This window comes from Mytilus californianus, unplaced genomic scaffold (assembly GCF_021869535.1).
Source record: "Mytilus californianus isolate M0D057914Y unplaced genomic scaffold, xbMytCali1.0.p SCAF_3, whole genome shotgun sequence".
In the NCBI taxonomy this organism is placed as follows: Eukaryota; Metazoa; Mollusca; class Bivalvia; order Mytilida; family Mytilidae; genus Mytilus; species Mytilus californianus.
Window position 1 is genome coordinate 19278668 of NW_026262679.1, and position 72089 is coordinate 19350756.

Consider the following 72089-nt stretch of genomic DNA (forward strand, 5'->3'; position numbering starts at 1 on the left):
GTTTTTTACTTTGGAAAATTTGTTGCTGGATTATTTACCTAACGCGCATCATCATCATCGTCGTCGTCGTCGTCGTCCTCCTCCTCCTCCTCCTCCTCCTCCTCCTCCTCCTCCTCCTCCTCATCATCATCATCATTTGAGAACTGCACGAAGAGTTGCTTGCACAAAATACATAAAAAATCGTCATAGATACCAGGCTTATAATTTTGTACGCCAGACTCGCGTTTCGTCTACAAAAGACTCATAAGTGACGTTCGAATAAAAACAGATAAAATGCCAAATAAAGTACGAAGCTGAAGAGCATTTAAGACCTCAAAATTCCATAACCGTTATTATTGAATATTGCTGAAAATTTTCAAAGCTTCACAACACGAAAATCCACCAAAATGATCAAATGTATCTACAGTATGTGGTTCATGTTACAAACCTAAATATGGAAACAATTTACAAAGTTTGATTGTTTGATCGATTGGTGTTTAACGCCACTGTCAGCACTATTGTGCTATTTCGTGGTGGTCAGTTTTTATTGGATGGAGGAAGGCTCTTTGTTAATAACGATAAGAGTCCTAGTTTAGTTCAATCTGTTTTCTTTACCCGCCATCCAACATTTTTATCTATTAAACCGCACAATAACAAAACAGATTTGCGCAATATGTTATTTATCAAAGTTATAGATTCCTATACATTATAGTTAGCCGTATTGTTTATATCACATTCATATATAATTAGAGCAAATGTACAAATATCGTTCTTGACGACTGACATGGATTTCTAAGTTGTGTTATTTTTAATTATATATATATATAATGAGGTTTGTATATTTTGTTCCTAATTTTTTCCTTCTTTTATGAATTTATAGACTGTTACTCTCTGAAACAAACTTGAAAAAGTGTTACCAAGTAGTATTCAAGTGCGATATGAAAGTTTTACACTTCCTATTAAAAATCCTCGTAAGTTTAATTGTTTTTTTTTCAAATAATTTTAAATTTAAACACATGGATTTTAAATTATACCACAGAAGTATGTATATTGCAGTCATATATCTTTGCATGCAGTAATTTGATCATGTGTGTATGATTGTCACTTTGTATATGACCATGAGTGTTCTACATGCTTATTTTGATATTCATAAGTCACTGTAGTTAAAACATATTTTATTGTTCAGAAACTAAACAAACGATTTCTTCTCCAGTCCCTGTATTATAGAAACTGAAATTGTTATTGCTATTATATTAATATATTCTACAGCTTTAATATTGAAAAACGTCTATGGTGTGTCAATTAATGACACAAAATAACTACCCGCACTAGAAATAACCAAAAGCAAAGGATAAGCGCTGCCAATGATATTCTCCGTCTCATCGTCATTAGACGTTCAATTAAACAGGTCATGTTTTCAGGAAACACTGCATGTGCTGTTGCTACATGATTTTATTACATTCTGGTTTCGAAGTATACATTAGGCAATGTTATCAGGCTAATTAAACGTGTTTTGAAGAATGGTTTTAGAAGATGGTTGGTCGGTTCAATTAAAAAATGATTAATAGGCGAGTGACATTTTTCAAAAAGACGCTTAGTTAACGACTTTAATGCACCCACCTAACATACGGCTATATTATATATCATTCGGAAGCTTATTATCTGTACTTTCTGTTTTGCCCGGTCGTTAATAATTCGTACGGTGCAATTTTTGTTAAATCAAGGTCAAAAATGAACATTCCTAAATTTCGCAAAAAATTAAACAAAATAGTCCTTGCTGGTTCTTGTGTGATAATTTTTTTTTCTTCAAAAAATCATATGAACATAATAGAACAGAATACCAGAATTCTAAATCAAGTGCACATTAAAATGTTAATTGCGCAATAGTTACAGAAAATTAGCAATTTTTTAAAAATCCTTCAAAAATGATGAAATTGCGCTAAAAGCCAAATATTTCTTTATGTATCAATATTAATATGTCAAAAATAGAAAAACAAATTATCGTTTATAGGTGAAGGAAACTTTTTTTTTCATATTAAATTGCAATTGATATAATATTGGTCAGGAATCAGCCTTCGTAAGAAGCTTTTGCAGTTGCCTTTAAAACTACCATCTGCATATATGAATTATTTTGCTTTTCATTGTTTAGATAACATATCGATTGTTGTCAATATCAGGAGAAAATAATTAATCATATTTAAAAAAAGGGGTAATAAAAGTGAGTAAGGAATACACAAGGTATATATAATAGAAATATATTTTTATTCGATGTCGAAAGTGGAGGACATTTCAAGAAGTTTATTCTCGTTCAATATTCGAATAATACTGTTTGCGCCACACGCTTTACAATCACAAATCCGGCTATTAGTTATTTTAGCACATTATTACAAACTAATTTAGTATGATATTTGTTTTATCAAATATGACTGAAAATTTATATTGTGGAAGATTGATTACCCTTCCTGACCAACTTCAATCATCATTGGTTTCAGGTAGTGTCCGTACATTTAGGTGTAGTGTTTTGAGAATTGTTGTTTGTCTGTCCTACTTTTTTCGCTTCGTTCATGGTGTTATATGTGTGTTTATCGGAAATGTAGGCTTCATCTTGTCCCTACGCCCATTTGTGTTTTGTTCTTTCCATTCACATGTCAATCCATTAGTCTTTAAAACTTTGAAGATAACAATACTCCTATTACATTGCTTGGTATAGTAATTTAGTGAAGATCAAAACATGAAAACAACACGTTATAAATTTCATGTGTCCGAATCGCTTTTCTTGATTTTGCCTTCTTTAGGAACGCTCAAAGCCGAATATTTGAAAGCCAAGGATGTATAAGAACCGAAACAGTTGAAGAGCTGTATTACCAAAAAGGACCTAAAAATAGCCAAATTCATCTAAGGTCAAGTTTGCCTGAGGGAATGGATTTGATTCATGATAAACACATTCAAAAAGAGTTAAATAGCAAGCAATTCAAATTCACCATTACAGTCCTGGATGTAAGTTATCTTATTTTTTTTAACGCTTCTTTATCTTCATTTTAACATACCATCTTGCATGGTTATTTTAAGGTCAAATTATATCAGACACTTATTGCAGTTATGAGATCTTCGCACCATTAGAAAACCAAACGAATAGATTATAGAATGCAAAGCATTGTAAAGTAAAAAAAAAAAAAAAAAAAAGAAAAAAGAAAAGACAATACTTCAAATCAACCTATTTTGGCAACCATTTTATTTACGTGACTTTTTTATTAGAAAAATAACGCAAAGGAAAAAACCTCGTTCTTCTTTAGTATGAAAATATGAAATCACCAAAAAATCGCTGCCAGGTCAATGTGCTATGTTTTGTTAGAGGTAGCTTACTTTTACAAAACATTCTTGGTGATGATTGGTTAAATTGTTGGTGTGACACATACCCAGTAATGTTTTTCTTTATAGCTATTTATTTTACATGTAAAAATTTAACCATTTAGGAAATCTAATTATAACTATAATTATTGCGAATTGCTAGAATTTTCAAATCAAAAGAAATAGATTGTAAGTTAATGTAAATAAAATCCTCTTAGATACCAGGCTTGGAATGTTGCACGCTAGACGTGCGTTCCGTCTACAAAAGACTCACCAGTGACACTAGAATAAAAAAAAAGCAGGAAGTTGAAGAGCATTGGGTACCCAACATTTCGAAAGGTTTTGTCTAATACAGCTAAGGTTATTTACTCCCGGGGTAGAAAATCCGTAGTATTTGTAAAAATGAAATGTTTTGTAAACAGTTGATTTATAATTATGGCCATATCAGTGATAATTCATGTCAACGCAGAAGTGCTGACGACTAGGCTGATGCTACCATCGGGTAGGAAACCCCAATCAGCAGTGTCATCGACCCAGTAGTTTTAAATAAACTCGTAGATACCTGGCTTAAATTTTGTACGCAAGACGCGCGTTTTGTCTACAAAAGACACATTAGTGACGCCCCAATCAAAAAAGTTAAAAGAGCCAGATAAAGTATGAAGTTGAAGAGCATTGGGGACCCAAAATTCCGAAATGTTTTGCAAAATACAACATGCAACTGTATGTAACTGCAACATGTCAATTTTTTTACAAGAACATTACGTAGTTTGATAGGTTTTCCTACTTCGGACAGACACAATTATCATTTTCAGTGTCTAGAATATAATAGTTTTTATTTTTTTTCGTCAATGCACGATGCAGTTGATGCAACCAAGAAAACATTTTTTTCTAATTTGTATAAGAGAAATATTTGAAATTCAACTTTTCATTAATTTACTTACTAACTATGAAATTATCTATTAATGCATTTATTTTTTTTTGGCTAGCTTAATATTTATATATAAAGTCCTTTATTTCTTTTCATAATAATCATGAAATAACAAACAAAATAACAAGAAATGATAGTCTGGCTACTCAACTACATATTGAAATAATTTATCTCCCTAAATTCCCATAAAAACATGAATCCCGCGTGTATTATTGCCTTTAAACATTTATGCATTTTTATTTTTTTTTCTTCAACCTAATATTGACTACATAAAGATTGTTTTCACGTAAAACAGCTAAAAAGCAATTTTTTTGCAGATGGTGGTATTTTGGGCAACTGTATAGGTTATTATGATTGGTTGTGTGTAATTAGCAAAAAGCGTGATTGCAGTAACATAAGGATGCCAAAAGCTTCCTTAGCACGAAATGAAATATGCTATTTAGTTTTATAGTGATTAACAATTGAATCACAGACAAATATTCTGGTTTTCACTCATTTTTATCATTTGCACTGTAATTTCTGGAAAAAGGCGCTATTAATTAAAAATACGTCATTTATATTTTAAAGTGTGTTTGATAATTGACAAAAATTCTCTGTTCGTAAAGTTTTTCACATTTCCATACAGAATTTTATTATTTCAAAGACAGAATATGCAAAAATCTTGTAAAATACGAAATTTTCCGTCCTTGATTTTTCATCGCGATTTGAAAAAAAAATGCACCGTCCAAATATTTGACGACCGGGCACAAAGATAGTACAGATGATATGCTTTCGAATGGTATATGATTTAGCCGTATGTTAGGTGGGTGCATTAAAAATAAAATTGTGTGGTTAATGTCACTCGACTATAAGCCGATCCTTTTCTCAGTAAAAAGTATCTATAATATATAAAATATACATGTAGATGTACTTTTGTATTTATTTTTGTAATGAGTGGCTATTGAATGACGCATCTACCCACACATGACTTTATTCCATATAGACTTTTCGGGAGCAATGAATTAAAATAAATTTTGCATAGCCGGTGACTGTATCGACTGTTTATATTTCCTTAACAAGGAAGGATGACAAAATGTAATAAAAATAACCATTTATTGGTATCAGTAACTTTAAGGTGTAAGATAAATATCGATGTATACGGTAAGAAACGACAATATACCGGTAAAATTAAAACTTTATCGCACAACTTTTGAATTAACTTGAATGTCTGTTGTCAATACATCGATACTCCTGTCTGGTTGATTATCGTATTAAAAAACTTTAAAAGATATGTATACAAAAAGAAAGAACGACCCATATCATTTGTTCGAAACCCAAAAGATACGATAATGCCCGCCGTTGAATGATATAACAAAAGGGCAACCGAAAACTAGAGCTGAGACAACACCATGGCCAAAATAAAAAAAAGAAGAAAACAAACAGCAGTCCACAAAACAATTGAGTAATACCATGCTACTGAATTTCAATTAGTGTAAATCAAAGTATAAAGGTATGGAGCAGACCTAACCTATGGTATCCTTTATTTAAGTTCGATAAGAGAGATGCTGTCAATATGTTCCCCAAAATATTTTTTTTGTGCAGTGAAAGGAAACATCTATATAACGGAACGTAAAGTTAAAGGATTTCCCTTTTAATATTCACGGAGTCTCACACATCGGCTAGAACTAGATGTTCAGAAATTCGACAAAGTTGCTAGAACATTGTGTTAAATTCACGAAGCTGCAATACTTTGAATTTCAATAAGATTCAAAAACTTCTCGATAGTGACACTTGCCGGTTGAACAAATACAATAATCTGTTCATTCCTTTTGTTTGACATTGTATATGACATTATAAAAATAAGGAGCTGTGGTATGATAACCAATGAGACAAATATCCACCAGAGGATGTAAACATCTTTGACTATCGTTCTCTAAATACGTTGATTTTTGTATTTAAAGACCTTAAAAATGCGTTCAACATATTTATGTAAGGAAATTCGTGTATTGTCCGTTTTCTCGTTTGTTTAACTTTATGATATAGGTCAGGGGTAAATACGCCATATTGGAATTTTTTATACTCCTGCTTCAAACGGTGATCAACATTTTATTTCTAAATAAATACCATTACGTAGAAATGAGGACATTTTTTTTAAGAAACCCACACGGAGACATGATTTAAACTCGGCTATCATGAAATCAAGATCATATAATTATGTTCTTCAATGATACTTACAATTGACCTACAAATATATATATATATAGATTCTACCACTGCATCGAGTGTGATACGATATTTATCCACTCGAGACAGTTAAATTTTCAAATTTAAAACGCGAGGCTCGCCGAGCGTTTTAAATGTTTAAAATTTAACTGTCGAGAGTGGATAAATATCGTATTACACGAGATTTGGTGGTGGAATCTGTTTCTCTAATGATTTTCAAACAATATGCAGGCAAACTTATTTCTTCTTTTTGAATGATCTGCAAAAAGATGTGTTCTTTCTATGTGACGTCATCAGGCATGGTCACCTTTTCCATGCCGTCACAATAGGAAATTCAGAGGAAAGCAAGAAAATTCGACGTCATAATCGGATTTTATCCAATGAAGAACTGAGATCAAACGAACCACACGTTGATTAAATTTTTTTTATACAATGGGTGCAGAAAGGGATAAATTGACGAAGAATTAGAGAAATATATATATATATCGTTTACACCAGAGGAAATAGATATACATCCTTACAGAAAACTCATCTTATTATTCATCTGCTTAGCCATTTTAAATGGGTAAATCTTATATACCTATATAGGATTATTTCCTTTCAGAACGAAAGGGGTTTCTTTTGAAGAACAACCCAGACGATACAAAGTTTCAAAGAAATGTGCTTCAAGCACATGCACTTAAATCTGAAAAAAAATACCTACTAGTATATACCATAACATAACAGTGTTATATTAAGGTATAGGTAATACTTTTTAAGGAGAGACAAGTGCCTGTGGCTTCACGGCATAAAATAATGACCTATGTGAGGTCATTATTAACTCCGAATAAAATGCAAATTACTGCAACAGTTTCTTAAAACATGTTTTTATCTTATAATAATTGTGTAGTGTTGATTATTGTGTTTTACTGTACAATTTTCCATCTTTAATATTAATCTTTTCCTCCATTAATAAGATAGAAATACTAGAATCAGAAAATGTCTTTAGCACAAACGTAGCAGTCCTGTCTGAACTGAGTAGATATCCTCTTTATATAAATTTGCTAACACATATGTTTATGTATTGGCATAGACTAGAGAATTCTCCATCTGATTTATTGAAAAGTGCTTATGCTGAGTTAAAAATGATTGAGAGTAAAGCTCAAACTAACTCCAATAATTCATGCCTCTCTAATATCATTTTCTACAGCGAAAAATTGTGTATTGACCTAAATATATGTAAAAATTTAGGCAAAAATAAATTTAAAAATTTACTGAAAAAACAGCTCAAATAAAATTTTCAAAATGATTGGAAGAAAATGCGAGATTTTTATTTACAGAATCAAGGCAAATTGGACACTTATTTTTCCTTCAAGAGGTCATTTGACTATGAAAATTATTTAGATTTAAAGCACCCCCAAAAACATTTGTTAATAAAATACAGACTCAGCAATCACTGTTTAAGAATAGAAACTGGCAGACATGAACGTTTCATCAATGTATGTGGTAAATATGAAATATTACCTCGACATGAGAGGATATGTTTATATTGTAATTCAAATTCTATTGAAAATGAAATGCACTTTCTTCTGGAATGCCCTCTTTACAATAACCTCAGAAGAGATATGACTGATTATATAAAAAAATAATCCAGTTTAGTTAATTTAAACAGAAATGATCTTTTTACATGGATCATGAGTAATGAAGATGGCAGTTTTTTATCTATTTTATGTGCATACCTCGATAAAGGCCTGCAACTTAGAAAATCGGAAAATTAGTTAAATACTCTAATAGACAGCAAAATTAACTCCCCTTGACCACTGACCCTTTCCTCATGCATTTGAACTATTATTTTATGTTTCTTTAATCACTCTGTAATGTCTATGTCATGTTGTTATTAATGTTATGCTCTTAATGGGCCCTTTAATTTGGAAAAATAAAATATTGTATTGTATTGTATTGTATTGTATTGTATTTAGCGCACAGTTTAACTTTTGACACAAATAATGTGAAGTCCTGTTAATGTATCGCTACAATAAAGGTACACCATGTAGGATAAAATTGATATTGCAAATTTTTTCACAACACTTTTAAAACAAGTCAATTTTATCACATTCACGTGTAGGGTTATTGATAAACAAAACTACATTTCGATTTTGTTCTCTCTGCGTGCCAGTTTGTGATATTTTACATTTATATATACCATTTACACTATCAAATTACGTCATTTATCATTTTCTATTCTATTTATTCGGGGAACAGCCACGCAATTACATGGCGTTGGAAAGGGAGGAGGGTTAACTATTTCATCCTGGTTCTTAATTTTTGAAAAAAAAATTGTATTGCCAGGCAAAAGATAGAAAACTAGCTGATTTGCGGACGATACTGTGGTCTATTTGACCATTTCCTCAGACAACGACTGCCATAAACTCCAAGAAGACCTGGACAAACTGGCAAAATGGGAAAAACTTTGGAAAATGGAGTTCACCCTGAAAAATGCAGCGTCCTCATCCTCACAAAAAAAGAAAATCCAATTAAGTGGGACTACAAACTCCATGGCCATACTCTGGAGCATGTAACATCGACTAAATACCTAGACTGTACCATTGCAAATGATCTAGATTGGGGAGAACACATTAACAACATAACAGGAAAAGTCAGCCGAAGCCTTGGTTTCTTACATCGAAACCTCCAAATCAGCTCAAAATCCATCAAAGTGCATGCCTATAAAATATTAGTTAGACCGCAAATGGAATACGCCACCACAGTATGGGACCCATACCAGCAAAACCACATAGATACAATTGAAAAAGTACAAAGACGTGCTGCACGATATGTAACCAGCAGACAAAGAAACAGATCAAGAGTTATCATCATGATATCTGAATTAGGATAGAAAAGTTTACAAACAAGACGAAAAGAAGATCGACTCATCATGTGTTACAAAATAACAAATGACCTTGTAGCCATAGACAAGAGTAAATATCTACAAAAACCAACAAGAAGCCCTAGTCGGACAGGACATCATACTTACCTATTACAGCCAGCCACTAAAGACTGTAGGAAATGGTCCTTCTTCGTAAACACCGTCAAGGATTGGAACAAACTGCCTCCAGATATCGCCACAGCATAGTCTCTTGAGATATTCAAGTCTCAAGTGACCAAAACCTCTAACTAAATCAACCCAACAATTTGTTTTTAACCTGTTTGTAATCATGCGCAACTTTCCAGAATATTCATCATGTTGAATGTGGGCAGCATTTGGAAGAAGAGGAAGAAGAACTATTATTATGAATAAGTTCGTTTCAAATTGTTGAAAAAAATAATCTGCGGTAAAAACATATGAAACCATTTACGTTAGCGGAGAGTGATTACTAATGTTTGTATATAGATTGGTGAAATTTATTTCACCTTGTAATTGAGCCGTTGGGCGTGGTTATACCTTAACGCATACGAAAAGAATGTTGGAATAGATCAGAAGTGGCAATTGTTAGAAGCAGCATTTAGTTAACCTAATCAATTGTAATATATTTCATCATATCCTTATAACTTGATCAAAATCTTACAATTGTTACTTAATTTTTATAATGTGTGTCTAGTTCCATATTTTGTAATTTCACATGGTTCATCATGAAAAATACAAAAAATCCCCCCCCCCCCTCCCCCCCAAAAAAAGAAAAGAATAACCCAATTCAATGTCACCGGTAAAATGGGATACAATTTTCTGCAAAAACTTTGCAGAAAATATCATTTTTTGACGGTATATATTATTTAGATGATGCATATTTTAAGGGTTTTCTTGTCGTATAATACACATTGAAGTGTCAAGATTGCCCAAAAGAAAGAACTCCCTACAGTTTTATCTATGACATAAACATTTACAATATTGATCAAATTAATGTTATATGAGGAAACAACCTTGAAATTTAAAAAAGACAGAAGGTTGGCTCTTTTATCCTACAAATTAGAGACAACAGTTACTGTAGTTTACCGATTTCAAATCTCAATTTTTTTTTGTTAAATGCATAAAGATATAATTTTTAATTGTCGAAAGTTGTACTGTGCTTATTGAGGGCTTTATCATATCTTTTACTTTATTATGGAAGTATCGTATAGGTATAACACATAGAAATGTACTAAAAATATTGGTTTTATGGTAATAAGTTAGTTTTAGTTTTTCCATCTAATTTATTTTATAACTTTAGACTTATTCTTTGATTTGTTTTGCATTATATGAATCGTTGAACACTTTTAATCCAAATATATCAATCCGCAAAAAAACAAAACAATACAAATTTACGCAATCACATGATATTTAACAACGTTATAGAGAAATAGTTAGTCGCATTGGTTGTGTCACAAATAGAGCAAATGTGCAAATATCGATCGTGACTGCCATAGTTTTCCAATGTGTGTTGGTTTTTAGAATTAGATTTGTTTACTTTCTTCCTCATTTATTCTCTCTTTTATGAATTTATAGACTCTAGTTGATTCACATACATGTTATGCTTTGAAATTTGAAATAGTGTTACCAAACTTAAGCATTCAAGTGAGATGTGAAAGTTGTACACTTCCTATAACAAATCTCGTAAATTAATTTTTCCCTTCAAATAATTTAAAATTTAAAGACATTGATTTTATACCACTGTACAGAAGTATATATTGCAGTCATATATCTTTGCATGTAGTTATTTGATCATGTGTGTATGATTATCACTTTGTATATAAGCATGAGTGTACTATATGTTTTATTTTGAGATTCATTAGTCACTGTAATGTAGAAAATTAAACATTTTATCTCCCTAATGTAATAGGAATATATTCTTTAGCTTAAATGGAAAAAAGGATATCATGTTTCAATTAATGACACAATATCACTACCCGCACATTAAATAGCAAAAAGCAATGGGACCGCGCTAACATGGACATTCTTCATCTCATCTCCACTAAAATTGAATATGGAACAAATACTCTTACCCCACACATTTAATGGGATTTTGTATCACAAAGAACAAATTCCAACATTACACATAAATATTTGTTTTTAGTTTTATAACCTTTTTTTTAAATGTCACGGTCAAAAGTGGATAGTTGAAGCAGCTGGTCGACATTTCTTTAAGAAAACTCGTTTATGTGAGTAGACGTTTTATTAACCAAGTTCTTTTTCAGGATACACTGTGTTGTTGCTACATGATTTTATGACATTCTGATTTCGAAGTATCCAGTAGGCAATTTTTTAGGCAACTAAAACGTGTTTTGAAAACAAGCCTTTGTTAAACAGAGGGTTGGTCTATTTAATTAAAAAATGATTAAGCCGATCCTTTTCTCAGCTGAAAGGTAGCTAAAATATAAAATATAGATGTATTTTTTGGATTTATTTTTGTATTGAGTGGATGTCCAATGACGTATTTATCTACACATCATTTTATTCTATATAGCAACTATAGTAAAGTTCAAGAAAAACATAATTTATTCGGGAGTGATATACATTTGTAATTCTGCACAAACTGTGACAGTGTTTGACTATTTATATTTCCTTAACAAGGAAGGATTGCAAAATGCAGAGAAAATAGTTTAAACAATTTAAGTGTTCTTTTGTGATAATTGGCAATTAAGTGTACATGTAAATAAAACTAAAACTATGATTACAAAGCAAAACGGTTCCAAAACAGCTCACTCATTTGTAACATACAAAGATATTCCAATATCAGACACAAATGAGTATAAATTTTTAGGAATGTTGATTAAAAATAATGGAAATTTTTCTAAAAATGTTCTCTTTGCTATGAAGTCATATACTAGTTCATTAAATAATATACCAGTTAAAGTCGCAAATAATCTCTTAGATTCATTAGTTAAACATATAGCTTTATATAATTCAGAAGTAACATTTTTGGATTCCTATATAACATATTTTAGAGCCAAAAAAAAAAGCAAATAATTCAGGAAAACAATTGGATCCTTTTAATTTCATTGATGAAACACCTTTAGAAAAGTTAAACCTACAGTTTTGTAATTATACACTAGGTATTAGAAAAACTTCATCAAATTTAGGTGCAAGAGCTGATCTGGGGCGACTTTCTCTAGAACTAAATACTAAATTTCAATCTATATTGTATCTTATCAGATTATATTCTGATGACATCCTCTTGTGAAAGAATCCTTTGTTTTGTCTCAAAACTTGGACTGTTTAGGAATTTATTCTTGTTATTCATATGTAAAATATGTATTAGAAGAAACAGGTATGGATTTGGACACTTTGAAGAAATATTCCTTACATAAGATAACTAAAACTATAAGAGAACAAATAAAATTAATATTGAAGCATTTTTACAAAAAAGCTAGTAAATGATAAAATATCCGATATAAAGGGTAATAGCAAACTCACTATTTATAAACATGTAAAAATCAAATAATACAGAAAAAAATATTTAACTTGCTCAAAATTTGAATGTAGAAAACTGACAACAAAATTTAAAACGAGTGACCACATTTTATTAATAGAAAAGGAAAGATATCTTAAAATGCCAAGAGAAGAAAGAGTATGCAAAAACTGCAAAAAAATAAAGATGAAATTCATTTCTTTTCATATTGTGATAGTAACATTAATAATTACAAAAGTTTATTTTGATTTTTTAATAAATGAAAATATGCACTTTACATATTTAAATGCTAAAGATAAAATTACATATATACTCAACCAAAGATCACACATTCAGGTAAATAAGCTCGGATCCTATTTAAAACAGTCTATAGAACTGAAGACAGGGGACTCTTGAAATATTTACTTTTATTATGTATATTAATGATCTTGTTGATATTGTTTATTTTTATTTTGTTATGCTGTGTCACTATAAATATATGGTGTAGTGGCATTACAGATTTGAATTGAATTGGATTGACTATTCTCCCCTTAAAGAAGTCTCCCTCATACGAATAAAGGAACAAATAGGGTAGAATTAAATGTTAAGGAATTCGCAAAGTTGCTAGAACTTTGTATTAAATACACGAAGCTTTGATACTGTTTATTTTAGTAAGATTCAAATACTTCTGGATAGTGACATATGCCGGTTGAACAAATTCAAGCTAATTTGTTCATTTCTATATGTTGATATTTTATATGACATTATTAAAATAAGGAGATGTGGTATGAATAACAATGAGACAACTATCCACCAATGGATGTAAGCATCTATGACTATCATTCTCTTATATGTTGATTTTTGTATTTAAAGACCCTAAAATGCGACAACATATTCATGTATAAGGAAGTACATTTATTGTCCCTTTTCTCGGTTGTTTATGAAATAGGTCAGGGATAAATATGCCATACTAGTATATGATATATTTCTGCTTCAAGGACGGTGACCGACATTTCAAAGTTATTTCTAAATAAGGACCATTATGTAGAAATTGAGTCATTTTTTAAGGAACAACTCGGTGACACGATTTTAACTTGGCTGTCCTGAAAACCAGATCATCTATGTTCTTCAATGATACTTACAATTGACCTATATAATATATAGATACATATATATCCTTACAATCCCTAAAGAAGCATATGTTTTCATAAAAAGAAATTCATCTAATTGTTCTTCTGCTTAGCCATTTCAAATAGATGAATCATAAATAGTTACAATATTGGACAAATTAATGTCATTTGAGGACGCAGGTTAAATAAAAAGAGTATCGAAGACCCATTGGTGGCCATGGGCTTTTTTCGGTACTTTGGTCGGGTTGTCTCTTTGACACATTTCCCGTTTCCATTCTCTATTAGGGTACCTCTTTATCAAAGAATTTTGAGGCAACAGTAGTTTGCCGATGTTCAAATTATTAATATTAATTATCGAATTCAAAGTACTTGTAAAGGACTTTATTATATCTTCTTCTTTATCATGAAGTATCGTATACTCCATACATGTAGAAATGTACTTAATATATGGTTTTATTGTCATTGGTTGTCACGAACAAAGCAAAATCTACAGAATTTTCTTTATAATTTTCTATCTAATTTTTATAGAGTATTTGTCGAACGTAAGCATGGTAAGGGTTGTTCTCTGATTTTATTTTGCATTGATATTAATCATTGAACACTTTTAATCCGAATTTACATAAAGTATTTTCTGTCATTTTATTTTATTTCGTGAACATAAAGCACTAGATAATGTTTCCCTTTACTATTTAACAAATACCTGTTCCGTTATTGTACATTGACATGTACGTCATCATAGACATCTAACTTGCTTCTACGATGAAAGATAATGATAATAATGATAATAATAATAGCAATAATAAAAATATGCTAATATATGATTGATAGAAAATTGTTTGCCAAGTGTCCAGTAGCTTATGTTTTATGCACATTCACGACGATGTGTACTTGTGTAATATTTTATACGATGTAGAAGCCACGACTTTTGTGTTATTGTTATTAATTTCATATCATGAGATTTTACTTTTGTTGTGTTGTAACAGTTCATTCTATATTGATATACTACTGACATACCAATTTATTAAGCCATTTATTTCGGTGCAAATTTCTCAATTTATGATATTGGTAAATAAAGGGGTCAAGTAGGGTTCATCAGACTTACATTATTTTAAGCAGGACAATACTGAAGTATAACCATAAAGTATTTTATAAGTCTTTGTTTTACTTATCATAAAATTCAAAATCATCACAAGTGAAGAAAATGATCGTATAAAAAGCAGAACTATCATGAAATAAACATTACTTTTTCAATCATGTCATCTTCAGAAACATACAGCTTGCCTCCAGTCTCTGAAAAGGTATGGATATCTAGATTGCATGGGTTCCTGGAACCTATAATATTCTCTTTTAAGTGATTGATAAGTGATTCATTTCAAATTAATACTTTTTGTATTCACACAAGACATACTTTATATTCTATCTTATTTTTTTCCTGTAATACAAAATTTATGTGATGATTCTTTCAGTCGTTGAATGTTTACCAGTCATCTTTTTTGTTTGTTTATTTTGAAAAGAACTGTACTTAATGATTATCTATTTATATCAACTGATTGATAGAATTTTGATATTAGCTATCAATTAAGGTCGTTTTTGATTTAGATATCATTTGTAGATAAAAAATGGTACAAAACCCTTACAAGTTGATATTTTAAAGAATGCATTAGAACTGGAGATTCCTGTAACAAATGAAATACCAACAAAGGATGACATTACAAAGGCAGAGGATGATGATCCTTACAAATTACCGGATCTGCCTGATAACAATGAAAAATGGAAAGGTATTTATTTCTTTTGTTTACTGTTATTCGTATTCATTCATTTACATTCATATCATATAATACGGCCTTATAATATATATCATGATATACAGTGTTAAAGGAGAAAACGTTCACAGTTTCATCCGTTTTGTTATGGTTTTTGCAAAACAAATATGTTAAAACTAAAATCCACTCAATTCTGTTTGCTTATGAAATAATGAAAATGTTTGTAATATTCTAAAATAATAGTTTTCATTTTTACATTTCTAAAGCAAATCTGTATGTTCAGCAAACATCAAATTACTTTCAGCTAGGATAATAATAATGTCCCATGACCAAAGTTGAATCAGAAATATACTGTTTGACATTCAGATTTTTCGTAGAGTTGTTGTTGCATCTGATAAAGGGTTTATAATATATATACTTGTTTATATATTTTTCGTTTGGGCTTGTTTTATATTTGCCTTCGGGTTTATATAATCCGTTCATCCTATTTCGACTCTTCAAAATTCAAGAGTCAATCCTAAATTGAGGTAAATATGGTCTTCCAAATACCGTTTCGATTCCTAACATTACTGAAGAGACATTAATTGTCGAAATCCGGATATGGTGTACAAATTTTTGCACCTCATGTTTGCGGTATACCATCTTTTCCGCAAGTTTATTGTTTTCTGTTTGGTATTAAATTAATGATTAAGATCCATTTTGTTACATCTGGTGATCCGTATATTTAGCACTCGCCATGGCAGTCAGGAGGGTTTAAGATCATCCGTTGTTCAACCTAGTAGTCAAATGCGTTTTGTTAAAATATACTTTTTCACTTTTTTGGTCTTTTGGAAAATGTTGTTTGTGCTGTATTTAGACCCCTCTACCAAGAAATTTGTTTTGTATGCACACGTATAAAAATTGCGGTTTTTATCCAACGCAATCATAGGTTTGAACGTTGTTTTCAATTTAGACTTGTTTATATATATATATATATATATATATATATATATAGGACTCGGAGGTGCGATGGGGACGCTGAAGTGCGATGGTCACGCTGAAGTGCGATGGTCTGCGCCGAAGTGCGATGGTCTATATGACGCGTGGTGGCTTGTTTAAAATCTACAGATGTGCAATTATTTAATTGTTTTATAGTTTGTATATAAATTATTCATTATTGTCTATGTATGTCCTTAGTTACAGTTGCATATTAAATAAGAGATCGCCCTCTTTGATTTTCTGCATGTGAACATAATTCTGCTTTAACATTTTATTTTTACCTGGTTCTTCTCATGAGCTCATCTTTGACAGTAATATTATAATACAGAGAGTCTGTTTACGAACCCGTATGTATTTAGATAATAATGCCACGATCCATCGTACGTAAACTAGAACCTTTTGTAGATTTCTGAACAGATATATCATGTTATGGAGGGGTATTTGCGAAAAATACCAGTCAAGGGACGGTGAAATTTCCCAAGCCGCTAGGCGAGGGAAATTTGGTCCCAAGACTGGCAAATACCCCTCAAGAACATGCTATATCTGTTTAATTACACCGAATGTTAACGTTCAAAAACGCATTGATGATTGTGACGTTACAAGCGTCCAGTCGGATAGAGTATTTTTTGGCAAATACCACGGCAGAGAGGGTAAAAAAGGCATATCCTTTTTGCATATACCCCGGCGGCGTTAAAAAATGAACGATATTCATTTGATAACAGTAAATTGGTGAAAAATACACTGGCTATCAACCAATCAAAACCCAGGATTCTTACATAAGGTGTAATTATAAAAAAAATAATCCGCTACAGAAGGTTAACTTGACCAATCACTGTCCGTTTCCTGTAGTTTATAAGCCACTTATTAACTTAAAAACCCGAAAACTACTTCTACAGTAACACAATGTAACGTCGACCTAAAGCAAAAAAACACATAGACATGAAAAGCATTGAAAATATAGTTTATTTAGTCCATCGCACTTCAGCGTTACCACCATCGCACTTCGGCGTAGCTATCAACAAGATAACGTCACAATGCAACCATCTCACTTCAGCGTGATCAAAAACACACTTCAGCGTCCAACCATCGCACTTCAGCGTGACCATCGCGGTTCGGAGTACCATCGCGGTTCAGAGTCCTACATATATATATTTTATTTCAGCTTAGTTTTTTTATTATTTAAAAATACCAGTATCTGTATTTGTTTTAATTGTATTTTTTAGATATGTCAACCAGAGAACGAATAAAATGGTTCATCACATCATTTGGAAAAACAATAGGATTACTGGCTCTGCTTTATACCTTTGTATGTACCCTGGACTTTCTTAGTTCTGCTTTTCGTCTCCTAGGAGGTAAACATTAGAAAACGTACAGTTATAAATGTTATAAAAGTCATTTCCTCATTTCCAGAAACTGGATTGTTTATCCATTTTCATTTAAGTAATAAGGCAAACAATCCTATATTCATATTCAATATAATTATAATAATTATTAAAAAAATTCATTTAGTTTAGAAATATATATAATTTACTATACAATAACTTTTATTTTCGTTTTTGTAAAACACATAGATGCCATTAATTAATGTTTAGTCCATAACTTAGCCTTGTTTTATAGGAAAAGCTGTAGGAGAGGCCCTTAGTAGCAGTGTTTTAGCTTCCAATCCAATAGCAGGATTAATGATCGGAGTCCTGTCAACAGTCCTGGTTCAGAGCTCATCTACCTCCACCACAATCGTGGTGTCTATGATCTCAGCGGATAGTAAGTACTTATTTATGTTTACAAGTATTATTACAGCTAAAACTTGCACAATAACTTTTGAATGTACTTATAACATCAATGAAAGTGCATTTATGTAGCCGTTCTTCGTCTTAATTGATGTTATAAGAATGTCTTCGACGAACAAAACGATATTTCGCAACATGATCAAAACTGTACTGTAATATCAGCTATCTCATAAGTTCAATATGCCACAGTTTATCAAATCAATGATACTATAGGATAAATTCACAAGTAAAATAGACAAGATACAACATAAAGTGAAAAAGACAATAATAAAAAAATCAGTATTTAAAAAACCGAACCAATGTGAAGAATAAAAAATAAATGCTCCTCATAAAGATGGCATTTATTTCACACGAGGGTCATGGATCATTTAAAAAAAGTCTTTCAATCTTTACTAAAATTCAAAGTATCTCAGTTCCATTTGTGTTTTATTTTAGATTTTAACAATATTATGAACAGATAACTAAATTATAAACGCCTAAAGATAGATGTAGCAATTTAAAACCACAATTTTGATAGATTTTGAAATTTTTTTAGTTTTTATCACAAAAATGTTTGTCTTTTCTGCTTGTCAAAAAAGAAGCCCTTAAGAAAAACCAAAATCATGTTGGAAGTAAAACTATACATTGAATTCGGACACACAATAGTTCATTTTGTTTAGAGGGCCAATTTTAACCTGTTGCAAACATACTCCTAAAAACATGCAAAATATCGCTTTGCCTTCTACATTAAGATTGGTGCTGAATAAATTTTAATTTTATGGGAATATGTAAAATTGTTGGAAAGGGTTTTAAGTAGATGACATACAATTATATATATTTAAACTTTTGAATTTTGACCCTGTGAGTTAAAAATGTAAATTGAGGAAATTGATCCTCAAATTTATAACACGTTAAAACATTGAACAAATCGTCAGAAAAGTCCCCGCCATTCTTTCTTGTCATGCAATGTCATTGTCATTGCATTTACATATATCCACAGTTATAACGGTCAAGCTAGCCATCCCAATTATAATGGGAGCAAACATTGGAACAACTGTCACTAATTATATCGTTGCTATGGGACAAACTGGTGACCGGAACCACTTCAGAAGATCGTATGCTGCAGCAACTGTCCACGATATGTTTAATTGGTTGAATGTATTACTACTACTTCCGATAGAAGTGGCAACTGGGTACTTATTTCGCCTTTCTCAAGCCATTATAGACAGTCTACCGCATAGTAATGGAACCGTAAATGAACCAGATTTTTTGAAGGCGATCACAAAACCATTTACGTCTTTTATTGTATCAGTAAGTATTATTATTTATGGGCCCTTTAATGCCATTTTAATTACAGTAATGACATCTAAAAACACTTTAAAAAACCTTTGATTAGCTGTCCTTTAAAAAATACAACTGCAGAGCAATTTTATAGTTGTTCTTGGTCTTTGTTATCTAACGATTATTAAGGTCACACTTATATCAAAACTTCAGACCCCGACTCGCTGTGTCTTTGCGTTTGTCAAGAATGTTAGTTATTTTGGTTGTAATGGATTAATTCGTCATATCCTTTTTTTCATTATATTATTGGTTTTTTTCACATAATGTCAACCGTAAAAATGAAAATGAAACTAAATAAACTTGTGATGTTTTCGTGGATTACCTCAATCAGTGACGCTCTAATTCTAAAATTTTAAAGACACGGATGTATTTATAATTACTTGAGGGGCTTTATACCAAAAAAGAACGTAAAAAGAACAGCCAAACCCACACAAGGTCAACATTGCAAGAGGTAGTTAACCTTAGTTTCTAATAATTTATCAACGGGGAATTTAAGAAAGAATGGTACAGTATGTCATAAATCATGTAAGTATCTCACTGACTACTGAGCTGATGATACCGATACTTGATAACAACCCCTTAGATAGGATGAACAAAATCGACAATGTCATTTGGTCTGTGATGGATGGTTGTCTTTTTGGCAATTATACCACATCTCCTTATTTTTATATTAACTACAATTGTACATTAAATTGACAAAGACAAGCGAACGATAACATTTCAAGCTTACATAGGACTCCGAGCGATATTTTCTATTAAAAAGTCAACCTTTTTATTCTTATTACAAAACCTTTTTTACTTCTTTACAGATAGACTCGGGAGTAATAGCTAAAATAGCACAGGGTAAAGATGAAAACGTAACAACTATGATGAAAGGAGGTATGTTTTTACCTGAGAAAGATACTATGACAACATTCTGTTCATTGCCATAAAATTTTAGAAAGTAGAAGAATTTTGGACTAAGTTTGGTGTACAGTAGAATTTCAATCCTTTTGATGAATCCTTTGTCTGAAAGCATGGACTATATCTACCAAAGATCGAATAGCTTGCTCATATAGCTCTTCAACTGTTTTGGATCTTATACATCCTTGACTTTCAAATATTCGTCTTTGAGCGTTCCTGATGAAGGAAAATCCAATCCAGGAAGGGCTTCGGACGCATGAAATTTATAACTGTTTTGAAGCTTTTCATCTCAGTATATTTTAAATCGCATAATGTTAATATTTTTAAAAATTTATGATTAAACAAACATTATATAGTAATACTTAAGTGGGTGTAAATATGAAAATACCAGACAGTCGCACAGATATTACCTCATAACATACGTACTATTTATGCTAAATACCTTGTTTTATATATTTCAGGAGTGGTAAAGGATATAGGATGGAATGACACTAACACCGGAATACTGCTACTGGTATTGTCTTTAGTTGTTCTGTGTATTTGTTTAGTCCTCATTGTTAAACTCTTACACTCTGTTTTGAGTGGTAAAATCGCGAAGATTATTAGAAGAATCGTTAATGCCAACTCTAAAGGATGTTTAGGATTTCTGACCGGACTTCTGGCAATACTGATCGGTGCAGGATTAACCTTCCTGGTGCAAAGCAGTTCTATTTTTACATCTGCATGTACCCCGTTAGTTGGACTAGGGATAATTCATATCGACAGAATGTATCCAATGACCCTTGGTGCTAATATTGGAACAACTGGTACTAGTTTATTAGCAGCATTTGCTTCCGCCGGAAGTGGTAATTTTGACAATTCTTTACAAATTGCTTTATGTCATTTGTTTTTCAACTTGACCGGGGTCTTTGCTTTTTACATTATATATCCAATGCGAAAACTTCCGATCGGTGCAGCTAAGTATATGGGTAACGTTACTGCAAATTACAGATGGTTTGCCCTTGTTTATCTTATTTCAATGTATTTCCTGTTTCCTGGTATAGTTTTTGGGTTGTCTTTAGCTGGTTGGAGAGTTTTGCTTGGTATTGGAGTGCCCGTAATAATTCTAATACTATTTATAATTATCATAAACATTATCCAGTGGAAGGCACCTGGAATTCTACCGAAAAAACTACGGACATGGGACTTTCTACCAGCTGCTCTGCATTCACTTGAACCATATGACGCAATTTTTATTTCAATCAAAGACAAACTGCCATGTAAGAACAAAAATGTTGACTCTTCTTACGACCAAGATGACCAACCTCCAGTTTATGTAAAGACAATTTCTTGAAACGTTAAGGTATCAGCTAATCAAATTATTAATACAGAGTAAAATACAAATACATTGTATATCTGTTCAAGTCTAAGAAACATTTATCGTAAATATAAAGTAAATACATAAAAAAACAAAATGAATTAAACGATAATCAATTTAAGAAAAAAAAACAAATAAAGTTAAAAAAAAGTAAAAAAAAAGAGTTGAAAAATAACATTACAAAAATGTAAATAAACATAAAATGGTAAAAATATGAGTATGCGAAAATTTTTTTTTATAAAAGTATATTAAAAAAAAAGATAAAATTTGAGAAAAAAAAAACAATATTTAACAAAATATTATACATGAATGATATTAATAAAAAAAAATATTCCAGCAGCGATGTGTTAATGTAGTTAAAAAAATGAGCAGTATGACTGTAGCAGTGGCAACCATGACATATTTAAAATGATATGGAATTAAATAAATCTCTAATATCCTTTTTTAGTTTGAAATAATTGTATTTAACTAAAATTTCTTTAATATTTCTAGTATGTCTTATGTTAAGAAACATTTCCATTCCCAAAATATCTTTTTTTTTTAATAAAAAGTAATAAAAATGTTTTAATTTTCTTTATTTCTTTAAAATTCATAATAATTTCAACCCCAAAATCTACTATTTTTTCTTATCAAAAAGTGATAAAATGTTGCAATTTTATCAAGTTCACTTATTATTTTTAACAGTTAAATACTTATAAAAACATTTAAATAGTTATAAAAACACCTAGTGTTATTATATAAACATTTATTGAAATATTTTTGTTGGCGTTTAATGAATAGGTAACATATAAAATGTTGGTATTCGAGGAAGACACCGGTAAGGCAACCTTGACAGAAATCAGATTAAAATAATTATGAGGTTAAGGGAAAAGGTAATATAGTGGAATATTACAAGTTCACCCCGGTACCTCTCATATGTTAGATATGGAGAACAACAAACCGTAAAAACGGTAAGATGAGAGGTACAAGAGGCTGGGTATGCGGCCTTCCGACAGAGATATAATTTGAACTCCCCCACATCGGTGTTCAATCAAATTATCTGTGCGATTTGTTGGATTTTCCTTTTTTCCCTTTTTTTTTTGTTTTGTGGATGAATGAATATATGTCCATGACATTTTAATCAATGAAAAGCAGAATTTGTAGTGTTTTTTTTTTTTTTTTGGTCGGATAAGTCACTATAGTATTTCTTGTACTTGTTATGTTGTATAATAACGACAACACGACATGTATTTTTTATCCAAATCTGCCATTAATACACGCAAGCTATTAGCTATGAAGATGAATAAGCTCTAAATCGCCATGAATACATAATATAAGACATTAACATTTAGCATAAGGTTAAATCAGTACTTGGAGCAATACTGCTCCTGACTATTCCACCTATCCTAGAATTAGTGCATATGGATCCCAACACTTGATGATTCTAAAAAACACAAAATCGACCTGTTTGATAAACCCTTCACGGACAACACAGTTCTCCAGCTTAACCCAACATACATTTTGATTTTATTGACAATTGTGTAACAACCGGCCAAAATAACTGGTCACTTCTCCCTTGGATATTCCTTCATATGACGTATCGTAATGATGCCTCAGATATATGTATATGTTTGTGCATCATGTAACTTTGCGTGTGTTTGTTTGTTTGTTTGAGGTGTGTTTTTTCTGTTTTTTTTGTTTGTTTGTTTTGCTTGCTTGTTATGTTTTTTATGGTGGTGGATCTAAATGTTGTTGTTTTTCTTTTTATTATTTCCTTTTTTTTTTTAATCTGTCTTTCATTTCTAACACTCTGCTATAGCTGCTAATACAATGGCAATCAACAAGCATAACCTGAATTTGTCGTATTACTAACAACCTTCACCACACTTGATGACAATTAACACACAGAGCATGTCTTTGTCATATTCCATATTGCTTATGACCTTCACCGCAAACTCCAATCAACTGACCAGAACACAAGATGACCGCGTTATCTTTATATTCGAGGCACCCAAGGGTGAACTTGTAATAGTGGAATATTACAAGTTCACCCCGGTACCTCTCATATGTTAGATATGGAGAACAACAAACCAAAAACCGTGCAGCTTTGTGTAAAATAGTAAACATACTGAAACAAACTATACTCATTTAATACAGTATTTATTATCCAATACTTATAATATAAAAAATACATAAAACAGTAATGAAAAAATCAAATGTACCTTAATTAATTGTTTAAGTTTTCCCCTTTCTTGATATACAATTAATCAAAACGTCTGAAAAAAGTGCTTTTAAATAATTACGTTTTCATTTCAAAAATTTCATAAAACAAATTCAAAACTTAAACTGTTTCAAATTACTTATACTGACATAGTTTTGTGAAACTTTATCGAACAAAGACGACCCCTGTCCTAAATGTTTAGCAGCGGAGGACAATGTTCTAGCTGGACCCTCGGGGCTCATTAATTTTCCAACATGTGCATAATGGTCAATCATTCCCTTGGAACTCCAACCCACATGTTGATTGATCGCTTGATCATCGACTCCTAACATTCTTAAGGTAATTGCGCAACCGCGTCTGCTGCTGTGGGACGTTTCTCCTTGATACAGATTAATATTCATTAAGTGCGTCTTTAACCGGTCTGTCATACATGATGATGATACTGCTCGATTATTAATTTGTTTTGATTTATTGTCTCTAACACGATAAATGAAACCCTTGTTTAAATCTACATCTAATTTACTTGCCATACGTTTGTAATCCTTTACAAGTTTAATTGGACAAATATCTTCATCTAGCGACGGCAAGATGATATAATTTTTTGGATTGTCGATTGAGGCCGTTTTCCCTGCCTGTTGTGATACATAAATGCCTGTTGAATCAGGTATTTCAAACAAATTTTCGGCCTTAAGTAAACCAAGATCCCCACCCCTGTTGCCTGAATGACATAACAGAGAAAAATAAGACAAGTCACGCGCAAATAAGAACTGTGATATAGGGTCTTTTTCCACGGACACTTTGTAGGATAAATATCTACATAGTTTTCCTAACTTGTCGAACATTAAAGGAGTCGCTTGTTTTCTTGTAATATTAGAATTAGATTGCTCCAAAGACACTGCTTGAATATGTTGCTTCAAGATATGAGATGAAGCCGGGTTGCCACTGTAAAGCATTGGGTTCCATTCTCCAGCTCTTCCAATATCTCGAAAAATTGCTCTTATTTTCCCTAACAAACTGTCTACCGACTTTACCGTGAGAGTTTTGGGACAACTGCAGTTTTTAAGACCATGTTCTGTACGATATACGCAATTATCCTCGTGCAGTTGTGTTCTGCCATTTTTTTCTTTGAACACTAAGAATTTCCTGATATCTTCAGGAACGGCGTTGGAAAGATTTTTCAGAGGTTCCAAAGTAACGAAAAATTTCTCTAATTCGGTTTTTAAACTGCATTTCTGTTTTGAATAACTCCCCGATTTTAATAAATTGTCAAGTTTGTCAATTCGTTTTTCAATTTTATGCAACAGTTGATCCCTTTCTTTCGAACATTCGTCTAAACATTCTAATGACTTATTTCTCGGAGAACCACATATTTTACAAAAAATATAGTCTACATCGTTTGCTGTTGCACATCCTTTGCATAACATGTATGGACGTAAAATATTTGCAATATTAAAACCCTACAACAAAATAAAGAAAAAAAATGACAACTATATAAATTTACAAAAATGTTAACTAAACATACATATTTACACTTTGGTAGAGAAAAACAAACAAACGCTAGTCATGTCACTGTCCCTACATTCCTACTTGGGATACACATTTTAACATACTATATAAATTGTTTGTCAATATACGTTGGCCATCCTCATTCAAATGCACATTATCCCTTAAATGTGAACTGTTAATATTTACATTGTCCATGAATAACCACTTATGTTCTCTGCATGCTTGTTTCATTTTTGCATTAAATCTCTCCGATCTTATATTTATATAATCGTCCTTAGTGATAATTATTGATGACAAAATTACTTTTACATGCGTAAATTGCTTACAAATGTTTTCTAACAACAATGTTAAAGATTCAAGCTCATGATGTGCTACAGATAATTGGTGAAATTCATTCAAATACAAATAACATTTACTCAAATTATTCACACCGGCATGCACAAAAATAGTTTGTGGTGGATACCTATCGACCATCTTTTGAATATTGTATTGTACATTGCGAATAAGGCCTCCACCTTCTGAATAAACATGTACCATAGGGTTCCTAAATTTCTTATCTGATAAAAGAAATCTGATCATTGAATCACCGACACAGAGAAAATGAAAATTTGATGTAATCGTAGGGTTATTTAGAAAAAGCATTTTCCCATAAGATGAACCGGAAATAAAGTTCTGCACCCTAACCGCCCATAAATTCCATGGTAAACCATATCTATCAGACACATAGCCCTTTTTCGTTGGGTACTTTAAAACATCTTTTTGACCTTTGAGGCCTAGAACAAACGCGTCACTAATAAAATTGACAAAATTAGGCAGCCATAAAGGAGTAGTATTCTCCGCTCTTATCACAATCGTATAACTACAACTGCTTTCTTTCAAGAAAGTCATAACTGGTAGAACGAGATTGAAAGGTGGAAACACGTAACAGTTTTCCTGTTTGTTAATCTCTTGTGTGAAAACATTTATACCCGAGGACAAAGGAGATTGAAAAGGTGTAAAATGTTTTAAAATATTTCCTTTTTTGTCTTTCATGCTATTTGAGTCCAGAGCCATGAGATCTAAAGTATGTCCAGAATTTCCTCCGAAATGCTCTTGAATAGTCTGCCATATTGCTTTCGTAATTGTTGCGTCACACTTTGTTAAAGAACGTGAAGGTGCGTCAGCGAGATTTTGTTTTGACGGTATATAGTACAGGTTCAAAATAATGTCAGAATCAATAGTAAATTTGAAAATATCTTTTATTACAGAATTCAATTGAGATGACCTTGACCCCTCGTTGTCCCACGCATATATCAAAGCTTTGTTGTCGACATTTGCATCTATTCGAAACCCCTTAATTTTGTCTCTGAATGACTTCAAAACATTTAATAACGCATATGCTTCTAGAATCATAATTGGCAGAGAAAGCATTTCTGCCACCCACGAATCACCTACAGTATGTTTGATGTCATTAATTTCGAAGACACCACCCCATTTGAAGGTGGATGCATCTGTAAAAATAGTCACTGATAAATGTCTCTCCCTTTTCCACTCTAATTTACCTTCCCATTCATCAAGAAAACGCCATGACGTAATTTCATCCTTGAGATCTCCATTCAATGTTATGCCTGATTTCGACTTTATACCAAAAGAAATCGCGCTATTCATTTCGCGGGTATACAGCTTTGCGGCAGGGACTGCTAGCATGAAAGAAATACACCTGCCTGATAGTTTTTGTAAATCTAAAACGGATAGCTCGGACTTCGCGAGACAAGCCTCTCTGAAACCTACAAACTTTTTCTTTTTACTTTCAGTTAACCTGAAGCAACGCTCTACAGAGTCTACATTAAACCCTAAAAAAACTGGTGATTGTGTTGGTACAAATATAGTCTTTGTTAGATTTAAACAGTATCCGAGCCTGTTTAATATTTCACACACAATGTAATTTGCTAACAAAGCGCTTGGTATACCGGGTTCTATCCCTTCACTTCGAACTTCCTCTACCAGTCTGTCGTCAATGTACAGAAATATCGGTATAGAAAAATGTTTCCTTATATAAGAGGTAGGTTGCATATTCAAAGTATGGTATATGTAACTTGACAATTTAAATCCAAAAGGTAGGGTCTTACACCGATAATAATATCCTCCCCACTGAAAACCGACAAGATTGAAAGACTCTTCTGATAACCGAACATTATCAAAACCAGATTTATCGTCTATTGATGTGAAATAAGCACCTGTTTTAACTATCCTGGGAATATCTTTTAAAGTATCTAAGTTGAATGGTACACTTTTGATCCAATTATTGAGATACATAAGGTTCACACAAAGTCGAGGTTTTGTAGGTTCTACTGTTAAAGGGGCTACTATATGCGGTGGTTGTACTAGACCCACTTTCCCTAGGCATTCAAGTGATCCATTTCGTAATCTCTCTGTGATCGTCTTAGTTATAAAATCAATAAAAGGAACACAACTGTTCGAATTGTTAAACATTCTCGGTGGAGGAAATTCGTGGTCATACTTTTCTCCCCAAAATTTCCCTTTGAAAGACGTAATGTATTTATGTATGTTTACCCCGTTTTCTATCCAATCTAAGACTTCCTTAGGTTGCGACGAATTACATATAATATGCTTCCATTGGTCTACACGCGTATGAATTTGTCCTGCCTTAAAAGAATTTGGATTTAAAAAGACTAAGTTATCAGTCGACGGAACCTGACCTTGTATCAATGATGCACTAAATGATTTTTCCGCCGAATCGGGCTTAATTTGTAACTCCTTTTCACTTAAAAGTTTCCCCTCTAAATTGACATATGATGCTAATCTAACAAATTCATTGGTCGGGTCGCTATCAAAAATCACACTTTTTTCCCATGGTTTCATTCGAAAGTTTTCCTGAAATTATATATATAACTTGCATCAGAATTTAGTTATATGAGGTAATATATTTTTTATGTACAATGCATGCCAACATCTAATGAGCAACATCAACGAAAAACTTAACGATAAGAGTTCAATAACTAGTTCTGGGGTGGAGGGATAAGGCAATCCCTAGCCATATGACCAGGTTTATTACATCGATAGCATATCAATGGGGTGCGGGGTCTTGACCTTCGTGGTTGTTGAGAAAAACGTGGAGGTGAAGGTCCTTGTGGATAACTAAAACGATTGTACCCATAATTATAAGGCATGGGCTGAAACATGCCATACCCTTGTGTATTTACATCCTCATTGTTTTTTGTCATTCCGAAATTTTTCATTAACTTTTGTTCCTTGTCTAAAATGCTTTCTTCTTCTCTGTTGCAGACTAATTTCAACACAAGTGCTGCAGCAAAAGATGGGTTTGACTTATGAGAATTAAATCGGTTTAAAATTAGGTTTATCTTGTCTTTAATATCACTGTTTTGCTTTCTAGCTAAACTTTCAAGAATTACAAGTCTCTCGTGCAAAACGTCAATATCAACCTTTGGTCCCTTGGATGCCTCTTCTTTCACGTCTCGCTTGGCTCTTGCTAAATCCGATTCGTCATCGGCTGTTTTCTTTTCTTCCAACTTCTTCTCCAGCTTATCTATTTTGTCCTCCAGGGCTTTCATCTGTTTGGGAAAATATCACATATAATAACACCCATTGTTTATCTTTGTACAACCACAGTTCTATACCAATTAAAATGCATGCATACCTGCAGTGTTTGTTGACACTGATTGTTACGGTTAATATAACTTCTTAAGATACTCTCTACTATTAAATAATACACATGTTGTTAATCACTGTAGTGTGGATAATTAATCCTGTCCAGCTTTTCTTACAGCTGCCAACTGTGACTTTATCTGAACTTTTATCATACACAAATAAATTTGATAAGAGAAGATCTCAAGGAAATAACTTATTACCGGTTGCATAACCGCCTCTCAAATTATAATCCCTTATGTCAAAATATTACCATAATTTTCCAGGGTTGGAATGAAATATAAGCATTTTTATACTTTTCATATTAACTTGCACAAATCCTTTCTATGTTATGCTCCTCCAACCACAATTTTAGATAAAAATATTTAAATTCAGTTAGATAATGAAGACGACAATGCACATACAATGCCTTCTTAGTAACAAAGGAAGCCTGTCATCTTCATTTATTTAATAAAATTAGCATAATTATGTAATGCGTGATTATAACTTTTTTTTTTTTTTTTCCTAGTTAATATGAGCATGGAAGTATTATATTGACAGGAACTCCAACGAAAAATTAGCACATTCGCATCCCACTGATTTCTTTAGGAAAATAAAAGGTTCCGACTCAGTTTGTCAAGTACGTGATAACTTCTTTGTGGGGTATCTGCGATGCCGCCTTCGCCTGTATAGTTTACAGAAACTGATCTTATCACGTGATCTGTTATCGAAGGTCTTATCTACCTACCAATGTAAATTAACACGGAAACTCCCGTGGCTAATTGCGAATCGCTACATGAATAACGACACCTGTTTCTGTTCAATAATTAAAGACTACAGCTGAAACAATCTAAAAAATCGGTCCATATTTAACAGAATGACAAAAGAAAGTTAACTGTATTCGGAAAGAAGGTAATATTATTTTTAGTTTTGTTTGATATGTTTTTATCACTGGAACTAGGAAATCGGGAAATATCCGGTTATGAAAATTACATGACTCTGAAGTAGAGTGTTTGCAGAAAATAATGTGATGCGCGTGTAGTGTGCCGGATGGTGCCGGATAACTCAAATTTTAAGTTAAAGATTGAAAACTTTAATCGAGTGTAACACAAATATTTATGGTTTTCTCTATCGTAAAATATCGTAAAATGTAATTTAACATATTTATAGAAAATGTTTTAAACACTAAGAGAGGTGGATAATTATACGCACGTGATGGCCTCTTCATATAGCATGTATCAGGTTATAACACCGATTACATGTACACCTTTTGAATAAATTCAAAAGTTTAAAACAACCTTCAACCTAGTCCGAGATTGCTCTGACGTCTGACGGACTTGTTTTGGGAAATAATGGCTTAATTTTAAATATTTCGATGCATTTAAAGAACTATCATAATGCTGGGTCCTAAGCAGTATATTCTTAAAATTTTATCATTAGAATTAACAGGTTTAGAATTAAATGTATTTGTAAAGGCTTAACATATCTGAAACATCTTGCAGCGTTTGTTTAGAAATTTATAATATTTTGTTTTTGTTGAAATGCATGAAATATTTGACATTGCCAATGAGACTACTCTCCACCAGAGACCAAATGACATAGAAGTTTACAACTATAGGTCACCGTACAGCCTTTATCTTTTCTATTGAACAAGTTTCAGATTTACAAAAGCAATAAAACTCTTCAATGTCTTCACCGATAATTTTTTCAAATTCTTCATCATCAAAATCGTGCACGTCCATACTGATTAGTGAAATATTTGTAAGTGACGATAGTTTATTAACATAGAAAACCTAGTAAAAAACTGTCAACTGCCAAATATTGGCATGGTCGTTAAATGTCATATCCTTGACATTTATGTATACATCCGGTTACTTCGGTAAATTCCGTAATTACGAGTATCCCGAAAACGTTGTTGAACCCATGCATCGATACGACTAATTGAAAGGTGTCAAGTTAATTAACAGATACTTAACGATTTTGCGGCATCGCACTATAAACGTTTGAAATCGGTTTGTTGGAGTTCCTGTCAATATAATACTTCCATGATATGAGATAATTTTATCTGGGAGTAAAACTTATGTGACCACAATTAAATCTTACGCTGGTTACTGTATCTCAAATGGAGGTATGCATACTACAAGACTAATTTAAGAAACTTTTATTTTCTTTTTTTCTTCTTTTTTTTTTTTTTTTATAAAAACCTACTAACTGATTTCTATTTACTAACGACCCATTTCGTACCTCTTATTCTTTTTTCTTTATTTCTTTCTTTCATTCAAAATTATTATAACTTTTAATATATCCTCTTCATCTTCTTTTATTTCCATTTTCCTACAAATGTCCCTTTAATTGCAAGTAATACTCCCCTGTGAGCCTTATTTTTCAACGAATTTATCAAAACTTATTCCGTATAGTTCTTCCACAACATCTTCTTCCTCTTACTATAATATTCATTAAAATTTTACATTTATGTCTTGTGATCTCATTCCTAAATAAGTCTCACATATTACGACAGACCTTTCTCTAGCGTATCTTTTCTTTTTACAAATTGGATTATTTCATACTCGTTTATACATATGTGGTATAATTGCTAATGAGACAACTCTTCACAAGAACAAATAACGAAGAAATTATCATCTATATACCACCGTACTGTTTTCAACAATGAACAAAGATTAAAACATTTCATTTTCTTCTCTCTTTCAAATTGCATGAAAAACTAACAATTAAACAAACTTAAATTTTAAACATTAACCAACTTTGTCTATCTTCATATTTCTTTCGATAAACGTTAAAATTTCTTTTCACACCCTTCTATTTACCATACTTTTCTAAACCATTTTTTTTCTTTCTTTCTAAATTGCTGACAGTTAACCATTTTTTTTTTTTTTTTTTTTTTTTTTTTTTTTTTCTCATTTCCTATATACATGATATATATTTTCCGTCTCTATTAACATAACTGTTTTCTCTTGCTAACCTTGTCTGTACCTTTAATTCATCCTTTAACCGCAGACAATTTATAATTATCTCGTTTATTTCATGTAATTTCTCTCTTGAAGCATCAAAACTAATCTTAAATATTCCAAATACTTTTCTTCACATCTCTTTTCTTTAACATTAATATATATATTTTTCTCTCTCAAAACTATTGATCATGCATGGACGACCCTTCATTAATCATTTTCAAATTAACCACATATTTTTTCACTTAAACGTAAAATCCTCTTTTCACAGTATTTTAGTTACCAATCTTGTATCCCAATTTTTTCCATTTGTTTTTCTTATCTATTGCCTCATTTTGACTTTTCCTAATTTACTTCATTTTAACATAATTATGACTAAATTTTCTCGTTTCCTATATAATTTTCCTTCTTTAATAACATATCTGTTTTCTCTAGATAACTACATCCACATCTTGTTTAACCTCAGACATTTCATAATTATCTCATGTATTTTATATTTATTTTATTTTTCTCTCTCTTGAATCATCAATAAAAATTTCTAATACACATTTCTCTCTTTTAGGCAGTTCGTTTCTTTCTTCTTTTTTTTTTGTATGCTAAAACTTAAAATCCTCTTTTCATCATTCTTAAAAACATTTTATTTTTTCTCTCCTTTTTAATTATTTTTTTTTTTTCTCTCTTGCATCATCAATAAAAATCTTAAATATTTCGAGGAAAACTTTTCTTTACATGTCTCTCTTTCAGACATTTCATTTCTTTTCTTCTTTTTTATGTGCTAAAACTTAAAATCCTCTTTTCATCATTCTTAAAGACTTTTTTTTTCTCCTTTTTAATTATTTTTCTCTCTCTTGAATCATCAATAAAAATCTTAAATATTTCGAGGAAAACTTTTCTTCACATTTCTCTCTTTTAGACAGTTCATTTCTTTTCTTCTTTTTTTTTTTATATGCTAAAACTTAAAATCCTCTTTTCATCATTCTTAAAGACTTTTTTTTTTTTTTTTTCTCTCCTTTTTTTTTTTCTTTCTTTCTAAATTGCAACCTTTTAACAAAACTATAGCTAATTTTACTCATTTCATATATATTTTCCCTTCTTTATTAACAAACCGTTTTCCCTGGATAACCACATCTATACCTGTAATTCTTCTTTTAACCACAGACGATTTATAATTATCTCATGCATTTTTTCCTTCCTTTTTCTCTTGAATCATTAATAATATGTCTTTCCTTATGAATAGTAATATACACTTTTAATCTTTGTAAGAAATTCTTTAAATCATTTCCCGGTGATGTGCTAATTTGGTCATTAATAATCTAAGCCTTTTAATATATTAATACATTTTTTCTAATGTAACCGCATTGTCATTTATCCCATAGATCTGAACGTAATAATTATTTACAGCACTGAACAAATCTATAAATAATATATTCTTCCATTCACCTAAAAAATTTCATTTAAATAACCTCATTCAATTTTGAATGTGTACTTAAGGTAAATAACGCCAAAATTAATTTACGTTAACCAAAACCATTTATAACACGAGACTCTTTTCGCATACACTTTGACCAAATACACGATTCTGTTTAATGCCCGGATCAAATGAAATATGAGCATTTAACTTCTAATACCATAACAAAATTCCTCTTGCTTAACAAGAAAACTTTTTTTTTACTGATTAAACTGTTCTTACCCCAGTTGTATCATTTGCCTTTTTCTTTTTTTTAGGTGGCTCCGGACGTGTAGATGGCCCAGCCTCCTCATCATCTTTTCCCTCCTGAATCATGTCACCACACTGTAGTGCAAAATGCACCAGTTTGCAAATGTTTTCCCTGGAATCCTGGATTCCACCCAACAGCATAATTTCCTCCAGTTTGACACCTTTTGAATTTGCGATGTTGAACAGTTCTAGTTTGCTGAATGTTGGCAAACACTTCCCTTCATACTCCTCCATTTCAGGATCTTCTTCTTCCCGAAATTTCCTTAAAACTTTTACAATATCCATTTTGCGTCTGATTAGGACCGCAAACTCCAATCAACTGACCAGAACACAAGATGACCGCGTTATCTTTATATTCGAGGCACCCAAGGGTGAACTTGTAATAATACATTTACCAGATCTGATGTGCTATCCACTACAAAGAAAAATGTGCTGATACAAAACGATTACTTTTCAGTATGACATTTTTACAGGGTATATTAATTTCATATATTTATACAAAACATTGTAACAGTTTTAAAAATACGGGTCCGTTTTCATGGCTTTATTAAATATATTTTCAATAATTTACCATTTCACTATATATTGTGTTTCAGTGTGTTCATGAACTATACAATCATAAGAAAGAAATACCCAATCCAGGTCTCTTTTTAGAGAACGCTGAGTCTGTGTAACGTATTTTACCCGATGGGCAGTTTTTTCTGAATTTGTGTATTTTTAATGTTCGACTATGCATGTGCAGGAAAACCTTTTGTATAAAACAATGCAGGAGTACCCGTTGTATAAAGCAATACAGGAATACACGTATAATATAGTACTATATGGTTACTTCATGAATATTTGTGAATATTGTCCCGAGTAGCATTTTATATTGCACGAACCTGCGAGTGCAATATACGTTTTACGAGGGATAAAATTTACTAAAATTCATACAATAACCCTTTTATTGTATGGCAAAGAATGAACAAATGTTTGAAATATATTTTTGTCCCTGATGAAGTCGATAATTTTAAGCTATATTTGCACTAATGCAATATGAAAATAGTGCACGTTACCTTTTCGTTAGATTCTGTGGGAACTATTATGTTGCTATACAATAAAGGATATGTTTGTTGTTATTGCAATAATAAAGGCTAACGTAACAATCCTCCTGTTATTGTTTTTTCTGTGCGTTAATAGTGAACAGCAAAACGCCATAGTCAGGGCCATACCAGTACAATCAGAAACATTTGTAAAAGATTACTGGAAGAATGAATTAAGAGTGAAACAAGATAGTTCGCATTTCTTGTATGCTCTTTCATCACTCAAATATTCTTCAGAGTCGCAATGGAACCCTGAACAAAAACCCTTTCTGTTAGAAAAAAAAACTCTGCTTGATGACTTCTATTTAAGAGTGCTTAAAAGTTTTCTTTTACTAAATTGTTTATATCTATTTAATTTTTTGTTTAATCTCCTAGCTAAATCAGAGAAGGTAGTGCTTAGGTATCATTTGCATAGTTTGTTAGTATAATTGAAATACATGATACTTATTCTCTAAAAGTTACATGCAGAATAAGGCACACGATACATGGTACTCATTTGTACCATTTATCATACTTATGAATCGTTGCTCTTTCAATAAAATGCCAATTATGGACTCAAAAAATTACATCTGAAAATGTGTTATTCCCTTTTCTGTGGAGGAGTTATACGTTGCAATCAATTATCAGCAGTTTGTATTCAATACGATTTTCTAAACTCGCATATGATAATTTATTTGTATAAAATGAACAGAGACGTTATATCTAAGGCCTCACATTTAAAGAAGAATTCATTTCTCGTAGCGAAGACCCCATGAAACATATCTTTATAAAGGATTTCGTAGTTTTCTTAAGGTAAAACATCAGATCCGTCCACACACACCCTCAGTTTCCTGTGACATCTCAAACTACCTTCCTTTACTGTCGGGTAATACGTTGTCAAATACTTTCCTAAGTAGTTTCTGTCCCGAAAATGCTTGAAATTTGTCCCTTAGCATTCATTTATTTTCTTTTAAAAAATGATGGCAGAAGGCATACATACACACCCACATCGACGGTATACTAGAATTCATAAGTTTGAAATAATATATACTTCTGCAAAAGAGCATCGCATTGTTCTGGCTTCCTTTTTTGCAATTGTTTGAAAAAAAAATACCGATTTACGCTTCATTGGTTCAATGCATCTGTCGTCTGTTCAAATTCATTTACGCATGGTGTTGTCTAAATGTCTAAGGTCCGGTTTCCTAAGTTCAGAGCACTTGACATCACTCATGGTTTTCATTTGAGAGTTATTATTCCCCAAGCTATTGGACTAAGGAATTGTGTGTTTTTTACATGCCTCCCTTATTTTCTGGTATTTTTTCGTTTTCCACGGTAACATGCATTTTCTTCATGACTTCATGAAAAGAAAATATAACTTGAAAAAGCCGAATACAATGATAAACACTAATTACAAAACCATATTACATAAGACATGTGAGATGGGAGATACAATCAAGATATGTGCACTTATCACATTCATATAACGTAGACAGCATCAGTTAAAGGGTTTGAAAATTACGCAAAAATAATGATTATCACACAATATATAAGACTAGTACAGACTATATTCGTGCACTTATAACATACATTAATGATGATGATGATGGATGGTTGCTTAACGTCCAGCGGCAAATAAATATGTATATTCAGGACGAAAACATGTTATTGTAATATGAATATTTCCACTGCTTTGTACTATACCGACACGCTGAGTCGGAACTTTTAACGTGCTAGTTCACATGGTAACAGTCCGCAGGAAAATATGTCACCTTACCCGGACACATTATTCTGACTCCGAGCCGACCAGTTTTTGCTCCTACTCCTCAATGCCGCGTTAGCAAATACAAATTTTAAAGTCTTTGGTTTGACCCGGCCGGGGTTCGAACCCACGACCTCCCGCACTCGAGGCGAACACGCAACCACAAGACCACCGAGGCGGTTCAAGCAATAATGTATTTATATTTATTTAAGAGTTAAAAATATTTCTGCCACATTTGCTTAAAAAATATTCGTGTAAATGTTAAGTTGGAAAACTCGAGTCAAGTTCATAGGAACTAAATGTAAAATCTGCACGAATTTGACTACTTACCTCTCAATTCTTTAGTTTTCTCGGTAGTGTTTTATATTGTGGACTGTTATACATTTCTCGGCTTAGTGTTGCCCACTATGTTGTCAGTCATTCAAAGACATGAAATTCGAACATGTAACACGTCCAACGTCTTTTCATATTTAAATTTCATCTTAAGAAGTCAGCAACAGAAAATTCTGATTGGTAAAATTGGTAAAACAAATTGCAAACCTTCTCATGCTTTAATTTTAAAATCTCGTCTAAAGATAGAAAATTGTTTATCTTATAAGTTAATGTGAAAATTGAAAGATCAACTTTTTTTCGCCTGTTGATTGTGATTAAAATTCCTTTAATTCAAATCATTTAACTTCCTTTCGTTTTGAATTGCCTGAGATTTGTACATTTTTTTTATTTCATTATTCATGTTCTCTTTCATCGTATAAGTCATCAGTTCCATCAGACGAAGACACTACCTTGCTGGTAACTGTACGTTCATCTTATAAGTCATCAGTTCCATCAGACGAAGACACTACCTTGCTGGTAACTGTACGTTCATCTTATAAGTCAGCGGTTCCTAGGATAAAGACAATACCTTGCTGGTAACTGTACGTTCATACTATGAGTCATCAGTTCCTAGGACGAAGACAATACCTTGCTGGTAACTGTTCGTTCATCGTATAAGTCATCTGTTCTTAGGACGAAGACAATACCTTGCTGGTTACTGTTCGTTCATCGTATAAGTCATCAGTTCTTAGGACGAAGACAATACCTTGCTGGTAACTGTTCGTTCATCGTATAAGTCATCAGTTCTTAGGACGAAGACAACACCTTGCTGGAAACTGTTCGTTCATCGTATAAGTAATTAGTTCCTAGCACGAAGACAATACCTTGCTTGTATCTGTACGTTCATCGTATAAGTCAGCGGTTCCTAGGACGAAGACAATACATTGCTGGTAACTGTTCGTTCATCGTATAAGTCATCAGTTCCTAAGACGAATATAATACCTTGCTGGTAACTGTTAATGTGTTGTATGAAATAAAAGTATGAAGCACTTTTTTCAGTTGCTGGAAAGGTTATAATAAATCATCATTAAGAATAAAGCTTCCAAGGAGGTAAAGAAATCTATTGTTTGAAGGTAGGAACATTTTTTATTTATAACTTGTGTGTTTTGCATCTGCTTGCGAGAATAAAACCCTGATGTTAACTAGACCTACACGCTCAGTCGGATTTTTAACGTACTAGTTTACAAGTAACCAAGAAGACATGTCACCGTACCTTGACCTATTATTCCGTATCCGAGCCGATCAGCCTTTGCTCTTACTTCTAAATGCCGCGTGCTTAGGTAGCACTCCACAGTTAGAAAATAAAATTAAAAATGAACCACAAAATATTTTATCATCTCCTATTCCTGGATTTCTAATACATTAACCTAACTGTTTGTGTTGTACATGTGCATATGTATGTAATCAGTATCTTCCATAGATTTGATTTTCAAAAGTTAAAAGGGTGAAATATAATTCCTTCTATGTGTATCCATGGCAACATTCTTTATTTATTTACCATAAAATATTGCAAAAAGGGGGGTGAAAATGTCACATATCCCCCCAAAATTTGGATCAAACTAGAATTTCAATGCCAATGAGTGATACCTTTTTAGAAACTGTTGACATTAATCTTCCTAATAATCAAATAAAAAATGGGTGTCTTTCGCCTCATTTTTTCGTAAAATTTAATTACAAAGTTCGTGCGACAAAAAGTTGGAAAAAAACATTACAATAATTGCCGGACCAATGTATGGTATGGATATGCAAATACGGACTGTCATACAGAAAACAGCCTATATTACATACATTACATAATCTTGGTGTTCATATAAACCCAATAGGAAGGCTATTTTAATCCTCAGCTATCCAAAAATGAATTTTATTGCACACTAGCTCTCATATTTGAAAAATCCACAGGGGCCAAAATGCGAAACTACACACCTAACTGTGGAGTGCTACCTTAGCGGAGAAAATGTCAAATCTACTTTGAACCGGTCGGAGATTGGAGTGAGCCTCAGCACCCGAGTCCAGCCACTTTACCACGAATCCACCAATTATGCGCTAACAACACATTTTATATATGATGCACAACAGGTCTGGTTAAAACAAAATCTTTGTATTTTACATCTTTTGACAAAAATATGTTTTTAGGGAATGCTGTTTGTAATTTCTAAATATAAATTGGAAGTTCAACAATTTGGACAGATTTTCCTTAAATTCATGAAGTTTTAAAGTCTGTTGATTTCATATCCTAGATAAAAATAATCGTTTTACCTCAATAAGAGTGATATATTTTTGCTGGTCCAATCAGTCAATCTTGTTTCATCCTATTTAGCTTATTTCTTGTAAATGTTTACATTTTTTATCACCGTAATTAAAAAAATCTTTGTTGAACTTTATACTGTATGACAATTGACTTAGCTTGCAGCATTATGCTAAGTTTCGCTCTTTAATATATATTTGATATCCAGGGAGAATATCTAATAAAAGAAATATAAATGTTAAATAATAAAAAAAACCCTATCAAAATCTTAGCTAATGCCGAATTAAGAAGATATAGATCTCTAGAAAGTACACTGTCTAGGTATTTTCTGACAGTATCGGATTCATAGAAAACATGTGGGAATAACTGTCATTTGCAAGCCTATATTATGAAATCTCAAATGATATCACGAAGAATCTCAAATTGTATCACACCTCACAAAGCCTACGTGACTGTTGTTACGAAGTGGCATTGTTGACTTTTTATGTCTTTTTACTTATATTTAAATTTTATTCCTTTTCTACATATCAATTCTGATGTTAATATAACAGTGTGAATAAATGGATGAGAATGAACATCGATATATTACACTATAGGCTGTTTAACAATACAAATCTAACATAACGCAGTAATGCATCGTAGTTTTTGTCCATTTTTTCTTTCATCCAACGGCGTAAATGACTTTTAGACAATTTAAAACTACGAAGGCAGTTTACGATAATTTAGCAAAATTATCTAACTAGAAATGGAGTATATCTTTATAAAATAAAAAAATATATATATATTGCAGATTGAAATACCCAAAATTTTACATATGCAGATTTTCATATGGTATAATGTCGACAGAATCAAGGAGAAACAAAGAAAAGACGGACTACCCAAGTGGTTTAATTAATGAATTATTAAGCAACGTAGGTTCTAACTCCATCAGTCAAAGTTGACTTTAGATGCATGGTTTTGGTTCTTCCTTTTATGTCCTTATTAACAGTATAGCTCTTATACTCCTCTGGATTTCCAATATTTGGTTTTGATCGTTCCTGATGAAGGTAGATTTAGAATAAAGGGTTTTAGATGCACTAATTGCCATGTTTATTTCTTAAAAAGGGACTTTCTTTACATTCCTTGGATAACAAACAAAAAATAATGCTCCAAATGTCTAAGTTTTTATTGTATTTACGCAAATGGATTATACGAATTTCATATTAAATCAAGACCAAAGACAAAAGTCTCATGACTTAAAAAAATTCAAAACAATTCTCTAGTAACTTGCCAAGATGAAGAAGAGCAAATGAAGCATTGCTCTTCACATACATTTCCAATATTAGGTTCATCCCTATATTGCTGTTGGGTTATTCATTTATGACAATAACCTCATTTGATTTATTTCCCCGAGTGCAAAAGCCTGGTTCTGACATTATAAATGTATGATAGAAATGAAATCATTTAGTTGAACCTGGATTTCGATAGTGTCTTTTTCATTTATTTTAAAGTTTATACTAAAAAAATAAAAGATAGAAAAACACAGTCGCCGAGTTTTTGCGTGTTTGGGAGAGAGCGAGAGAGACTCGTTTCATAAAGACAATCTTATGAGAAAATGACTTGAAATATCGATCAATTAGCTCTATACGACTTTTGGTAAGATGTTTTGTAAATAAAGGTGCAGCTATCAAATGAATAAAGGTCCCAAACAAATTTGAACAATTATATAACATATAAAATAAATATATAACACTGTGTATTATATAATAGCTTGTTTCTTCACTCGTGTATACATAGTGGTATATGACTGTTTAATCAAATTTATATCCGTATTCATTATTTGAGTTCATACATTTTATAGAATTCCATTATCAATTTATATCAATACTACTTAAACTTTTTTGAGGGTACTTCATATTCATATGAGCATTAGAATGGTGGTTAAAGTACGAAATTTTTATTTATGAAAAGCTATTGTTTCAGCCCAGTGTCTATCGACAGTGAAAGGAGAAGGGTTGATTAAGTTAACGTCCGTGACACATTTTGGACGATAAGGCAAGAATAAGGTCTTATTTTCGAGATTTTGCATTTTAGAAGAGGAATTAAATGTAACAATTTAATCTTTAAATGCACAAAGTTTAAACAGGATACGTCTACAGCATAGGATTTACTCACCGTTGAAGGCCGTACGATGACCTAATGTTGTTTAAATCCTCGTCCTTTAGTGTTTGGTGGATAGTTGTCTCAATTGCAATCATACAAAACTCTTAATTGTTCATACATATAAAAGATTGGTTGAATGGTTGTTGAAGTAATGAATTAACAGTCTATGGTGGTTAAAATTAAATTTGATTATACCGAAAGGTTTTATGGTCTTGTATTGTGTTATGCCATCCTTCACTTCTCCCATTAAATGTCTATACATTAACATTAAATTTTAAAATTGAGAATGGAAACGGGGAATGTGTCAAAGAGACAACACCGACCAAAGAGCAGAAAACAGCACAAGGCCACCAATGGGTCTTCAATACATCTAGCCTAACATCATTTAGTCTAACATCATTGATAAATATTTTTGTGGGGAATTGCTTGGAATGACACGAACATAATATGGAAGAAAATATTTTTCATAACAAATAGATAAAAGAAGATGTGGTATGAGTGCCAATGAGACAAATCTCCATCCAAGTGCCTGTTTTAGAACAAAAAAAGTTATGAGGATGAACGACTGAAAACGAGACTACATAAGTTTTACTGTCACTATCATGACTTGTTTGGCCGACTACTAGCGACATGTGTTCGTAAGATCATTAGATACAAGTAAAACCAATTATGTCCTGTTCCCGTTTGCAACATTTTGATTGAGTGTGAATTCGCATGACGGGTGATGAATGCAAAGCAGGAGACGCTAACATTGTCTACGCACCCGGTCTCTATCGTTTTGGAGTTTATTCGATTGCCCAAGGTTTTGTTTGTTACCTTTATTTGTCCATTTTAATCGATTTACGAGATTTCATCATCGCTTCACTACTGCCGCCTTAATTTAACAAATTAGATGATTATATAAATCACCACTGTATCAATATGTTCAAATGATGTACGGAAATGTGCGATCACAGATATACAGGCTTTGAATAGATTTAATCTACCAAATTCAAAGATTTGGTATGATTGCCAATGAGACAACTCTCCACCAGAGACCAAACAACATAAAAGTTAACAACTATAGGTCACCGTACGGCTTTCAACAATGAGCATAACCCATACCACATAGACACGTATAAAGGCCCCAAAATGACAAATTTAAAGTATATTAGTGTTGTCAACATCTCGTTCCAGGATCTATAAAAATTATCCTGAAAAAATATAGAGCCATTATAAATCTATGTACAGCTTTCCCAAGCTTTTATTGTACAACCCTCAAACTAAGAACTTCAAGGCATTATATTTATGTAAGCAAATAATGTAATTTGAGATGGCTTTCAGTAGTTTCAAGCATTATTTGATATAATATTGTTACGTTTTGTTTTGTACCATTTTGTGCCTGTTAGCATCGAAATATTTTTAAAATGTATGTTGCTTAATATCAATGATATATTTATCAAAACAAAAACAAAATCAAACATTACAAGTTATTATGTTATGGGCTACAACATAGAACTCTTTATCCTACATATAAAGTGATGTATGCATGGAACATAAATAGCAACAGAAGTGAAAAAACTGTCATTGGTTCATGTCTGCAAGTACTTAACCACATGTTACATGGCATTGACAAATCAATTTTGTTTCTGAGTTATAAAATGTTTAAATGATATATCCGTAGGCAATCGAACGTGTCATGTGTGCCGCTGTAATGGATTGTAGGTTATTTGTTATTCTTTTATATGCAATGTTAAATAAAATACAATTAATGTTCTTTAACCCCCCGCCCCTAAAAAAAGACGAGAGCATTTTTTTCTTAATCATTTAAGAACAGGTAACTATTTATTATTTCAGCGGTCTATTGATATAGTCGAGCGTTTGATTTTGTCAGGTTTTATGGACTTTTTGAATTAACCTTAGAGTTAGATTATTTATGCTTTATGATATCGATGATTTTATCTATAAATAAATTGGTAGATAAATTTGATGACACATTTCTTAGCATATTACTACATGGGATTATGATTTAAAAAAGAGAGGCGAAAGATACCAAAGGAACATTCAAACTCATAAGTCGAAAAATAAACTGACAACGTCATGGCAAAAAAACGAAAAAGACAAAAAGACAAACAACAGTATACAAAAAACAACATAGAAAACTAAAGACCGAGCAACACGAACCCCACCAAAAACCAGGGGTGATCTCAGGTGCTCCGGGAGGGTAAGTAGATCCTACTCCACATGCGACACCCGATACTCCTATACAATACGTTGATAAGTTAAATCAAGTGATTAAGCAAAACTTTATAACAAAATAGCGTTAATAAATAAAGGTGATTAAATAAGGATAAGAAAAATAACAAGTTTATAAAAAGTTATCCCTGCGAGGAACCTCCTTTTGTAAACTTTAGAATCTCTCCTTTAGGTCTGGTCCCTAAATCAAAACCAGGGGAATTTAGAGTTATACATGATTTGTCTCACCCTTTGGGGTCCTCGGTTAATGACGGAATTTCCAAGGAGAATTCAGCTGTACAGTATCAATCGGTGGATGATGCTTGCCAGTTGATGCTTAAATACGGAAAAAACTGTATCATGTCTAAAATCGACGTAGTCCAAGCATACCGCTTGGTGCTAATGCATTTTTCCTGTTACCATTTGTTGGGTTTTGCGTTAGAGGAGGGGTTATATTTTGACAAAAATTAAGCTATGGGTTTAAGCTATTCGTGCAATTTATTTGAGCGATTTAGTTCAGCTATACATTGGATTGCTGAGACAAAACTTGCTATTCACAGCTGTGTTCACCTGTTAGATGACTTTTTATTTATATCCCCCCCCTCCAATAAAAATTGGACAATTTAACCTTCAAAAGTTTTTAGACTTTGCAACGGAAATAGGTCTTCCGATTAAATCTGAAAAGACTGAGCTTCCAACAACAAAATTAATTTTCCTTGGCCTAGAACTAGATTCAGAGAAAATGGAAATTAGGCGCCCATTAGATAAGCTCGAAAAAGTACGAAATCTTCTTGGCTACTTCAGTAATAAGAAAAAGGTAACCCTTTTAGAACTTCAGTCGTTAATTGGGTTACTTAACTTTGCTTGTTATGTTGTCCCCCCAGGAAGATCGTTTTTGATGCGTTTAATAAATTTAACAAAAGGCATCAGGCGCCCTCATTTTAAGATACGTTTAAATAAAGAAGCAAAATCAGATTTAAAAGCTTGTGCTTTATTCATTGAACATTTTAATGGATCCTTTTGCGGTTTTGCTGGATATGAGTTATTTTCAACACCACACTGGAAAATCTTGTCATAAATTTCAAATTAACTGTAATGTTAAAAATGTAGATTTATGTCCAGTGCACGCGGTATGGGAATATTGCAAGATGAGGGGGATTCAAAATGGTCCTTTATTTTGTTTTATGGATGGTAAACCTATTCCTATGCAGTATTTTACACGCCAGTTACAACTTTCGTTACAATGGGCTGGATGTGCCACCGCCGTGTATAAAGGACATAGTTTTAGGATTGGGGCAGCGAGTTCAGCAGCTATGATGGGCATTTCAAGTGATAACATTCTGTTAATGGGAAGATAGCATTCAGATGCGTACAAAAAATATATTCGGATACCAGTCCTTAACATTTGAATCTGTTTTATGTGTTTTGATGTTGTATCATGGGGATATGGACCTCTGATACGACACAAGGCTGTTCTTTTCATGAAATACGTTGAAGGGTTCCTTGTTCTTGTCACTGTGCCATAAACGGGTAATCATGTTTAGATTTAGGTTGTTTTTTTTAAATATTATCTGGTATGTGTACAAAAGGTTAAGAAATTCACAATTTTTGTTTTTGTTTACTTTGTGTTTTGCCTGATTTTTTCCTCAAGTGTATGATATTGTTTTAATTAGTAAATGTTATTACGTATGAAGTGTATTTTCATTACATGTATGAGAGTGTAATAACTTTGATGACAGTATAGTTGATACTCATTTTTAATTGTATCTATGTTGGTAACTGTGATTACGAAATGTAATGGGGACATGGGCCTCTTTATTTTCAATCCTGTTTACAGACTTACGGTAATATTTTGTGTAGTGTATATGGTTTTTGTTTTTGTATTTTCCTTTTTGTTTTTGCTTTTTTATTATTTTTGGATTTGTTAGATCGGTTTTATTTTGTTCTTTGTATAATTAAGTTGAGATATTTATAAGAAATACAATCATTTGCTACCATTATTTTCAAGGATAATTTAACACATATAATAAAATGAAGTATTTATGTTTGCAACCATGGTCATGCAATTTTATACCATATTTTTCAATTTCTCAGAGAAATTATAAAACTAACAGTAATGAATCATCCCCTTCTGTCATTGCAGCTGACGATGGGGTGAACTCTTGGTCGACCTGCTGTCATTAAATTTAAGGAATCTCATAAAGATGGTGATTAACTTTACGCACTGTAATAAACTATGCGGGTAATGCTGTTATCTTTCAAGAAGGAAATTGACTAGTATGCATGTTGCGTGTTGCATGTTGCGTGTTGCGTGTTGCATGATCTTCGATTATTTTTTTTATATTTTTTGTAAAATTGGAAGAATTTTAAATTTGGATATACAAAATATGTAAAAAAAAAATTATCAGTCATCGTATTTTCACCTTTATGTCTTTGACATACATCATGGAGTCTGCACTTTTTTTTTAATATCTTTTTTTTTTAATTAAAGTTTGAAATACTGTCATTGAGCTTAAGTTTGTAAACTATATCTTATCTCTAATATGTATTTAATTGCTGACAATAATTTGCTATTTTCAGGAGTGTTGAGATAACTAATTAATTAAAGACTGAAAATTATCAGTACTTCAGAGAGGTTCTCATGGCACACACCCTCTACTTTCAGAGGCATAATTAAAGGAGAAATGCTTCGCTTTAAGAGATGTACGAACGATCCAGTAGATTTGCAAACAAAATATGCGTTATTTTCTGAACACCTTATTAAAAGGGGATATCCAAAAAATGAAATTAAAACTGTTATGCAGGAATTGACTGCAAAACAAAGAAATGACACATTAATGGTAAAACCCAAATCTGTATTACAGTCGCCTCCCTTGATATTCTCTACAGTGTTTTCAAGACAGAAATCACACATAAAGAACAATATCTTAAAACACTGGGATAAATTAAAGGATGCCGAAGAGGCAAAACTTTAATTTGATAAAAGACCTCTTTTTGCTTTCCGTTAACATACAAACTTGAAAGAAACAGTAACATCAGCAACTCTGGGTAATTAACATGTTGCAGATTATGAAAATATATTCTATACCATATTTGTTAAATTGATAAACATGGTTAAATAGAAAAAGAGTATAGAAAAGTATTAGTCAAACAGATCACAAGGTGTCGAGCCCCTAATAAAAATTACAGTATTTTTATAATAAGTGTCACTATACAATGGCTTGGGCTCCTGACGATGGACATGGCCATGGTCAATTAGTTAATTCTAATTGGTCTAAATAGATGTTCGAAACACCTTGTGATCTATGGAGTTGGGGTGCTGGGATAAGATTTGACAACGATTTATTGAAATACAGATTAGAAAAATGAAGCAGGCCTGTCCTCCTTTCGGAAAAATTGGATGCGCCTCTGATTAGCTATCCCCGTTTGATACGCCTATGCTAATGAATGTGTCTCTTTTGAACTATGAATTAGTATATATGATCCAACTTGTAGATAACAAATATGTATATATGAAATTTGAATCAATTCAATTCAATATTTTTTAAAGTCTCATCTCTCTCAACAAGTATAATACAGTTATAAAACTAACAATGCAGCATCAAATTGTGAGTATAATATACATTAAAAGAAATCAAAGCTATTGATGTTTATTGAATTTTCACAGTGCTTCATCTTTTTATACCAGTTTTGAAAAAGAAATTAAGGAATTTAAGATATAAACAAAAAATTCAATAAAAAATACTGTAAGTAGATGTTAACTTAGATACGTAAATATGTATTCTTTTGATGAAATCATAATAATGAGTGGCAACTTATTGCTTTCTGAAGGATGAACTTAATAAAATAACTATTTTTATACAGTTTTCCATCATTCAGAATAAAATCCTTGTTGTAAGCAAATTTGAATTTTCCAAAAATAACTATTAAACATTGCTAATTATCTATTATAATATCTACCAAATAAGAAGGAACTGGCAGGAGATACCCAAATGGACAAATAAATCGTATAAAGTAGACTTTTTAATAGTAAAGCATTTGTTCAAACATACATGTTTGAAAATATATATCAGCTTTGTTTGAATCCAGACTGCATTCTTAAAATGTTTTTTTTTATATTTGTATAAACGAATAATACTTCTGATATTATAAATGATCTGATATGTACCAATATAACAAAAATAAGAGACATTAAGTTTGATATTCTCATGATTAAACAACAGGTAATTTAAAACACAAGTTAAATCTGGGGTTAATTCGAACAAACCTATGTACCTTTAGCTTGATTGTTTATTTATTTTGGCAGGAATATAAAAATATCTATGTTGAGAGAAAATCTCTGTCATTGAAAATAATTAACAGGTCATAAAAGTCTATCAAATTATCCCATATCATCTAATTAATACTATAGATCAGTCTCCAGAATCCAAATTTTGATGACTTTTGTTGATAGGTTAATTATAAATTTCAAATAAATTGAAGGATACACTATGTTAATAGATAGTTTCATGTTTGATCCATTTATTACCAAGAATAATATAGTGCAGAATAAATTTGACTCATATACATTTAGTTATAACATAAACCTAAACATTGAACCTCATGTAAATTTAACAAATGAATATTCAAAATGTTAAGCCTTTATTTTTCAGATTCTGTTACTTTTAAATTTACAGACACTGGTAAAAACATAAAATAAATACATTTGTTCTCATGATAATTAATTAACCACCCTAAAAATCAAACCACCATTCATCTAACATGCAATGAAGGTATTGTAATATAATTTTGAATGACATCATTGAAACAGATATCAAACAACAACAAACAAAAAAGAAAGAAAAGACTTCCCTAATGTACAAAAAAATGTCATTTAACTTTATCCTTTTTAAAGTCAACATACAACACGCAACACGCAACTCGCAACACTCAACATGCAACACGCAACATGCAACATGCAAAATAGCAGTACCCTCAAGAAGTTAAACTAAGCAGTCAAAAATGTTTATCACAGATAAAAAAGATTTTTAACTGGATCAAAATAAAAACAAAATAAAATAAAATAAAAAATAGATATACGAATAATAATAAAAATAAATAAAATAAAATAAAATTAGAATTTTCAATGTAAATATATGTATATATTTGGCTTTGGTTGCCATGGGGACATGGGCCTCCGGCAGCCATTTAAAAAAAAAAAAAAAAAAAAAAAAAAGTTTCTTTAGAATCTGTTAATACATTATAATCATGGGATAGTTAGCGTTTAGTTTATAGAATGAATACTCTTAGATAGAAGTAGCTTTACTTAGATTTGTGATTTCTTTTTTGATATTTTTTGTTTTTCTTATTTTTGGTAGTTAGGACTTTGTTTCTTTAGAATTTTTTATCACTGGCTTGGATGGGGGATATTGTTACAAGGAAGGCTTTGGGTAACAATATTGTGGCGAATGTAACCCCATCTTTGATGGAATGGGTCAATAAGGTTTTGTCATTATAACCATATATGTTGTTTATAAGTATGATTTATTGATTTCATTAAACATGTTTTTCATTGTGTTGCTTCTTCGTCATTTTAATAATAAATGACAGTTTTCAATTCTTAAATATTTGTTTGTTTGTCATTCTTTCATCCCATCAAACAGAGCAAGCCTGTGTTGACAAAAAGTAATTGTGACTGCTTGACATTTTTCAAACACCCGTCTTTATTCTTATGTACATAATCAAACCCTGCCTTAAGAAATATATTAATTTTATCATTTGAAAACCGTAATCGAAGCAGTCATGAGGAAGTTGTCCCCATTAGAATATTCATCCCTTAGCTCAACGTGCTGACGTAGACTTTTTGCCTAAAAAAACGCACAAATGACGTCAAATAACGTCACCTAAAACCAAACTCTTTGACGTAAAGATAACGATTGGAATCAAGCGTATTATATAATGGTGTATTTGAGGTCTTATTTCATTGGTGAATGTCATAGCAATATAGTCGTTTATTGTGTATCATCCAGTTCGTAACATCTCGAGTATGCTTTTCTATACACGGAAACAATGCCTGTACAAGCTGATAAAATATTTGATCTGGACATAGTTTTTAGTGCATCTTATTGAAGTTTACTGATGTGTTTACTGTAAATAACCTTATAACTAAAATGCTCCCTGTAGAAACATAAGGAATTGTTGTATGATTACAGTGTACAAGGAAAATAAAGAATCGGAAATAGATATAACATTACTTGAATTTTTAACTTTGCCAAATACATACGAACCTGAACAAAACATATGTTTTTAGGTGGTATGGAAGCGATCAGATCACACGTTAATATAACAATCATTTGAGCTTTTCAACTTCTTTAAGGAAAGTTTTTGGATCAGGCATAATGATTGTTCATATGGTCTACATGTATGTAGTTTCGCTTAATTTGTGCCTGTTCCATATACGGAGTATATATCTCCCAGTTGATACGATATTCCAGGACTTGTATTTCCTATCATGGTTTCCTTGATCAAGGGTTGCTGCTCAAAAGGAAGCTATTAAACCAAGAGTTCCAAGTGGTGAAGTTGAAATCGTCCCTTCGTAAATTTTACGGACGCCATCATGAGTTGGTTGACCGTTATGGAATATCCGTTTCACAGATGACAACTGATATGTTCCAATTGTCGTAACTACAATTCAGTCCCCCTTTCTCCGAATGTGACCTACCGAATTAGACTTATCACTGGGTTTGTACTAACATGAGCAACACAACAGGTGCCACATGTGGAGCAGGATCTGCTTACCCTTCCGGAGCACCTAAGATTCGTGTTGCTCAGTCTTTGGTTTTCTATGTTGTGTTTTGTATACTGTTGTATATCATTTCTAAACAATTCGGTACCTCAATCAACCATATGCCGAAAACTTAATATTTTGACCGGTGTAACCGTTTTGTACTGGAATAGTTACATTATTGGATTTTAATCATTCATTTTTATTTTTAAGTCGCACAAGCATTATGCTTTGCGGGTAAATGTTAATGTGATGTATATTTCTGTGGTCAACATGTTGTTCAGTGATTATATATTGCTTCAGGAAGAATCGGATTTACAGTGTTTAAAAGCAGTTTAAAACGACATTAGCAACCTGAAGTATCAAAAATGTTTCGAAGCATTGCATCGTACGTGCTGTTTTTTATGATAGGTTCGACTTATGCATGGCCCTCTGCCTTCAAAGAGCCAGTTAGTAAGTATAATTTTTCATTAGATTTTTAAATTAATCAACAAAATGTTTCAGTTATACTTTAAAGGTTGAAATTCTTTTCAAACTTCATATAAGTACGTATTATTATTTGCATCTGCAACCATTCATCATTTGTTCATACCACAGAGCGAGAACCATGCGTATAGTCGTGTAGCGATATGTATCTATTAATGGCATCAAATCTCTACAAGCACTAGACAAAACCCATGACAACAGCGATATTATTGCCGTTCTTTATATTGAAGTCACAGTTATGCCTTCAATATGTTAGTAAATTAATGCACCAAATTACACAACAAAAATTGATAAGAAAACTTTTTAACTTTCATTCGTCAAAAGCTCTTTTCTGGATTTACCTTCATACAAGTTCCTGATAAACCCAAACGGCGGTTTCTACATAATTCATTACAAGATACCGATAATGCCACAACAGTAGCGTAGTACTAGTGTAGCATTGTAAGCATGTGCTTACAAATCATGCAAATGATTTGATAAAACTTTTTTTGATAAGAATTTTACTATAATCGTTCAGCTTCTGGGGTGGGTTGGGGTTCCGCCCCTAGACCTGATGCTTACAATTTTTTTTCGTAGTATCATAGTATTGAAACACACAGATGCCGGGTAATGTAAAATAAATAACTAAAAATGTATAACAAATACTGTCATTGTTTGGCCTAGCAATCTCTTTGAAAAATACGGCTACGATGCAAACATTTTGTAAATGACAAGTCACACCAAGTCCACGTGAGCAAGATATTTATCAAATTAAAAAAATGGCGGAAACTAATGTACAACAGAGCCAATACATTTTGGATCAACTGCATACAATATTTCGTTAGATATAATACAAATTGAAATATAACACAGTTATTTAAGAATAAATACGCAGTAACTATGAAAATATGGAAACGCACTCTGGAAAAATTTTGAAGAGTGACCACAGCACAGCACAAAAGACAAACGGTGTCACTGTAATGGATAAGAAAGTATATAATGTATTGAAAAAGGACACAAAATCTCTAAACAAATCTCACTATAGGTCACACTTGTCCTCATTTTCGTATCACCTTAAATGCAGAAGCAAGAACAGATTTGAGGGCGTGGTTCGAGTTTAATTATAGAAGATTTCAATGCAAAAATTATGCTTTTTATCTAACAACGGAGCGTCCTTCGATATATTGTTTATATAATAAAATGAGATGTACTTTTGACTTTTCAGATCCAAGTAAGTATTGAAAGTACCATAGGTAATGACTGAAAATAAACGACAAAGGTGAAAATTTTTCACAATATTGTGGATAAAGGTAGGTAACTCTACAATTTCAAGATTTGCACGTCATTATCAAATTGTCACTTAAAATTCGTTTTCAAGTTTATTTTGAGGATCAGGTTCTAATTTTCAACTTTTCAAAATTAATGAAATGAAAGATGTAGAATACAGAAAAAAAATCGTTTATGGAGGATTCAGTATACTAATTAATTAAGTTAATATCATAATTGGGTATTTCAGTTTTTGTGTTTAACAATAAATGTAAACAGGATAAAACAATTATAGACCAGAAGAATTTTTACAAACATCTTTTTTCCAATTGCCATATAAGCGGGAGGTTTGGCTAGCCATAAAACCAGGTTCAACCCACCATTTTTTTATTAAAATGTCCTGTACCAAGTCATGAATATGGCAGTTGTTATCAAAAAGTCCGTTTCTATAAATGTTGGCGTTTGTTTTTGTAGCAGTTCAGTGTTTCTGTTGTTCCGTTGTTTTCCTCTTATAGTTGATGTGTTTCCCTCGGTTTTGGTTCGTGACCCGGATTTGTTTTCGCTTAATCGATTTATGACTATTGAACAGCGGTATACCACTGTTTTTATTTTATTCAAAATCGCAGAATATATTCCATGTAATGTCTTCCTGTGTATGTGTGAAATATTTGCCACTGGGTTTTAAATAAAAAAACCAATCATCCAATAACGGCAGATCTAAAATGACGAAATTTTACCACAAGATAATCTTGTTTATCCAATTAGTAGCGCGATCGTTAGAGGTGAAATCTCACGCCCTTAGATCTGATGTAATAAAGTGATAGAATAGTTCAATGTATATAGTATTAAAAACTGTGATACTGGTTTCACTGGCGATTATACCATGTGTTTAATGTTATGAAGTTAGTTTTTATGGCCTACGATAGATTTGTAAATGTCGAAATTGTAATCGCTGGAATAATCATAATGAATCATACATAAATTACTGATGGTTATATTGACTAATATATATATAAGATCTTCACAGGACTTCAATATGTGAAGTTTCTTAATGTGCTGGTAGGGTCAATAGCGGAACAATGTTGACCTTTAGCATCTGTTAATTACAACCGAGGTAACAAATTTTTAAAGGTCCTGTCTGATGAGTGTAATAATAGTGAACTATCAGACTGTAGATTTCAATAAAAACTATCATGGATGGAACCAGTGATACTGCAGATACGGTATAATGTAAAATATTTATAAAGAATATAAATCTAAGAATCAAATTTTTGGCCTTGGGAAATCACTCAACTATCTGAAAAATAATTTTTGCTCCAGCACTTTGTCAGAAGCCGGTTCTTTCTAGGAAAGAAGACCACTCCGCTCAACTTGAACAACACGAATGAAAAAAAGAATGACGAAGCAAAGCTTCATCTGACGGCCCATGCGTGGCAGTGGACTAGCCCCAGCGTGACGATGGGCTACAATGTTTTAAGGTGTTGAGTTGATGTTGGAGATGTTAAATGAAAAATGCTTGGTAAATGAATGAAAATTTCGAATGAGAAGTTAAATATTTCAAAATTTGCCATGAAACTCAGACGAAACTGAGTGATAAGAAATCTGATGAGTATGAGTGACCCCCAAGTATTTAGACTTGAGTTGAAAATAGACTTCATACACCAGTCATTTTGCATTGTGTCGTCAAAGATAATCTCTAAACTTTATGGGAACGCCTATAATATTCATTAATAGCAGAACATAGCGATAAGGCGTACATTGTCAATCTGGTGTTACATGTATTATCTGCATTCATTTTTTACTTTAATACTTGTAAATAGATATGACAATTGATTTGATTTGTATGACGGGGATGAATGCATAGATGCAGACGCCAACTATGTGGACTCGTTTTATTTATTCCGTTCGGAGTTAATGCAATTCAGTTATTTTTTTTGTTCCAAGGTTTATCTATTTTCACTTAGACTTACAATATTTAAAATTAATTTCTCTTATGGTTGTGGCTTTTTATCTATTTCTTGCATGAAGAGATATTTCTCGTATCACACAGCATGGAGTGAGACACGAGAAAGTTATAAGAAAACTGCGTTAATCTGATTGGCTTGTCCAGCATCATGAAACGATATTATGACATTTCCATTGGCTACACGTTACTGAGGTCATTGGTGCATTTCAAAGGTTTAGACGATGTTCATTTCGTCCATGACAACGGAAATATAGTATACTAAACACCCCCACTTTTACCTGAAAATCTTCTCTTTGTCAATTTTTATAACATTCTGAAGCGTTCAAAAAGTTTTCAAATGTCAGATGTCAGTTAAAGTTTGACGCCGGAACAGGACATATGGCGCCATACTGGTAGGTGCAAAAGACTAGATCAACGATTCGCGGAATTTTGTATTTAACGCAATGAGAGATTGACCATAAGAGAAATAGGTTTAACTCATGAGAATTGGATATCGCTTGATATCAACTCTCGTTATTTCATTTCAAAAGTAATAATAAACTCGCCGAAGGCTCGTTTATTATTATATTTAAATTAGATAACTGTTTCACAGATGACGACGGATATGTTCCAATTGTCGTAACTACAATCTCGTCCCCTTCCCCCGAATGTGAACTTTCGAATTAGACAAATCACCGGGTTTGTACAATGTGCAACTCGACGGGTACCACATGTGGAGCAGGATTTGCTTACCCTTCCGGAGCACCTGAGATCACCCCCCGTTTTGGCGGGTTTATGTTGCTCAGTCTTTAGTTTTCTATGTTGTTTTGTGTACTGTTATTTGTCTGTTTGTCTTTTTCTTTTTTAACCATGGCGTTTTCAGTTTATTTTCGACTGATGAGTTTGAATGTCCCTTTGGTATTATTCGCCTCTCTCACTAGTTGTGAAACCTATAAATATACTTGAATACTACGTCATATGATATTTAATCATAAAGGGTCTTAAGGATATTGTCAAAATTAGAACCGTTATTTGGTTGACGAATTGATTGTGAAAGAATGACAGGTAATATTTAGAAGGTTTAAGTTTCTTTAGAAGTAAACGGTATATTATATATTTTGATTTACCTCTTCAATAGTATCTCAAGTCTGTCCTCTTCTTAAATAACACTTCGTAAGTGTTCGGATTGTTAGTGGCTTCCAATTTTCGTATGTGTTGATGTGTTGTTTCAGTCCTCTCTTGTTTAGGAATTATCGATATTTCTATTTTCTCAAATGCCCAAATCATACAATGCTACAATACCTTAGTTCTATCCTACCATTTTACAGATTAAGGTTAACACATCAAAAAAGAGAAAGAATGTACCATCTTTAGTTTTTCAGAAAAATTCAGATGAAAATATAAAGAGTTTAAGCGTCTGGCCTTATTCAGTAAAAATGATTAGCAAAATATGAAAAGATTTATTCAAGATATGAGCTTGATCCAATGATATAATTTGTCCTTTTTATATTCCAGTTTGTTTAGAGCTTCCAGAGATACTGACAAAAAGCTGCTTTGAAGGAGCGTTATTACACAGTTATACATTTGATCGTTCCACCATGTCCTGTAAGAGATTCTTCCATCATGGTGGATGTAAGACTTCTCGTAATCTGTTTAAAACATTGGCGGAGTGTGAAGATGTTTGCAAAATATTGTAACAAAATATAATTCTTTATGTTATAAAAATGTTCCCTATTCCGTATTACACTTCAGAGTTGTGAAGTGTCTGTTGTCATTAAAAGTCTTTAACAAATACAAAACTTTAATATTTTTATATCAAAGTTAAACTCACAGATATAAGTGAAACACATAAGGAATAAATGTACCGAGATAATTATCTTTAATAAGTTTTTCTTCATCTACAATTGTTTTCGCAAAAGGCGCAAAAAATGTTTAGCAAGGGTTTACTGTCGGACGGGAGAAGTCCAGAGATGACAATATTTCTGTACCAAAGTCAATCCTTTGGGTTTGAATAAAAGAAGATAAGGATATACATTAATGAGACAGCAACTCAACGACAGAGACAAACCAAAACTGTTAGAGTCAACATACATTCTTTTATAATTATAGAAAGATGTCTATACAAAATATCAAGCTCCAAACAGCCCCATGACTCAAAAATAAGGAGTTAATTAAATATATTTACCGTCAAAGATACCACAAGAACATTTTCTGTGGTCGAAAAAATATCATGTTCCCAATTTGAATATCGATCAGTGGAACCAAAGAACCAGTACAATAAAAACACTTTACTCTATAGTTACGGAAGAATACAATTTGATAATTGATGGGTGCTTAAGGGATATGATACAGTTTTGATCCCACGGTGAATTATTTACGAAAATCATTATTTTGAAAAGTTGGAATTCAAAAATATAAATTTACCCCATAATTCTATAAAACAATTCTATGGTGTTTATTCAAAGCTACACAATTTACAATAATTAAATAATTTAATTATGCACTGTCAATTATTCGGTCCGTTTTCGATGAAATTAGGTAACTATTATTTTCGACTTATGAGTTTGAATGTCCCTCTGGTATCTTTCCCCTCTCTTTTAAGCATGTGATGGTTTAATTTGATCCTAGATTCTAAATTTTATAATCATATTTAGCTAATGATGCTTTCAATATAGATATAAATGTATTGAAAAAACCCGATAATTTCACCTGTGCTGTATAGTAGAGTGACATTTTTAAAAAAGCAAAAAGACACTTAGTTAACGACTTTTAATGCCCTCACCTAACATATGGCTATACCATATATCATTCGAAGGTTTATTATCTGTACTTTCTATTTTGCCAGGTTATCAATAAGTCATACGGAGCAATTTTCGTTAAATCTACTTCAAAGGTCAAGAATGAGCATATACAAATAAGAAGATGTGGTATGAGTGCCAATGAGACAACTATCAATCCAAGTCACAATGTGTAAAACGTAAACAATTATAGGTCAAAGTACGGCCTTCAACATGGAGCCTTGGCTCACACCGAACAGCAAGCTATAAAAGGCCCCAAAATGACTAGTGTAAAACAATTCAGACAGGAAAACCAATCTAGTCTAATCTATATAAAAAACGAGAAACGAGAATCACTTATAAACCACACCAACAAACGATAACCACTGAACAACAGGCTCCTGACTTAGGACAGGTGCATACAAATGCAGCGAGTTTTAACGTTTTAACAGGCACTAACCTTCACCCTAACCTGAAACAGTGGTGTATTATTACAACATAAAAAGACACACAATGAAAAATCAATTGAAATGGCTTAACTCGATCAAAAGGACATATTCACAAACAAGTAAATATACACTGAACGAATGAGTTTGATCTATGACACAATATGAATAAAAAAGATGTATCAATGTCAAAAAAGACAACTTTAAGCTAGGACAAAATGGCGTTAAATAAAGTAACGTACACAGGTAAATTTAAATATAATAATTTTGTTGTTAGGAGTACCGAAACATTTTTTACAAAAAAGATTTGTTGTTCATAGTACGAGTACAGAAGTGAAAATTTATCGTCATACTAAATACTTATCAAAGGCGGAACATATTAAAAATTGCAAGACGAGATATAACACAAAATAAGTAAACATTGAATAACAGAAATGCATTACAAATTGTATTAACAGGTCAAATTAACACGAAAGTACGATTTGCCCTAAATTGTGCAAGAATTAAACTAAATGCCCATTGCTGGTTCTTGTATGATATCTTTTCCTAGCATTTATATAAATCCTATAAAAGAGAATACCACAATTCCAAATCAAATGCAAATTAAAATTTTAGTTTTGCAATATTTACAGAAAACTGCAATTCTTTAAAAATCGTCAAAAATGGTAAAATTGCGCTAAAAGCAAAATTCTTTAAAAATCCTCAAAATGGTATAATTGCACTAAAAGCAAACAATTTCTTAATTTATCAATATTTATGTGTCAAAAATAAAATAAATCTATCGTTCATAGGTCAGGGGATCTCATTTCATTCATTTTCTACTTACCACCTGATACTTTACATATATGATTTATCTCCCTTTGACTGTTCAGACTCGCAAAAAATTAAAACGTCTCGATGACTCTCTTCTTAATCATATAATCATAGTCACCAAGACGCATGCGTCACCCTACCAAATCAGTTTTATTTTCTGCGCGAAAGAGTTCAGACGTTCTTGAACAACAGAACTAATGTTCAAGTTTTTGATTTAAAACATGGCAGAATGAGAAGTGAAGGCTCTGATATAGTAGCAGAGGAAGAAAACGCTTCTGTTATGTCAGAAACTTCCAACATAGCGGACGAAAAGAAACAAAACCGTAGCGGTAAGAAAAGGTCATCAAAGAAAAAAGACGATTTTCATGATTTAGAAGGTCGTATGAATGCAAGGTTTGCTGAGCAAGAGCAACAGTATTCATCTTTGAATGAAAAGTTGAGTCAATTAGTGATCATTTTGGCATTTGAAAGACGTACAGAACCCGAAGCGGGGGTTGCTAGGTCAGAAGCTGTAACGGTCACAGACGAGGCATGTAGTGCAGCTCGCAGACCAATATTACCCCTGATATCTACTGATGAGCAGCCAAATCACGGGAATTTAGATACTTTGTACAACAGATTCAAATCAGAACTCAAGAAGTAATGTTCTAGGAGAAAAGTTTGGAGAAGATGCTTATGTTTCGGCCTTGGTTGTTTCGGTCCATTATACTATTTTCTTTTCATAGAAAGAACTAAGTGGGAAGTAGCCATTTCTTTATCCTATTTGATAAGACTTTCGTTATAAAGGTAATTGAAGGTGAACATGCAGTGTAAGGAAAATATAATTTTTGTTTGTTTGTTTGTTTTTTCGTTTTTTTATGTGTCCTGTAGACGTGTGGTATTGCATTACTAGTAGTACTGATAAACATGATGAAAAGTATTGATAAAGAAATCAAATTTAATAAATAAAGACTATACAAATATTTCATATCTTTATTGGTCACTCTGATCATCAATTAACAATACATAACAAGAACAATTTTTAATTGCATTCAAATCAGATAAAGCACTAGATTACATGATTGGCAATATCAAGCACTGAAACATACAGAAAGATATACATAGCACACAATACAGAGTACATATACAAACCAATAAAATCAGTTGACATAGTATATTGATTGTCAAACACAAAGTACACAAACACAAGATAAGTTATCATTCACTCGGAGTCGGAGTCGGAGTCAGAATAGTCGGAGTCTGGTATGTCTGCTGGACCAGGAACAGGTGGTGCGTACATATACCCAATCTGTTTGAGGAACTCTGAGGTCTTCAGTGTGTTGGCGTCTAGCCGGTCCCATAAGTCAACCAGTTTACCCTGCATCTGGCGATAGGTCTCTCGTTGGTACCGGGTCACTTGCTGATCACTAACGAGTCTGTGGGTTAGCTTTTCTGTCTCGGCTTCTTTACGGAAGGCAGGAACTATCCTGTAGAAGTGAAGGCCCGTCCAGCTTTGACATTGAAGCGTCTATGCCATCCTGCAGGATAAGAAAAGAAATGTTAAAAAGTTGCAGTATATACACATAGCAGAACGTAAATACACATTTAATACGGAATTTTACATCTATATATCATATAAATAAATGACATCTAATAAACCAGCCGTTACACAAATTAAGGATCTTCTTTCTGTCTTCTATAATAATATTTTAATTTGTTATACGCTGTTGATTAGTAATGATTTCTTCTTATCAATTATTGTAAATGTAATTCAAATTATAGTATTTTAAATTACCTTCAACATCATTGTTGGTTCTCACGGACTGGCGATAGACTGACCACTGACAACACTCGAAGAAGATATCTACCTCATTGTTCATCATTCTTCTATAATCAACAAGTGAAACACCTAAAATATAAAGAAATTTAAGCAAATACGAACAAAAAATAAAGAAGAGATTATAATGGGGACATTGACATATAAAATGTTCTTCGTCTTCAACTTTATCCCAGGTGCATTTGTTACCTAATCTTTGTGATTTATATATATAGTTTTTTTTGCATAAATATCCGTCTCTAATTTTAGGGGATGTGCACTTATTCTGATATTGCACAGTGCTTGTCTATTTAAATATGATAAAATCTATAACTTTTGGATGTTAAATTGAAAAAAAAATATCATATACTATACTAACCTGTGTTGCACAGACGATGCTGCCACCCATGACAAGTATCACATTGCAAGGCATGTTGTCGAGGACGAACCTCCTGTTCACAGTGAACACAAGGAAACGACATCACAAAGTATATTTAAATGACTGATCGACATGCTTCAGCTTTTATAGGTATCTGACGGAATATCAAAGGAATGACTCAAATTGAGTATATGATTTTAGCATTTTTTGAAACAGTGAAAGTTTGCATAAGCTTGTGCTCAGCTTGGTACCTATAACACTCTTTAAAAACATAATTTTATTTGAAATATTCCAAATTACAACTTCAAAGGCAAACAATGTAGACTAATTATCACAGCAATTATGAAAAATAATAGTATGTGTTATCTGCAATCAACTCTAATTAACTTTCAAATGGTTGCAAATAGTACTTACAGTGTTGACCATAATACTACTAATTATTTAATCAACATACATAATTTCTAAAAGTATTATACAAATACTTTTAAAAGATATAAAATTAACAAAGAAAAAAATATAACAAACTCTCTTTTAATATAATATTAATATATGGCCGAAACGACTTTTATTACATGGCCGAACGGGTTAATGGCCGAACACACCAAGGCCGAACGGGCTACATGGCCGAAACGTCTTATTTCCTATGCATATCGCTCAAAGATAAGACTGGTATCATATTAGACAAAATCAAATTGATATTTTGAAGGGGGCATGGAGGTCAGATACTCTTTAGAAGGTAACTTGTTTTCGAGACAGTTACAGATAAAGTTTCCCTGTAGACCCTAGCTGTGAAAATTATTTCAATGTGCCTACTTTTGACAATACCGTAGAGAGTTTGTTGGTCAAGAGATTTGGACCTAAAGCGGCTTTCGGTAGAGTTCCTTGTTTATTCAGTAAAGAGTTAAAGTCTTTAGAGAAAATTGCATATCAAGGACAATTAGCTGCAAGAATGGGTTTGATAACGTCTTGCTATTTACAACAGGCACTCGGTATTTTATTGGACAATTTACAGCCTGATACACCAAATTCAGATGGTGCTGTGCAAAATGTGAGAGACATATTTGCATTATCAACAAAGACATTCGATCAAATGTCTAGGACTGGTGCTTTTCACCATATGGTAAGGCGAAGAGCAACAATGTATGACACAGGACTTAGTGATTTGAAAGATTATGCTAGCTCTCTTCCTATTAAGAGGAAAGTAACCAGTACTAATGAAACAAATGACAATGGTTTTAAGAAAGGGAAATTTGACAATGGGTTCAAAATACCAAAGAAACCAGCAGCTGATTTCAAGTCAGGAGCTACAGCAGAGCAGAACTCAACAAATAAACCTTTGGTAAGTTTTTCTTCAAATGCCAATAATAAGTCCTGACGGCAAGGTTTTAGCGCTGCATCCCAAGATACCGGTTGGGGGACGGTTGAGGTTTTTTGTAAAAGAATGGGAAAAAATAACAGACGACAAATGGATTTTAAAAATTTTAAAAGAAGGTCTTAAATTGGAATTTTAGACAGAACCTCATTAGACAGGTATAAAGCAGACACAAGTCAGTGCACAGAGTCTTCCTATTATTTTATCAGTAGACGCATTGTTAGAAAAGGGTGCAATAGTGACAGTACCTCAGTCCGAAATAGGTCAAGGTTTTTTACAGTACGCTTTTTCTAGTTCCCAAGAAAACGGGGGACTTGAGACCAGTAGTCAACCTAAAACCTCTCAACCAGTATCTAGTGAAGCAGCACTTCAAAATGGACATTTTGGCAAAAGTACTAAATTTAGTAAAACCTCAAGATTGAGCTTTGTCTCTCGATCTGAAGGATACATATTTACATGTACCCATTCACAAATCTCATCAAAAATACCTACGCTTATGTATACAGGGCAACATGTATCAGTTTGTAGCACTATGTTTCGGCCCATCTCAAGCTCCAAATGTGTTTACAATGATTGTTACAGTAATAGCCGCTCATTTAAGAATTCAGAATGTAAGGCTAGCGACATATCTAGACGACTGGTTACTAGTAAATATGCAGAAATACAGTCTTGTATTAGATCGAAAGAAAACACTCAATCTTTTAACAAAGTTGGGGTTCATTGTCAATCTAGAAAAAATATCCTTGATCCCAGCTCAGTCGATAACATACATTGGAGCACTTTTCAATTTCAAAAGGGAAATTGTGTCACCAACTCCAGAGAGACTGACCAAATTAGAAATGTCAATACAAAATTTAATGACGGGGCACAACACAGCAAGAGATTATTTGGTTCTATTGGATTTAATAACATCATGCATAGAAATGATCCCAAATGCTCGACTCTTTATGAGGCCTATCCAGTTAGATTTACTACATTACTGGAAACCCTCGTCAAGAGACCTACTTTGTCAAATACCATTTACACTACACCTAAAAAGTCATTTGATATGGTGGTAAGACAGAGCCAACACAGCCAAGGGCAGATCACTTAATCAGTAGTCAGCCAATATAACAATTTAACCACAGATGCTTCGAAAACAGGTTTTGGGGGTCACATGAAGGGTCAGATTTTTCAGGGCAAACGGACAGAAACCCAATAATCGTTACACATCAATATTCTGGAGTTAGAGGCAGTACATCGCACAGTACAACATTTTCTACCTCAGTTACAGGGGCAAAATGTTCAAAAGCGACAATATGACGGTAGTTCAATATGTGAACAAACAAGGGGGCACCAGATTAATAGATCTATGCTACAAGACTTGGGACTTGTGGCAAATGGCAATCAAAAACAAAATAGTTCTAAGGGCAGCTCACATAGCAGGTCCAAAGAATATATTGTCAGATCAGTTGTCACGCAAAAAATATTCCCAACAGAATGGGCACTGAACGATCAAGTTGTTCAAACAATTTTTTCAATATGGGGGAATCCAAAGATCGATTCGTTTGCATCGGGAGACAATCACAAAGCACCAGTGTTTTGTGTTTGGATTCCGCATTACAGGCCTAGCAGTAGATGCATTGACAATTTCGTGGGAGAACATGTGGGCATATGCGTTTCCTCCAATTTGCCTAATACCAAAAGTTCTGGAACACATGATTCAGTACAAATGTGTGATAATACTTATTGTTCCACTGTGGACAAGAAGACATTGGTACACAGAAATTCTACAAAAGTCAATAGCAAAACCTATAAACATTCCTATACTAAAAAATCTTCTACATCAACCAAAAACACAAATTTATCATCCAAACCTAGTAGTGTTCAAAATAACAGCATGGCTGCTATCAACCGAAATTTCAGAAAAAAGGCTTTTCACGAGACACAAGAAAGCTACTCAGGGCATCCTGGAGATCTGGTACAAAACAAGATTACGCAAGTAAATTCAAAAAGTTTAATTGCTGGTGTAGTGAGAGGAAAAACGATCCCTATACAGCAAATCTAGCAGATTGTGCAGATGTTCTTACATCTTTGTAATACATCAGGTTTACAATATCGCACTATTGCGGGATATAGGTCAATGCTTTCATCACTTTTATCACCTATTGACAATAAACCGATCGGTCAACATCCTTATATTATTAGATTGTTAAAAGGGGTATTCAATTCAAGACCACCAAAAGTGAAATTAGTACCTGAATGGGATTTACATAAAATTCTAAACATGTTACAAAAATCACCTTTTGAGTCTTTACGTGAAGCTGAGATTAAATTTGTAACTTATAATGTTGTTTTTCTTGCAGCAATCGCAACGTTCAGGAGATACTCGGACCTTCAAGCATTAAGGATTGGAGAGGGTTTTGTCAATGTTCAAGGTAGAGGTATTGTGTTTGTAAGACCTGGATTGTCTAAACAGGACAAATAGAATAATTATGGTTCAAACATTTTTGTACATGTTTTAAAGACAATAAGAAATTGGATCCAAAGAGAGCAATTGCCATCTATTTAAAGAGAACTGAGAAAGTTAGAAAAGATGAAGGCAAACTGTTTTTATCACTAGTGAAACCTTTTAAACCTGTTTCTTCACAGACCATTGCAAGATGGATTGTAAATACTATTAAAATGGCATATGGAGAAGATGATTTTAAAGTGAATCGAGCAAGCATGAAAAGTATTCTAGAATCGGCAGTCGACGGATACAACTTTTACTAAATTTTACTTTAGAAATGTGGATGAGAAAGTTTTTAGTAAAAAGACAATTTAAAATTTATTGTTTCTGCTTGGATGCAGTGAAAAAAAACCATTGTAATTATGTTCATTTGTAAATAGAAAATTGAACATCTACTGAGATAAGGAGAGAGAAGAAAAGATATGCAGAGCCATAGAAAAATTACCCGACCTCCAATGGAAGGTAATGCTTTGTAATCTAATCCTATATGTAAAGTATCAGGTGGTAAGTAGAAAATGAATAAAATGAAATTCAAAATTTAAACATCAAGTTCAGATTTTATGAATGAATTTTCTACTTACCACCTGAGTAATTGCCCGCCCTACCTCCTACTTAGTATATTTTTCTATGGTTATTTAGTATAATGACCAGAAAATAAAATTGATTTGGTAGGGTAACGCATACGTCTTGGTGACTATGATTATATTATTAAGATGAGAGTCATCGAGACGTTTTCATTTTTTGCGAGGCTGAACAGTCAAAGGGAGATAAATCCTATATGTAGAGTATCAGGTGGTAACTAGTAAATTCATTCATAAAATCTTAACTTGATGTTCAAATTTTGAATTTTTTGCATTATTACAAACTGGAATTAATATGATATTGGTCAAGGATCAGCCTATTAAAAAATTTTTTCAGTTGCTCTAAATAAAATGTACTACCATCAGCAAATAGGGACCTTTTTGCTTGTCATTGTTTGGATAACACAACGATTGTTGTCAATATCAGGAGAAAATGTTTTAGCATATCTAACTACAGGCTCTGAAGAGCCTGTGTCGCTCTACCTGGTCTTTGTGCATTTTCAAAAAAGGACACTCTCCAACATTGTAGACGAGAATATAATTCATTACACAAATCTCTGTTTTGTTGATCTTGTATTGCTGATCATTTAGTCTGTTTAGTTTCTCTCTATCTTCTTTCGTTTTTGCTCAAAACACAAAAGAGAGTAAAAAAAATCCTCATTTAAGGGCAATCACTCCTATAAAGAGTGACAGTCTACTAACCATAATGGCAAAATTTATCTTGTTAGTAGATCTTGCCTTGCTGATCATTTTTGCGATTATTAGTGTCTATTTATCAATTCTATTTTTTATCATATAAGGCAACACGCAAAACAAATGTTAAAAATCGTCATTAAAGGGCAATAACTCCAATAAAGAGATGTTGGGCGATTTTCTTTATATAGTCTTAATTGAAGATCTTGTCTTGCTGATCATTTTTGCTTATTTAAGTTTCTATCTATCTATTATATTTTTTTAAGATATAAGGCAAAAACGCAAAAAAATATAAAAATCAGCATCAAAGGGCAATAACTCTAATAAGGAGTCGACTGACGATTTCGACCATGAAACTTGTTTGTAGATCTTGTCTTACTAATCATTTTTGCGTTTTAAAGTTTCCCTCTATCTATTATAGTTTTGAAGATAATAGGCAAAAATGAAAAAAATAAATGTAAAATTTGTCTTAATGGAATTTAAGTAAATAGACTTAAATTCAGTTATCGCTGGAGCCTCTTTCGGATTGTGTTTCATGTTTTAGCTTTACCTAACATGAGTGACGTTTTATTCTGTGACGTAATTTAGTCCTTTACAGAATTTCCACGCAGCAAGCTGTTTAAATTTCGTTAGCGGTAAAATTGAAAAGTAGTATCTTGTAAATGGTAAAGTAGTGTTAGTATTATATGGTTGTTGTAATGGTGCAATAATTAGATATACCTTTCTTAATAGCAGTTACAGTTTTCGTATACAATACGATGTAATGGCAGGAATCTCAGGACTGGAATCCAACACAACGGGATCAGCTGAGCTCCGGAAATAATCTGCAAGGTTGCGCAGTAAATAACTGGTTAAGTCCCGGTATCAAATCCGGTTATGATATCGTCTTTCCGGACCTTTACTACATTCCTCCCTGTCTTATGAAAATGTCAACCATCCATGCTAACAATTATAACAATATAATAATAAAATCCGTCACCGAACAGAAAAGAACTAGACAAAGTTTATAACTATCAATTAATGTTAAAAACATATATACAGAACTCCTCTTCTAGCGTTTAATCTATGTTGTAAAGTTGTCTTGCATTTCTAGTTGTCACCCTAGCTATGTCTTCAAAGGGAACATCGAACATAGATGCAAGCTTCCAAATGATATCCTTTAATAGTTCTGGAGATGCCTCAGGATATCCTTGAGGGTAGAGATAAGAGGAATCAGTCTCCAAAACTAAATCTTCTAGGTCCAATTCACAAACAGTTGATCTGTAAGATGGGTATTTATTATCCATAAGAAGGAATGGAGAGATGCCAAATTTACCGTTTGGAAACATAGTTTTGCATTGCCGGTATTCCTCCATGTCACCATTAAAACAATGCCAATGAATTCTTCTCTAGGAAATTAGATAATGAATCTCTGCACATGTTTTTTAGCTTCTTATCCCCTCTGCAATGTATAACTACAGGTAGCTGTTGCCTTTTTGCTATTCTCAGCTGTTCTTCGAATACATGGACCTGTTTTTTCAGTTCTTTGTTGTTTGGATTATCGGAGGAGTCTAACCCACACTCCCCAACTGCCACCATTCTATTCACACAGATAAGCATCTCTAAATCTGTAATCCACGACTTCAGGACACTCATCTCCTCCCCTTTTACTATCCGTGGATGTATTCCAGCAGTCGTCCTTATTCGTCTATCCTTCCTGATTTCTTCAATCTCTTCTCTTGCTGGCAAACGTCTTGGAAATGCATAGTTTGCTACCAGGTGTCTTATTTGGTAAATTGACTCACCACCATTCCACTTATAGATCGGTAAGCCAGAAAATCTGGCTTGTTGTTTAATCTTTTCCAAATGGAAATGAGAATCAGTAACCATAATAACCTGTTGAATGCTACATTGATAACGGGATACTTTGTTTTCATATGTAATGAGGTTTTCTACATCTTCAGTTCCTTTTAATAATAAGGCCAAAATTTTTCAATGTACCAAAGAATATATTGCAGATGGAGGAAATACAGCATGAATTACCTCTACATCAAATCTGTTTTTCTTGTTGTAGAATTTCAATAACGGTATGTCTGTCCAATGAAAGACAGCTGACTGGCATTGTTTAAAAACAGCCTCCGTTCGTACATAATCTACCAGATGGTCAAGCGTTTTCTTGTCATAGCGCTGACAGAGTTCCAAAAGGAGACCATTCATTAATTCTGTCCATACTGATTGTTGTTCTTCCTTGAATGTATTTTCAGTAATATTACAGTTGTGAAGCTCAAGGCAATGATTTTCTAACATTTTGCTCTGACCAAATTGCTTATGACAAGTCCAACATGCAGTTAATGGATAAGTGTACCAGGGCAAATGTTGGTGAAATACATGCCTTCTTACATTAGTAAAACTACCTGGACATACCGGACAGAGTATTGCCTTGCTTAGGTTCCTACTACTGTCTATAATTCTTGTATCTTTCTCCAATTTTTCAGGAATTTCACCATCAAATGGACCATAATCAAGTTCATCATCCATACTTAAAATAAATTAACAAACATGTTAATATATACATAATAATCCTATTTACACTATTTCAAATATCTACTGTACATAATCGTGCAAGTAGGACGGCATTTGTCTTTTTCGCCTACCAGTTTGTCCCCGTCTGGACCCATTATCTAATGTACATGTATCACGATTTTTATCATCATGGTTAAGTAACGGCGAGTTTTGACTCAAGTCATAAACAAATGTCGCATCTAAATTCCGAGGGACGTCAACTAGCGAGTGAAGATCTTTAAGAATTATACGTTCATTTTTTTAATCGATTGTCAGAGAATCTGACACAAAAAAGGGATCATCATTATTACAACCGTCAGTCAGAGATTCTGACAAGGAGTGCCAATCATTTTGATTATTTTGATTCTCATCACTAAATAATATATCAAGATATAAATCTTCCAGATCCATATTGGTGTTTTGCTCCAATTTATTCTCGACCCTTCCAAGAATATCGTTTCTAAGTCTCTGTAACCATAGAGGTATTTCTCTGTCAATGCAGAGTTTGAGTCTATTATAATGCACGACTTCTTCTCTTTTCCTGTCTTTAATCTTTAGCAATACTGGAGACTTAACTTCAATAACCACATATGGACCATTCCAAGAAGCTTTTAATTTCGGAGATATCCCTACTTTCCTGGCTGTATCTAATTTTAATACAATATCTCCTACACAATATTTTCTGAAATTAAGATTTAAATCGTAATCTTGTTTTTGACGTTTCTGTGCGGATTTAAGATTTTCCCTAGCGATATTATGAGCGCCCTCTAAAGAATTTCTTAAATTTTGAACATACTTACAAATATCTTGATCCGGAAAACGTTCTTTTATTTGACCAGATCAATAGGCTGATTTACCTCTCGTGCGAAAACCATGAAATTTGGTGTAAAACCAGTTTGTCGATTCTCTGTTGCTCTGATAGCACCTGCTAACTGTTGTAGGTGTATATCCCATCTGTTTTGAGTCTTCTTCAAGACACAACGGATTATTTGAGTGATAATTCTATTATATCTCTCTACTTGACCATTGGAAGTAGGATGATATGCCGATGTTCTTGTCTTGGAAACTTCAAGAAGATCACACAGTTGTCTGATTACTCTCCCATCTACATTTTTGCCTGGATCTGTATGCAACTCCATGGGACAACCGAATCTGGATATAGTGCTATCTATTAAAGCTTTGGCTACCATTTCAGCATTCTGATTTGGCAAGGGACAACATTCCAACCACTTGGTAAATTGATCTATGATAACTAGAACATACTTATTATTTTGTTTAGTGACTGGCAACGGTCCAAGTATATCCAAATGAATGCGTTCAAAAGGAACGCCCGAGTGGTACCTACCGAATTCTGCTTTGGCTCTCTTCATAGGTTTTTTTTATATCTATTGCATATCTGGCATGTTGAAACATAGTGTTTACAGTCCATTGTCATTCCATACCAATGAACTGTTTGTCTTAATTTTGCTAAGGTTTTATCTTGTCCTAAATTTCCTGCTGATCGTAAATCATGACAGAGATGAAGCATTTCCTGTCTTAGTTTCCTTGGTGTTATAAACAATCGTCTTGGAGCATCGTCCCAAAAATAGTAAAGTATACCGTTTCTGTATTCAAGTTGAGATTTTGACTGCCACACATGTCTTACGCATGGACTACTCATCTGTAGATCTTGTTTTGAAGGAGAGAAATCGGTAGATAATCAGGCAATAAGGGTACTCAGATCTCTGTCATTCTTTTGCGCGTCTCTCAATTCAGTTTCAGTATAATGCTGTAACATCTTCTGTTTTGAGTATGTGACATCTCTAATACTTACAGAACGAACTGTTAGTGGTTTAACAAAGTCTACTTCTTCTTCAAATGTGAACCACTGATTTCGGGCTCTTGTACAGTATTTACACCCTCCGCATGGAAGATTATTAAGTGGAATACTTGACAAGTACGAGTTGCATTCATTAAGTGTATCTGGGATTCGTGAAAGTGCGTCTGCGTTTGTATGTTTTTACCTGGTCTATGTTGAACTATCATGTTGTATTGTGATAATTCCTCAATCCACCGAGCCAGTTGACCTTCGATATTCCTGAAATTTAATAGCCAATTAAGGCTATTATGATCTGTACGGACAACAAACTGATTACCTAGAAGATAATGCCTATACTGCCTTGTGAAAGTGACAATAGCTAATAACTCCTTTCGAGTTATGCAGTACTTTTTTTGAGCTGGTGTAAGAACCTTACTTGAAAAACTTATTGTTCTCTCTTTTCCCTCTTGTAGTTGGCTAAGTTCAGCACCAATGGTCTTGTCAGAGGCATCAGTATCGAGAATGAAGGTAGCTTCTGGATCGGGATAGGCTAAAACTGAAGAATGTATCAACGCCATTTTTAATTGTTCAAAAGCATTTTCTTGTTCTTCAGTCCATACAAACCCTGATTTTTCTCCTGTTAATCGATGCAAAGACACAGCAATGTCAGCATAATTCTTTATGTGCTCTCTGTGGTCGTTTGTAAACCCTTTTTCTTTTTCTTTGGTCTTGGCCAACTTTTTACAGTCTGCATATTATCTGGATTCACCGAAATACCATCTTTGTTTACAATTTTTCCTAAAAACTTGACTTCTTTTTGAAATAGGAAGCATTTTGACGGCTTAAGTTTTAAATTGTAGCATTGAAATCTTTTTAAGATGTTTACAAACTTAATCAAATGATCGTCAAAGCTGTGACCTAGAACGATGACATCATCCAGATATGCAAGGCATTCTTTCCATGTAAGACCTTTCAAAACCAACTGAATGACTCGGCTGAAAGTTGGTGGCGAGTTGCATAGCCCAAAAAGCAGTCGGACATGTTCGAAAAGTCCATATTTTGTTACGAAAGCTGTTTCATGTCGGTATTTCTCATCGATCTCTATTTGCCAGTATCCCGCAGCCATATCTAAAGTACTCATATAGGTACTCCCTCTCAATGTATCCATGCAAGACTCAATCTTTGGCAAAAGAAAAACGTCCTTAGTCGTTACTTTATTTAACGGACGAAAATCAATTCAAACTGCCATCTTTCTTTCTTACTAGAACAGGACAGGAACACCAATCTGAAATAGAAGGTTTAATAACCCCCTTATCCAGCATTTGACTAAGATGTTTTTCTTCTTCATTTTCAACTTTCAGTGGAGTTCTACGCATTTGTTGTTTAATTGCTGCTGCTTCTCCTGTGTGTATTTGATGTTTAATGTCTCCATTAAACAATCCTAGATCCATGTCTCCTTTAGCAAAAATATTTTGAAATTCAATAAGTACTTCCGCAATCTTTATGCTACGATCTATGTCAAAATCTTTTACTGTTCGAGCATACAAATCTTGCAAGTGTTCTGGAATCTTAGAATTGAGTTCCTTCAATTTGCTAACTTTATTTACAGAATTTTCATCATTTTGTAAAGTACGAATGCACGTTTTCGATTTTAAAGTACATAAGTCATTTTCTTTAGTGAAACTTTGATCTTCCGGAATACTTTGTACATTATATTTTGTGGACGGACTGACAGAGAATCTGTCACCTAGGGGCGGACTGACAGAAAATCTGTCACCTAGGGGGGGACTGACAGAAAATCTGTCACCTACCTTTTCCAATGTCTCGAAATTACAAGATGGCGAATTGACAGAAAATCTGTCACTAATGTTTTTTTATGTTTTGTACCTATACGGATTTTCGACATTGACAGAAACTCTATCACTATGTACTTTGGAATCCTCAGCCAAATCATCATGATCAGTTACAATATTGTATATCTCCATACCAATACCAAAATTATGACCTCCTTTCAATGTAATAAAAGTGTCTGTGTCATTTCGAAATACAGCTTTCACTGTTTCATCTTTAGGAATTAAAGCGTTGGGGGACAATAGACCTT

The 72089-nt window shown here is 32.7% G+C and overlaps 2 protein-coding genes and 1 long non-coding RNA gene across 4 annotated transcripts; 2 read left to right on the forward strand and 1 right to left on the reverse strand.

Annotated features, from left to right (window-relative positions):
• The first annotated feature begins 15181 nt into the window (after positions 1-15181).
• Positions 15182-22012, forward strand: LOC127733405 (sodium-dependent phosphate transport protein 2B-like). The gene is made up of 7 exons (XM_052242771.1): positions 15182-15226; positions 15583-15706; positions 17893-18021; positions 18287-18430; positions 19436-19746; positions 20586-20655; positions 21141-22012. The coding sequence occupies exons 1-7, from the start codon at positions 15182-15184 to the stop codon at positions 22010-22012; spliced, it is 1695 nt and encodes a 564-aa protein (XP_052098731.1).
• Positions 22013-24149: 2137 nt separating this feature from the next.
• LOC127734066 (uncharacterized) lies at positions 24150-34449 on the reverse strand. Of its 2 annotated transcripts, none has more exons than XM_052243690.1 (2): positions 34044-34449; positions 24150-29314 (listed from the first exon to the last, which is right to left on the reverse strand). In XM_052243690.1, exon 2 carries the CDS (start codon positions 28602-28604, stop codon positions 25812-25814), a length of 2793 nt encoding a protein of 930 aa, XP_052099650.1. In that variant the 5' UTR covers positions 28605-29314; positions 34044-34449; the 3' UTR covers positions 24150-25811. Both variants share the same exon structure in this region, with proteins under 2 accessions (XP_052099650.1, XP_052099651.1).
• A 16485-nt stretch (positions 34450-50934) lies between these two features.
• Positions 50935-56101, forward strand: LOC127733464 (uncharacterized). Its single transcript, XR_007997098.1, has 3 exons — positions 50935-51079; positions 52317-52401; positions 55818-56101. It is a non-coding gene; the product is annotated as an uncharacterized LOC127733464 (long non-coding RNA).
• Positions 56102-72089: the final 15988 nt, after the last annotated feature.

Coding starts and splice junctions, on each gene's coding strand:
- LOC127733405 (XM_052242771.1), top strand. CDS start 15,182: ATGTCATCTTCAGAAACATACAGCTTGCCTCCAGTCTCTGAAAAG. Junction 15,707..17,892: donor TAACAATGAAAAATGGAAAG/GTATTTATTTCT, acceptor TGTATTTTTTAG/ATATGTCAACCAGAGAACGA. Junction 18,022..18,286: donor TGCTTTTCGTCTCCTAGGAG/GTAAACATTAGA, acceptor CTTGTTTTATAG/GAAAAGCTGTAGGAGAGGCC.
- LOC127734066 (XM_052243690.1), bottom strand. CDS start 28,604: ATGAAACCATGGGAAAAAAGTGTGATTTTTGATAGCGACCCGACCAAT.